The sequence below is a fragment of the Mus musculus genome, chromosome 3, assembly GCF_000001635.26.
Source record: "Mus musculus strain C57BL/6J chromosome 3, GRCm38.p6 C57BL/6J".
NCBI classification, from domain to species: Eukaryota; Metazoa; Chordata; class Mammalia; order Rodentia; family Muridae; genus Mus; species Mus musculus.
In genome coordinates this window covers 39690301-39762389 of record NC_000069.6, presented here as the reverse complement: position 1 = coordinate 39762389, position 72089 = coordinate 39690301, and the positions used below count along the sequence as shown (strand labels likewise).

At 38.6% G+C, this 72089-nt stretch overlaps 1 long non-coding RNA gene across 2 annotated transcripts; it reads right to left on the bottom strand.

The window, feature by feature from the left end:
- Positions 1–36603: 36603 nt before the first annotated feature.
- Positions 36604–49240, bottom strand: Gm46834. Of its 2 annotated transcripts, none has more exons than XR_001784057.2 (3): positions 48860–49240; positions 44844–44952; positions 36604–37323 (listed from the first exon to the last, which is right to left on the bottom strand). It is a non-coding gene; the product is annotated as a predicted gene, 46834 (long non-coding RNA). The 2 variants fall into 2 exon arrangements; XR_001784056.1 differs by having other exon boundaries at positions 36737–37323; positions 48978–49240.
- Positions 49241–72089: the final 22849 nt, after the last annotated feature.

Sequence of the window (72089 nt, the reverse complement as noted above, 5' to 3'; positions counted from 1 at the left end):
TACAGAGATGTGCTTTGAGAGCACATGATGCTGGCAGGAAAAGGTTCAGAGAAGAGGGTGTCTAAAAGCAAAGGCCTTGGGGAAATGTAACATGGAGGCCTTTGAAGGTTGGTCAGTTGCACAGTGCTTTCTTAGCATGTGTAATCTCTGGCTTAAATTCCTAGAATCACACAGAGGGCATCATGGTGCACGCCTGTGTGGAGGAGGAACAGAAGTTCAAAATCATCCTTGGTTACATAGTGAATTAAAGACCAACTTGGGCTACATGAGTCTCTCTGTCTCTGTCTCTGTCTCTGTCTCTGTGTGTGTGTGTGTGTGTGTGTGTGTGTGTGTGTGTAAGAGAGAGAGAGAGAGAGAGAGAGAGAGAGGAACTGAGTAAATAAAAATGGTGATCACCCCCCCCCCCCACACACACACACACAAGGACCTTTTCTTTCTGATCATACTTAACACTTAAGGTTGCAGTGTGCAGCCATAGAGACACCAAAGAGAAGCTGGATGGCTAGAGAGTAAAACTAGCCCTGGTAGCTGAAGGTCTGGAGACTAGAGGTGCTGTGGATTCAGCTAGCACTGTGTGCAACCATCTGCATCAAAAATAGGAAGCATTGAACTGGCCCCCTAGACAGGATGTAGATGTAAACCATAAAATCAGTTCAAGGATTGGAGGAAGAATCTGAAAAATCGTTTATTCTGTGCATCTCATTAAGAACTGCTATGGGTACACACTGCAGTTTTAAATCCACAGCCAAGTGAGAAGCGTTCTTCAGAAGCCTTCTGACCCCTCCCCACCCCACTCCTTGAGCAGGCCTCTCTCTGAGCTCTGCTCCAAAGCTGGTCTCAGCACCAGCCCAGGAGGAATGACCTAACGCCGCCAGTAAGCAGACCCTTTCATCATACCGTCCTCAGCTTCGACAATAAATCTGCACTGAATCATTTTCCATACATATTGGAAAATAAAATGATATTTTGTTGATGATTAAAACAAACCAAAAACGCTGGCTGCCATTTTAGAACAAGGATGGGTTCCGGAATTTTCCAAAGAGTAAAAATGTGTCTCTGAAGCCTCTTTATACAGAAACTCTTCTAGCCCATCTTGAGGATTGCTAAACAGCCTGCTCTTACCAAGGAAATCGTAAATTCAGTTTCCTCATTTATGACCATAGAAACATCTAAAAAAAAAAAATACTATACTCATCCACACCCAAAAGGCACAGAGCTTGTTATGAAAGAGAATAAAAGAATAAGCCAAAGCGAAGATATATAGTTGATTTAGGCATTTGTGTAGCTCTAAGTTACTTCACTGACTTAGGAGAAAACTTGAAGAAAAATGAAGAAATCAATCAGTTAGAGCCCCACTTTTACCACATAAGATAGAACAACACTGGTTAACACGAGGGAAAAAGGCTAGCCCTGGGGATATTACAGGAAATGATTCCTGGGCTGCTGATATCTGCAGCTGAGTATTTGTCCTCAACGGAAACAGTGTGTGTGTGTGTGCGTGTGTGTGTGTGTGTGTGTGTGTGTGTGTGTGTGTGTGTGTGTTGCATATGTGGGCACACACGTGCCACAATATGCATGACAATGTTAGCTCTCATCTCCCACTTGACTTGACACAGGCTCTCCTATTCTCCTTGCCATGAGCCAAGCTAGCTGACCTCTCAGGCTTCCAGGGAATCCCCACCTCTCATTTTCTCACAGGGCAGCAGGCTCCAGCCTTTGGCTTTATGTGGGAGTTGGGGATTCGAACTCAGGTCCTCACTCTTGCATGGTAAGTGCTTTACCCATTGAGCCATTTGTACAGGCCTTGATTTTGTTTTTGATTTGGGGCTATCAGTTCCAGGCTGCCACTAAAGTCACCTTGTAGTTCCTCTCTACCTTCACAGGAGCTGGGGGGATTAACAGGCTTGTGTTGCTGGGGATCAAACTTGGGCCTTACTGGATGCTAGATAAGTACTTACTTAACTTAGATACACCCCCAATCCCTACTTCTCTTTAAATATTAAGTAAGAACAATCTGTATTTATGATGTCCATTGGGATATTATGATGTGTATGTGCTTTAAAGAGATTTGATCAAATCACTTCACTAACCACTGCCTCTCTGATACTTTACACAGGGTATAACTAATGCTTAGCTTGACACTATATCACATACCCCTGCAGTGACAGATGCATTAGATAGGCAACCTCCAGGTTGCCAGCACTTGCTAGCTGTGTGGTATTTTGGAAAATAAAAGGCCCACAGTCAATAGTGTGCTTTAACTTCAGAGACACAGCTCTGCCAACTCAGCAGAAAATGGTAAGACTTTGTTGAGGTCATGGCTACCAGGATCAGTAAGAAGAGTTACTTGAGTCAATGAATCATCAATCTGTATCAGTTAATGTCCCTCTCAAGATCTCCTTTTATTTGTTGAGATTGATATGTGTATTTTGCTCCTTTGTATGAAATATTGCTGACCTGATGTTTTGACTCTTAAATTACTAAGACAAGGGTTGCTGCAAAAAGTTCCAGTTCTTAAGAAACTGACAATGTGTCAGAGGGTATCAGTGGATAATGAGAGTAAATGTTGATATTTTAATAAGTCTAGTCTACTATATAAAAATCACCACAGGCAGTGGTGATTAATGACCAACATCTACTTGTCATATCTACGTAAGAACTACTTGTCATAGCTCTTAAGGTGGCAAAAATAAAGATTAAGATACCAGATGTAGCTTGAGGAAAGATGTTCTAAAAGTCTCAGAGTGTGAGTCATCTCTTTGGGTTCAGTATTACAAGAACAGACAGGCCATCCTGAAACCCCATCATCATGATATAGTTATCTGCCAAAGGCCACATCCCCTCTTACTACCTTGCTGGGATTGGGATGTCAGCATGGGAATCTGGAGGGGATAAACACTTAGTCTGTTACCCTAGACATAATTTAAGAGTTAACAATGAAAGATGTTTGCCAACTGTTGTACATGATTAAATAATTTCAAGCGTTATAGCTTACTGACTCTATCTGGGCACCATGGAAACATACACCCTCATATTTGGAGCAGCCACTTCTTTTTTTTTTTTCCCTTAGATATTTTCTTCATTTACGTTTCAAATACTATCCTGAAAGTCCCCTATACCCTCCTCTGCCATGCTCCCCACCCCACCCACTCCCACTTCCTGGCCCTGGCATTCCCCTATACTGGGGCATATGATCTTCACAAGACCAAGGGCCTCTCCTCCCATTGATGACCCAACTAGGCCATCTTCTGCTACATATGGAGCTAGAGACACGAGCTCTGGGGGTACTGGTTAGTTCATATTGCTGTTCCTCCTATAGGATTGCAGACCCCTTCAGCCCCTTGGGTACTTTCTCTAGCTCCTCCATTGGGGGCCCTGTGTTCCATCTAATAAATGACTGTGAGCATCCACTTCTGTATTTGCCAGGCACTGGCATAACCTCACAAGAGGCAGCTAAATCAAGGTCCTGTCAGCAAAATCTTGCTGGTATATGCAATACTGTCTGAGATTGGTGGATGTTTATGGGATGGATCCATGGGTGGGGCAGTCTCTGGATGGTCCTTCCTTCTGTCTCAGCTCCAAACTTTGTCTCTGTAACTCCCTCCATAAGAATTTTGTTCCCCATTCTAAGGAGAAACGAAGCATCCACACTTTTGTCTTCCTTCTTCTTGAGTTTCATGTGTTTTGCAAATTGTATCTTGAGTATTCTAAGTTTCTGGGCTACTATCCACTTATCAGTGAGAGCATATCATGTGTTTTTTGTGATTGGGTTACCTCACTCAGGATGATATCCTCCAGATCCATCCATTTGCCTAAGAATTTCATAAATTCATTGTTTTTAATAACTGAGTAGTATTCCATTGTGTAAATTTACCACATTTTCTGTATCCATTCCTCTGTTGAGTGACATCTGGCTTCTTTCCAGTTCATGGCTATTATAAATAAGGCTGCTATGAACATAGTGGAGCATGTGTCCTTATTACAAGTTGGAACATCTTCTGAGTATATCTCATTGAGGGGTATTGCTGGATTCTCTGGTTGTACTATGTCCAATTTTCTGAGGAAACACCAGACTGATTTCCAGAGTGGTTATATCAGCTTGTAACCCCACCAGCAATGGAGGAGTGGTCCTCTTTCTCCACATCCTTACCAGCATTGAAGCAGCTTCTTAACGCATGGACACAACATGGGCACTTTTAAACGTAACAGCAGTGAGCAAGCTCAGAGATGTCAGAAGGAACAAATAAACACCCCTGCAGGGATTTACCCCACTCATGTCCCTTTGGATAATAAAGCTGTTTCAGTGTGAACACAGTCTCTTCTATGTTATATGTTGAAGGGTTAGGGAGACAGCTCGGCAGAGAAGAGCAGCGCTGCTCTTCCAAGGTTTGATTCCCAATATCCACATGGAGGCTCACAAGAATCTGTAACTTGGGGCACAGAGTCTGCGGACACATGCAAGGTAACCACAGGACCCTCCACTGGATCTTAAGACCTCTGGTGAGTGGAACACAGCTTCTGCTCCAATCCAATCGCGTGGGACCTGAGACTGCATTAATTACGGAAGCAGAAAACCCAGCCTGATCAGGGTCACAAGTCCCTTCCGGTCCATGCCAGCACCTGGGTACCTTGGGCGTGGAGTCTGTGGACACCCGCAAGTTACCCACAGGACCCTCCACCAGATCTTAAGACCTCTGGTGAGTGGATCACAACTTCTGCCAGGAGGCAGGTTTGAACACCAGATATCTGGGCACCTTCCCTGCAAAAGGAGAGCTTGCACGCAGAGAATACTCGGAACACTGAAACTCATGAGAGATCTAGTATCCCAGGTCTACTGATAGAGGCTAACATAATCACCTGAGGAACAAGCTCTAACCAGAGACAACTACAACAACTAACTCCAGAGATTACCAGATGGCTAAAGGCAAACTTAAGAATTTAACTAACAGAAACCAAGACCACTCACCATCATCAGAACTCAGCACTCCCACCCCATCCAGTCCTGGGCACCCCAACACACCTGAAAAGAAAGTCCCTGATTTAAAAACATATCTCATGATGATGGTAGAGGACATCAAGAAGGACTTTAATAACTCACTTAAAGAAATACAGGAGAACACTGCTAAACAGGTAGAAGACCTTAAAGAGGAAGCACAAAAATCCCTTAAAGAATTGCAGGAAAACACGACCAAACAGGTGATGGAATTGAATAAAACCATCCAAGACCTAAAAAGGGAAGTAGACACAATAAAGAAAACCCAAAGTGAGGCAACGCTAGAGGTAGAAAACCTATGAAAGAAATCTGGAAACATTGATGCGAGCATCAGCAACAGAATACAAGAGATGGAAGAGAGAATTTCAGGTGCAGAAGATTCCATAGAGGACATCGGCACAACAATCAAAGAAATACAAAATGTAAAAATATCCTAACTCAAAACATCTAGGAAATCCAGGACACAATGAGAAGACCAAACCTACAGATGATAGGAGTAGAAGAGAATGAAGATTTTCAACTTAAAGGGCCAGGAAATATCTTCAACAAAATTATAGAAGAAAACTTCCCAAACCTAAAGAAAGATATGCCCATGAACATACAAGAAGCCTACAAAACTCCAAATAGACTGGACCAGAAAAGAAATTCCTCCAGACACAAAATCATCAGAACAACAAATGCACTAAATAAAGATAGAATATTAAAAGCAGTAAGGGAAAAAGGTCAAGTAACATATAAAGGTAGGCCTATCAGAATTACACCAGACTTTTCACCAGAGACTATGAATGCCAGAAGATCCTGGACAGATGTTATACAGACACTAAGAGAACACAAATGCCAGCCCAGGCTACTATACCCAGTCAAACTCTCAATTACCATAGATGGAGAAACCAAAGTATTCCACAATAAAACCAAATTCACACATTATCTTTCCAAGAATCCAGCCCTTCAAAGGATAATAACAGAAAAAAAACCAATACAAGGATGGAAACCATGCCCTAGAAAAAACAAGAAAGTAATCCCTTAATGAACCAAAAAGAAGACAGCCACAAGAACAGAATGCCAACTCTAACAACAAAAAAATAATAGGAAGCAACAATTACTTTTCCTTAATATCTCTTAATATCAATGGACTCCATTCCCCAATAAAAAGGCATAGATTAACAGACTGGCTACACAAACAGAACCCAACATTCTGCTGCTTACAGGAAACCCATGTCAGGGAAAAAGGCAGATAATACTTCAGAATGAAACGCTGGTAAACAATTTTCAAAGCAAATGGTTTGAAGAAACAAGCTGGAGTAGATATTCTAATATCGAATAAAATCGACTTCCAACCCAAAGTTATCAAAAAGACAAGGAGGGACACTTCATACTCATCAAAGTTAAAATCCTCCAAGAGGAACTCTCAATTCTGAATATCTATGCTCCAAATGCAAGGGCAGCCACATTCATTAAAGAAACTTTAGTAAAGCTCAAAGCACACATTGCATCTCACACAATAATAGTGGGAGACTTCAACACACCACTTTCATCAATGGGCAGGTGGTGGAAACAGAAACTAAACAGGGACACAGTGAAACTAACAGAAGTGATGAAACAAATGGACTTAACAGATTTCTACAGAATATTTTATCCTAAAACAAAAGGATATACCTTCTTCTCAGCACCTCATGGGACCTTCTCCAAAATTGACCATATAATTGGTCACAAAACAGGCCTCAACAGATACAAAAATATTAAAATTGTCCCATGTATCCTATCAGACCACCATGGCCTAAGACTGATCTTCAATAACAACATAAATAATGGAAAGCCAACATTCACGTGGAAACTGAACAACATTCTTCTCAATGATACCTTGGTCAAGGAAGGAATAAGGAAAGAAATTAAAGACTTTTTAGAGTTTAATGAAAATGAAGCCACAACATACCCAAACTTATGGGACACAATGAAAGCATTTCTAAGAGGGAAACTCATAGCTCTGAGTGTCTCCAAAAGAACTTAGAGAGAGCACACACTAGCAGCTTGACAACACACCTAAAAGCTCTAGAAACAAGAAAGCAAATTCACCCAAGAGGAGTATATGGCAGGAAATTATCAAACTCGGGGGTGAAATCAACCGAGTGGAAACAAGAAGAACTATTCAAAGAATCAACCAAATGAGGAGCTGATTCTTTGAGAAAATCAACAAGATAGATAAACCCTTAGCCAGACTCACGAGAGGGCACAAGGACAGCATCCTAATGAACAAAATCAGAAATGAAAAGGGACACATAACAACAGATCCTGAAAAAAAATCCAAAACACTATCAGATCCTTCTACAAAAGGCTATACTCAATAAAACTGGAAAACCTGGACAAAATGGACCAATTTGTAGACAGATACTAGGTACCAAAGTTAAATCGGGATCAAGTTAATGATCTAAACACTCCCATATGCCCTGAAGAAATAGAAGCAGTCATGAATAGTCTCCCAACCAAAAAAAGCCCAGGATCAGATGGGTTTGGTGCAGAGTTCTATCAGACCTTCAAAGAAGACCTAATTCCAGTTTTGCACAAAATATTCCACAAAATAGAAGTAGAAGGTACTCTACCCAACTCATTCTATGAAGCCACAATTACTCTGATACCTAAACCACAGAAAGATCCAACAAAGATAGAGAACTTCAGACCAATTTCCTTTATGAATATCGATGCAAAAATACTCAATAAAATTCTCGATAAAGGAATCCAAGAACACATTAAAACAATCATCCATCCTGACCAAGTAGGTTTTTTGCCAGGGATGCAGGGATGGTTTAATATATGGAAATCCATCAATTTAATCCATTATATAAACAAACTCAAAGACAAAAACCACATGATCATTTCCTTAGATGCAGAGTAAGCATTTGACAAAATACAGCACCCATTCATGATAAAAGTCTTGGAAAGATCATGAATTCACGTCCCATACTTAAACATGATAAAAGCAATCTACAGCAAACCAGTAGCCAACATCAAAGTAAATTTTGAGAAGCTGGAAGCAATCCCACTAAAATCAGGGACTAGACAAGGCTGCCCACTTTCTCGCTACCTATTCAACAATGTACTTGAAGTCATAGCCAGAGCAATTAGACAACAAAAGGAGATCAAGGGGATACAAATTGGAAAAGATGAAGTCAAAATATCAGTTTTTGCAGATGATATGATATTATATATAAGTGACCCTAAAAATTCCACCAGAGAACTAAACCAGATAAACAGCTTGGGTGAAGTAGCTGGATAGAAAATTAATTCAATCAAGTCAATGGCCTTTCTCTACACCAAGAATAAACAGGCTGAGAAAAAAATTAGGGAAACAACACCCTTCTCAATAGTCACAAATAATATAAAATACCTTGGGGTGACCCTAACTAAGGAAGTGAAAGATCTGTATGATAAGAACTTCAAGTCTCTGAAGAAAGAAATAAAGATCTCAGAAGATGGAAAGATCTGCCATGCTCATGGATTGGCAGTATCAATATAGTAAAAATCGCTATCTTGCCAAAAGCAATCTACAGATTCAATGCAATCCCCATCAAAATTCCAATTCAATTCTTCAACGAATTAGAAAGAACAATCTGCAAATTCAACTGGAATAACAAAAAACCTAGGATAGCAAAAACTCTTCTCAAGGATAAAAGAACTTCTGGTAGAATCACCATGCCTGACCTAAAGCTTTACTACAGATCAATTGTGATAAAAACTTCATGGTACTGGTATAGCGACAGACATGTAAACGAATGGAATAGAATTGAAGACCCAGAAATGAACCCACACATCTATGATCACTTGATCTTCGACAAGGGAGCTAAAACCATCCAGTGGAAAAAAAGACAGCATTTTCAACAAATGGTGCTGGCACAACTGGTGGTTATCATGTACAAGAATGATAATTGATCCATTCCTATCTCCTTGTACTAAGGTCAAATCTAAGTGGATCAAGGAGCTCCACATAAAACCTGAGTCATTTGAAACTTATAGAGGAGAAAGTGGGGTAAAGCCTTGAAGATATGGGTACAGGGAAAAATTCCTGAATAGAACAGCAATGGCTTGTGCTGGAAGATCAAGAATCAACAAATGGCACCTCATAAAACTGAAAGCTTCTGTAAGGCAAACGACACTGTCAATAAGACAAAAAGGCCACCAAGAGTTTGGGAAAGGATCTTTACCTATCCTAAATCAGATAGGGGACTAATATCCAATATATATAAAGAACTCAAGAAGGTGGACTCCAGAAAATCAAATAACCCCATTAAAAAATGGGGCTCTGAGCGAAACAAAGAATTCTCACCTGAGGAATACCGAATGGCTGAGAAACACCTGAAAAAATGTTCAGCATCCTTAATCATCAGGGAAATGCAAATCAAAACAACCATGAGATTGCATCTCACACCAGTCAGAATGTCTAATATTAAAAATTCAGGTGACAGGAGATGCTGGTGAGGATGTATGTGGAGAAAGAGTAACACTCCTCCAGTGTTGGTGGGTTTGCAAGCTTGTACAACCACTCTGGAAATCAGTCTGGCGGTTCCTCCGAAAATTGGACATAGTACTACTGGAGGATCCAGCAATATTTCTCCTGGGCATATATCCAGAAGATGTTCCAACTAGTGAGAAAGACACATGCTCCACTATGTTCATAGCAGCCTTATTTATAATAGCCAGAAGCTGGAATAACCCAGATGCCCCTCAACAGAGGAATGGATACAGAAAATGTAGTACATTTACACAATGGAGTACTACTCAGCTATTAAAAAGAATGAATTTATGAAATTCCTAGGCAAATGGTTGGACCTGGAGGGCATTATCCTGAGTGAGGTAACACAATCACAAAAGAACTCAAATGATATGTACTCACTGATAAGTGGATATTAGCCCAGAGACTTAGAATACCCAAGATATAAGATACAATTTGCAAAACACATGAAACTCAAGAAAAAAGAAGACCAAAGTGTGGACACTTTGCCCCTTCTTAGAATTGGGAACAAATCACCCATGGAAGGTGTTATAGAGACAAAAGTTGGAGCTGAGACAAAAGGATGGAGACTGCCATATCCAGGGATCCATCCCTTAATCAGCCTTCAAACACTGACACCATTGCATACACTAGTAAGATTTTGCTGAAAGGACCCTGATATAGCTGTCTCTTTCGAGGCTATGCCGGGGCCTATCAAACACAGAAGTGGATGCTCACAGTCAGCTATTGGATGGATCACAGAGCCTCCAATGGAGGAGCTAGAGAAAGTACCCAAGGAGCTAAAGGGATTTGCAACCTTATAGGTGTAACAACATTATGAACTAAACAGTACCCCAGAACTCTTGACTCTAGCTGTATATGTATCAAAAGATGGTCTAGTTTGCCATCACTGGAAAGAGAAGCCCATTGGACATGCAAACTTTATATGCCCCAGTACAGGGGAACTCCAGGGCCAAAAAGTGGGAGTGGGTGGGTAGAGTAGTGGGGAGGAGGGTAAGGGGGACTTTTGGGATAGCTTTGGAAATGTAAATGAGGAAAATACCTAATAAAAATGATTTAAAAAAAAAGAACCTGTAACTCCAGTTTAAAGGGACTCAATGCTCTCTCTGGCTTCTGAGGACACCAACATATATATGGTATGTGGTACACACACACACAAACACACACACACACACACACACACACATATGCAGATAAAACACCTATACCAGCAAAAACAAGTAAAATAAATAGTGTTAAACAATTAAAAGAATAATTAAACGAAGAACAAAATTGTACTGAGACATTTACCACAAATTTATGTTGGTTTAAACATATTTATCAAACTACAAAAAATTAATAGAATGTGTGCACTTCAATAATCCTTAGATACATGAACGTACTTATCTATAGATTGCATGTACACACGTGAATAGTAGGTCATGCAGTGACAATGCTGATGACCCTATGTAGTATCATCTGACCCATCCCCAGCAGGGTTATTTTCTCTGAATCCAACTAAGTACTTTTCTGGCTATTTCCATTTCAGAGAACTAATTGGAAAGAAACCAACCTACCAACTCATTATCTTCAGAGATGTTAATATCAAGATGTAATAATCTTATGGTGACATTTTAAAATAAATTCCTAATTAGTTTTTAATGAAGTAACTGTTAATGCCTCCACTACTGTCGACTGGAAAGGACTGTGTCTGTCAGAGATGCAGACAGAGACAATCCCAGATCATGGGACAAAGACTCATAAAGTTTTGTTGAAATTATTGATGGAGATGTGTGTTGCTTGTGTTCATCTGTTTCTATGAAAACTTATAGTCAGTATTGTGAGAGTATATGTGTCTAACAGGACACACCTTAGAGCCAATGTGTGTGTGTGTGTGTGTGTGTGTGTGTGTGTGTGTGCATGTGTGTATGTTACAGGGCACACTAGATTACTGCCTTACTATCCCCATATAAAACTTTCTAGAGTTTCAAAGATGTTTTCCTTAAAATGTATATTGTTTATCATCATGGTCATGATCATCAGCATCCAAGCATTGGTGCTTAATCTTCTGAAACTGGAAATATAGACAGTTGTGAGCTGTCATGTGGGTGCTGGGACTTCAACCCCAGTACTCTGGAACACCTCCCAGTGCATTGAACCATGAGTCATCTCTTTTGCCCCAGTTACAAAGATGTTCAATGATTTGCCAACAATGAAAGTTTATAAATGCATCTTAAAACATTTATTTGCCTCAGCTCCTGACTGGATACCCCAGAGGACAATTGTTAAAGGTAACAATTTTCTATTAAGAACTTAGGATGTATCATAAAGTTTTGTGTGTTAAACAAATCAAAAAGGACATTGCACGAACACACGGTGTGGGACACTAATATTTGCTTAACCTATAAACGAGTTCTGGAAAGAATCACCCCCAGAGTAGACAGAATTGTAGCAGTAAAGGAGGCTACAGGTTTAGGGAGAGCATTGTGACAGGCTCTCCATTGTTTTGAGCTCCATGGTAAATGCATGGACAAGGAGGCCCTGGGGTTTCTAGAATTCAAACACATTCACATGGAAGTATTTGGCGCTTACATTCATGAAAGAGAAGTGCGAGTTCAGTGGCTGTCATGTGGAGACTCTGAGGATCAAATGAAGAAGCAGAAGGCTACTTCTTATGACTGTGGTCCTGAAACAGTGTGATTCCTCAGATGTAAAACACTCATCCACTTTGGATGAGAATGGCAAGGAACAAGAATGGACAAGAACGGCACCTAAGCACACCGGGTGTCTTCTTCTCTTGTTCTTCTACTGGGTCAGCTGGGAATCCCGGGCTCTGATAGAAGGATTGGAGGCTGACATAGAGATCCTCCTTGTACCCCAGTTAGTTATTAGGGTCCCTAGATGCAGTATGTATGCCTCTCAAGTCCTCTGTCAGGATGGGCAGGTCCAAACTACAGCAAGGCATCTGTGATCTACAGGTAAGGGGATCGTAGGTGGAGTTCATGGGTGGATTTCTTGCTCAGTGGATGCTTTCTGTACAGTTATAAGTGTTTCCTACAGTTTCCTTTTATTTGAGCAATGCCATTGCTATGGGGACATGCCCATCCAAGTTTAACCATTTTCTACCCAAGCATTCTTTGAGCTTACCTCCAAATTCTCATAAAGAGAAAAATATACAAGGTTCTAAACTTCTTTGGGGGAGGTTACCTTTGGGTCATGGTGTTTGTGTGTGATCTGTCATAACAGATTATGAAGAAATGAAAGGAAAACTGATTTCATTTTGTCCAATTAGTACTTAACAAAAACCATCTGTTCCCAATGATGACTGTATAACTTTATATCTCAATTTTCTGTCAAAGAGAGAGATGCAGCCTTTCATAATGAATAATTGAATCTCATCCCTTTCCAGGTCCACACTGTGAGGATGTGTTTGTTAGTGAAGTCTGTAAGGGTGTAAATCACCCTGGAAAATGCCCTGGGCATTACTAATTCCTATAAATAAAGCAAACAATTGTTGTTGAACTTGCATTGTGCCACAGGCTACAGCTAAGACAGCAAGATTCCTATAGAGAAAGCTGCTTAATTACCACCAATCTGTGCTATTTAAGTTGCAAGGTTTAAACACCTTATTCTTTTCTTCAGTAATTGTCATTCATGACTGATATTTGTGTTTTAAGGAGATGTGGGAAAGTGCCTGCCTGTGGGTTTTGCATATATATATATATATATATATATATATATATATATATACATATATACATATATATATATATATATATGGAGAGAGAGAGAGTAAGTCCATACATCCCAGAATGTATCTACAGTAAACCTTCACCCAGAGGTGTTTAGTCACAATAACTGAACCACGTAGTATAGTTACTGGGTTTTATTATCATTTATACCAAAATGTAAGGGGTCAAAATGTAGAGAACTCAGCCTACTTCCCAGTGGGGACAATAGTGATGGGTGGCTACCGCAGCACGTGAGCCTGCTATCTCTTTCTCTCTCAGACCTTTTCAGTTTTCCCAGTTGCTTCTCTCTAGGATGGTGTTGTGAGAAGCAACTGGGAAATGCTACTCAGTCTTGAGGAGAGACTGCTGTGAGTTATGAGCATCCCTTCTTCAGTAAGATATGACTTTAGGGCTGCAAACATCTACACCTGGCTCCATTCCAAGTCCTTCTTTGTCATGAGACAGGGTTTGGCTTTATAGCTCAGGCTAGCCTTAAATTCTCTATTCAGTATAGATTTTGTCCAAAGTCACAATACTTTAGCACCAGCCACCTGGCTGCTGAGACTATAAGAATGTGGCATAGGCTTGCTTTTGAACCATAGACTCATCTACTCAGGAAAGATGCTGATGAAATTACTTCCTATTTAACTCAAATTATAATGATGCATTGATAGGCTTTGTGAGGCTAATATGAACCTAGACTTAAACACCTCCCTTCATAGCAATGTAGAAATACTGACTATGGGGAGAATGTTTGTTGGTGTAATTTTTAAGGCTAATTTATTTCCACAGAGTAACCTTTGCTCTTATATTAATGCTTTCTTGTATAGGGCATGATATTCTATATTATCAATTACCTATACTGATGTTTCCCCATTAAGATATGTCTGCAAACTAGCCAACTTTAAAAGTACAGAAAATAACACAATGATTTTATTTCCTCGATGACTCATTCTGAGTAATTTTATCTAGCTTTTCTTTCTTATGCAAAGCTACCTGCTCTAGCAACTGAGAGCACTTTTACTTAGTAAGGACATATTTAAACTGTTGTGTGGAAGAAATTGACTTTTTATTATGGAAATTGGAAGCTATACCTGAACACATGGCTTGGCAAAGCCTTTTATTCCTGTTATTATTTTTTTATAACCTATGCACTCCTCTCCTCAAGTATAAACATCATTGCTAAAAACCCATTTAAGGAGCACGGAGAGTGCATTTATAACTTTCACAATTTACTCTGGTGGTAACTTCACCAGCTGTGAAAATAAGAATGGGTTTGTTTCCAAGCGAGGATCAAGGAAATCACAGGTGGTTAGGATGGAATACAACCTAAGGAATTACCCTGGGCAGAGAGGAGGGCCTTGAACTGAGGGCTAACAGGGATCTAAGTACTGTGAGCTCTTCCTACAGGGCTCATCCAGGGCACACTTGGGACTCCTTCCAGGGTCCTGGATCTACATCTACTACTCTGTAAGGCACCTCCAGGTAGAACATATCCACTCCCCTTGATTCACAGTCAATTTCTTTCTGTTTAGGAAACATTGCATTGAAAGCACAAGATTGTTACCCAAGTCTTTCCAAATCCAAGGATTATCTGGAGTCAGTCCTGCTTTTTTTCCCCTTCTGCACTCAGTGTTTTTGGTCATCTGGTGTTTGGGGGGAAAATCATTTGAGCAAAAGTAGAAGATTGAGATCAAACAGGAAAATAAGCAGAAGAAAAAGAGAGAGAGGGGTAGGGTGGGAGTGGGGAAGGGATGGACAGAAAGGGAACAGAAATGGAAGAAAAGAAAGCAGGCCCTTAGACTGCTATTTCCTTTAAATTTGTTCTTTAGGGATGCCTACCATGTTTTATAACAGGCAGACATATTTTAGTGGAAATGCACTTAGTAGTAGAAAGTCACTGCTAACCACAAGCTCTCTTTCCCATAGTAAATATGGGAAGGGGCCACATACAGTTAATGATTCAAATGGAACTGTGACGGGTCTTATTATTTTTGAAATCAATTTGAAAACCTGCCTTGGTATCAGATTTTACTACCAATCTCACATATGAGGAAGACTGTAAAGCTTTTCACAAATGTTTGGAAAGTTTTCATCCAACTTGGTCCAAATGCAGTTAAGCATTTAATCAATGTAGTTTTATTCTCATAATTGTAATATAAAGCTAGTGAGTCTCAATTATTTATGGCTTGAAATGTACATTAAATAATTCCAGTTCAAATAAGGTTTGCTTTTGAAGAGTATTAAAAACATCAACCCCCAAACAGAAATATGTACACATTTCTGAAATATTTAGTAAATTTCTTCCACATTATATTTCTCTCCGTGCCAAGAAAATGCACTGCATGAAATAATTCTTCCAACTTCGGCAACATTGCATAGAGTAATTTGCAAGGCTTCTCTTTCAAATGTGGTGGAGGCCACATTTGGAGAGTTGAGGATAACATCAGTTCTCTGTGCCTTCAGCAGCACTTTCCAATCTGACCTGTGAAGCAGTGGTTGCAGACTGCAGCCATGGTAGGTAAATGCCACCAGTCTACCTCCCATGCTTGACAGAAGCCACCGCACTCCACCATCTCCAAGACTGATAGACAGCACTGCACTCTAGATTCTTCATGTTTGATATTCCTGTCTCTATTAGTTACTTTGCTGCTGATGTGACAAAACACCATGATGAAGAAAACTTACCAGAGGAAGATCTTATTTGTCTTACAGTTCCAGAGGGATGAGACTCAGTATAGGGAACTATGTCTGAAAGCAACAGACATGGTGGGTAGAGCAGAAGCTGAGGGTTGACACTTCTGAGGTTGAGATTCAAGGGAACTAGGGACCTTTTGAACTCTCAATGCCAGCCCTTAGTGACAAGCCACCTCTAGCAAAGCCAAATCTCCTAAAGCTTCCAATGTAGAGCCACAACTGGGGACTGAGTATTCAAACACGGGAGCCTACAGGGGACATTTTCATTCAAACCACCACCTCATCACAAGCAGCATTCTCTGTTGGTGACAGATGGTCTCCTGTAGTACAGATCCTCAGATGGTTTCCAGGAGCCCATCTGGACCCTGTCTGCTCACCCACCTGTTGAGTCTTCACCAGTATCATGATGCTCTTAAATATATTCTTCCAAGCAATGCTCTTATAGCGTGTACTCTATTTCTGTGAAGTGGTTTGTTTTGTTGTTTTGTTCTGTTTTGTTTCTATACCTCCTTATAACAGAAAGTCTTGGAGAGATTTTGTGTTGTTAAATAAACCATACATTTCCCGAGACAAAGAAACAAATATTTGTTTTATCTGCCATGAATCTAAATCTTATACCTTATATCCTCTGTTACTTTGCCATTTTAGACATGGTGTCTAGCCATTGGTTATTATCTAGTTATTTTTAGTACTGTTTCATATTAGGAGGTAATAAGGGGAAAAAGTAATTTGCAGAGGACACAGTATTTATACCTGATTTCTTTCATTTAGACACAAAACGTTCATTTAATAATAATGGTCTCAAAAACAATTCTAAGAAGAAGCTGAGTTAGATCAAGATTGTGAATCAAATTAAGTTTAATCACTTGCAATTTAAGATAGTTTTAGGAAAGGTTAAAATGATTTTGCAATTGGAATGTATTGTTCTCTATGCTTAGTGCTGCTTATGTCTTCTTATGTGGTGATAATTTGCATTATGTAAGGTTAAACTCTGTAAGTCAACAACACTTAGCACACACACACACACACACACACACACACACACACACACTTCCTATGTATACATGTATCAACACACATTGTGTAGCAAACCTTCCCAAGGACGCCTAAGCGACATATTTTACAATACAGGAGATTGTGAGCTGCTTCTTTTGCTATGAAGTTCTTTGTGGCACTTAGCCCCAAGCGCTACATCTAGAAAACATCTCCCACACCTTAGGCTCAGGAATCATTTCTGAAGAAGGGACAGAAAGATTGTAAGAGTCAGAGGAAAAGGAAGTTTTCTGTGAGACCGTGCCTTCTAGAAATGCCAGAAACCCTACCCATAAAGTCTCACCAACATGGCTGCCTGGATGTGTGCTGAATAAAGACACCAACAGGCATGCTGAAGTGGACTGAACAAAGACCATGGGGCTTCAAATTTATACTACTAACTACAGACAACTAAGGAGTGCAGGAGAAATTGTCTTCCCTAGGGAAGAGCTCACCGATTGGTTATCCAATAAGAAGTGTTCAGCCCAGAAAACATATAAGTGGCATTAGATGGGATGAGCAAGCTACACTTATATATTTAGAAATGTTATGAATATAACAACAGTTAATATAAAAAGGATTTGAGGATTTCGGAAGAGGAGAAAAGTGGTACATAGGAGAATTGGAGGGAGAAAATGGAAGGGGGAAATGATACCATTATGTTGCCTTAAAAATAAAAATGGCAGTTTTAAATATCATGGAAATTCCATTTGGAAGAAAATAGAAGCATCTCTTGATCTGGAGAATGACAATGAGTTTGATTGTGTGATTCCAGCCACTTCTTTATACCAAAATGAACCTCACTGCATGGTTCATTTTTCCAGTGAAATCATGCACTCCTGAGACAGGCAAGACTCACTGAGTCTCTCACCACAGGCCCACTTTCATAGCAAGTCAGCTATCTGCTTCCCTTGTAATCATGAGCACATCATGACTCCTCAACCAAATCAATAGAGACATCAATCTAAAGGGCAAGGAGTCTTTATATCCTTACATAGCAGAGGTTCTCTCACTCACACACCGCGCTCACTCTATGCTCACTTTGCTCTCTAGTCTAATGATTCAAGTTATGACTGCGTTTCACGTACGATCCACAGTCCAGGGTGTGTTATCTAAATTCAAATTAACTTTGGATTAATTGACAACATCATTTCCAGCCATGGCTCAGCATTTCTAGCCTAATCTTGTTTAAGTGTTTTTGAATAATGCGTTTAAATAGTTGCTGATTTCATTTAGCAGAATTGAAATTCCTATCACCTATGTTTGTTTCATCACCCTCTCGCTTTAATCATGATACTAGTTGGACACACAAAAGGGCAATTCTGTGCTTCCAGTGTAACATTCGGTCATGTAGAAGCTTGACTTGGTGGATACTTTTCTTGCTAATAAAACTGAAATACTTGTTCTCCCATAAGTGAGAAGCATTGTTGTATACATCTCTGACAGATTATTTACCATGAAGAAGTTCAAGTCTAAGAAGAAAGCAGCTTAATGTTGAAATTCATGAGTACAAGTTACATCAACTTCCCTTATTTCTGTCTTTCTCATTTCTCTCAAATGAAAGCAACTACAACAAGCTTCATGACCAAAGACATTCACATATATTCAAAATTCTTTGTTCTAAGTGTTCTCTCCCTCCCCTTTGTGTGATCCAGGAAGTCCTACTGAGATACTTGCCCTAAGCAAAGACAGGTTACATTAACATTTTTCACTTGGAATTTCATAATCCACACACCATTCTCACACAGCCATTAAAACTCAACATGGCATTTCCTTTGCATGATTATTTGGATCTGATTAGATCACCTTCACAATAGCAGGCCAGAAGAATGATGGTGGCCACACAGTTAGCTTAGAGAATACCTGTCCGGCTTGTAACACCGATGTGAGATGCATTCTGTCCTAGAAGCTAATCTGTGGAGGCTTAGCAATGGTGGAAAGATCCTGAAATTCAAGTTGGAAATTGTCAATCACCTTCTCTCTATCCTACCTCTGCCTCCAATTCTGTAAAAAAGAGAGGGAGGTTATAATGAATAATATTTGTTTTCTTCTAATGTGTACGTGTGCTTGCATGTGTACAGGTTTGTACGTGTCTGTGTGTAGATACAAACATGTGCACACATTCATGCGAAGGGAGGCCAGAGACCAACCTCAGATATCATGTCTCATGAGATATCCACCTTGACTTTCAAGTCAGAGTCTCCCATTGATTCAGGGTGTGAGCTGGCCAGCCATAGAACACTTGCCCTGCAGTTACTGAGCTAACTCTGCAACTGTGTCAGCTAAAATACATTAGTTTATAACCTCAAAGCACCCACAATGCACCAGTGTCCCATTAAAGAAAAAAACATCAAAGCATTTCTCCTTAGAAGTTTTACCTAAAGCAAGCCCAGATTTGAGTGTTCTTTCTCTCCCCTGCGTCTTCTCTCAGTCATCTCCTGTCAGTTTGTCACATTAGTCTAAATCTGTTCCTGCCTGAATGCTGTCATGTGAATCTGTTCTAGTGTGCCTTTGAGTGTGTGTGTGAGTGTGTGTGTGTGTGTGTGTGTGTGTGTGTGTATGTGTGTGTTTGTGTGTGTCTAACAAACACCTTTGCTCTTTGTTCATTGAACAGCAGAGAGAAAGGAATGGAATATTCAACAAAAATATTTACCAGAGTTTTATGAGGGATTGAAACTTTCTTTCTCTAACTGACTCCAAAATGACCCAGGTAATAAATAGTACTGCAAACATATTCATCCATCTTTCTCCATGCTGTCTCCAACACTCATGGTGGGTATTTTGTTTTATAAGGCTGCATTTCAAACTATTTGTTGTTTTAAGCAAAAGAGAACTACATCATGCTTACATAAGGATATGCATTACTTTTGGATCAAGGGCATAGAAGAGGATATAACCTAAGGTTACAGCCATGCATTAGCATAGGCTATAAACAGTGACTACACAAGAATTCCAAGGCAAGTAAAGTTGGCTGTTACAGCTTTCTCTTAAAGGCAGGTTCCTTAAGAAGGCCAACTACACAGTAGGATAGCAGTCTTAAGTCTTAAGTGACCTCAAGGTATATTAACTTCATTGTAAGGGCCAGCAAAAGTTCCACTCTTTTTGAATGTAAGTTATTTTCATAATAATGTTTTGCCATACCCAATTCTTTTAATTTTTAAAATTAATAATTGAGGGCTTGAAAAGATGACTCAATGCGTAAGGGCTGAAGAGGTGAACTCAGAAGGGGTGAAGACAATTTACGGAGACTTATTAAAGTAGATTTTTATCTTTGTGATTGCATTATTTTATATTTTACTTTCAAACTTATATCATGGCCATATGTTAATATTATTATCAAGAAAGCAATAAGAGTGAGTGACTTTCCAGCAGACGGTTTGTGTGATGAATTGAAAACAGTAGTAGGGTGCACTGTTGATCACTGACTCATATGAAGACACCCTCAATACAGCATTTTACAAGATGGTTGTTGAGTGTCAAGCTAGTTTGGGACTCTACCGATGAGGTGGACAGAAATCAATTTTTAATGTAACACTTATTTAAATGTTTTGGGATATGACTGTATTGTTTCATACAATTGAAACATTGCCTGGTATAGTTCCTCCCCATCATGACATTGTTCCTCCTGCATCAGGTTTTGATACAGGGGTACTATCAGTGGGAGTGTGCAGGAACCATTTCAGAGTTTCATCTCATGTCTCCATTCTGAAATGTGGATGGCTTGTGATGTTATGTCTCATCCCCAGGTGATATACCTCTTCTAATTCACAGCCTTCCTTTATAGCAATTTTCAGGGTTTTGTAATCCCTTTTTGTGGAAGAGCACATGCTTACTTGTCCACTTGATCATTAATATACTAATGTGGCTTTCACGAAGGACACATGAGCTAAATGAGAACTCCATCACCCAGCCCACTTCTCAGGCATCCACCACGGAGGACTTCCTTTTCTTGCAATCTAGACTACATTTGAAAAACAGCTGTGCTGTGCCAGCAGGGAAACAGAGAGGAGAGGGTGATGTCAGCTTTCCTACGACGTCGGGTAGTAGTCAATTTCATTAAAACTTTCATTCGTATTGCAATTTACTGACAGTTTCTCTAGGGTTTGGTATGGTCATGGTCACTCTTATTATAAAAGCTGGATATATGCATGATGGTGATTCAAAGCAGAATTTATATCTTCTAGTGCTTTTATTTAGATATTTTTTGCAAACCCAACATTTGAGCCATGCCTATAGATTGCCTTATCCAGAGGAATGAAAAGCATCAGGGATTCTTGGCCCATTTCCTTACAGACATAATATCTCCAGTTTAATTCCTCCTCTGGAGCCGAGGAGTTAACATATCAGTTAACACCAGGAGCTCAGTCAGCCTGTGGGTATCAAGCAAACAAAGTGCTAACAAAGAAAATGGTGGAAGTGGAAAGGAAATGAACCCGTGGTAGCCCTGATATATATGGTGGGTGAAAAGCAGAAATTAACATTGCTAGCAGCAGCAAAGGGCTCATGACAGAGACAGTGACATGGGTGAGTGCTTTGGGAAACAGGGCTGTTCCTGATCTTTGACAGATAATAGAGCAGAATCTATAAGCCACAAGACACTTCCCAGATAAATGAAAGGCCAATCTGGCTCTCTTTTAATGAATCAAGGCATGAAACATAACTGGAGAATGAAGTCATAGTCAACATTCCACAGGCTGTCATCTGGAGATTAGCTTGGAAGGACTTGTGTTTAAGATGACTGCAGGGTCGTTACAGTCAGTGCACACTCTATCTCTCATTGCCTTGAGAAGTCCACCAGAGAAACTGCCTGTTTATACTCCTCAAGTTTCCCCTTTATTGCTGGATGTGAAGTCCTTTTCTGAGACACAGATGTTCCTTCACATCTGAAGATGGTTAAGAAGGACCCTCCTAGGTATGTTCTCAAGTAAGACCGTTTGTCAGCATGTATCTTGGTAACGACAGTAAATAAAAATCCCCACAATGGCCTCACTGTGTCCACAGTGTGGAAGCTTTTTTTGCTGAGGTCCCTCTGAGAAAATCCAGAACATGGCAAAGTCAGTGTAGCAAAGCTCTCACATGTTACTTACTGAAGGTACAGACTAGATCCACACTGCACCTTATGTAGTAACACACTTCCGGTGTCATGTCCAGGAAGTCCATGTCCAGGTTTTATCACTTACACAAAATCCGTATAGCTGGAAAAAGTTCAGAGAGTGATGAGAGACCTAGAAGCATCTGGTTCTAGATGGGATGTCTTCATCAAGCCCCTCCCCTCAGGTCACAGGGAGCAACGCAGAACAGGAGGAAGAGAGATCTTAGAAGCCAAAGGTGCTCGGTGAATGGCCCCAAGAAAACAGTGTCTTCTAGACTAAACAGGACTGATGCACATACTACTCACAAGGTCTGCACAATTTCAGGAAAGACATAGTCCCAGAACTGAGAGAAGTGGACCTGAGGCTCCAGTGCTAACCTTGAAGCTATCTGCAATTGATACCCACTAACATGGGAAAATCAGTTTTCTCCCATTGACTATCAGTGAGTGTTTCAATCACTCTCCTGGTCAGGCCTCATTCCGAGAAGTACCCAGTAATATTTTTGAGGACTTTGTGTATCATTTTGCTTTATTTTGGTTTTCTTTTATCTTACAGTTATTTTGCCTGTTTTTTTTTTTTTTTTCCTGATTTTCATTTTTCTTTCTTGGGAATTTTAGGGATGTTGCTTGCTCATTATGTTTCTTCTTTTGAGGGAAAAAAAAAGGAAAATTGGGCAGGTAGGGAGGTAGGAACTTTCTAGAAAGAGTTGGGGAATGAGAAATCATGATCAAAATATATGGTACACAGACATGAACAAGAAAACAAAGAAATCTCAGTTAATGACTGCAATTGAGAATATTCAAATTGAGAATTATATTCTGGATGCAAATGTGGTCATTAATACTTAAATATGATTAGTTTAGTTTTGGCCTTCTGAGTTGACAGAAGAAAGAAATTATGTGTGTGTGTGTGTGTGTTATAACTGCTAATCTATCACTACAGGAATCATGTTGATCTCTTATTGACTTCATGAAAAGTTGCTAGTTCAACATTGAGAAATGGGTTCCCATCATCCATTTGGTTAGTTTTTCAGTTACATGCTTGTATATTCATGTTAGGATTACTCATACTCATAGCTCAAGCCATAAATTATAAACTAGGTTATGGTGCTTATGTGTTTTCTCATCATTTTGTAAGAGAAGCAAGTGTGGAATTTGCACCTTAATGAGGCTTAAATCTAAGCTCAAGCTTTGAATTGGCAGATGTTGTGGTCATGTGCTGCATTAAGATTCCTCACATATTAGAGTAATGCAAACCATCTGTCACTGAGATGTCCAGCTCCACTAGGAGACTAGTACACCTTTCTTATTTATTTATTTATTTATTTATTATTTTCTATAACTTTTTGGGTAATGATTGGACATTGTAGAAGTAGAAATTCTGGTTTGAATGACTTGAGCTCAGAGACCATATGCTGATATCTCTGTATCAGCCTTGTTTGCTGTGGCAAATGAAGCACATAGGAGGACACTGCAGAGTTCAAGTTTATATAGTGACATCTTCGGAAATAAAATATTTGTATATAATATATGTGTTTTGGTATAATGTGTATGCTGTATATGCTGGTGACCTCTATGTATTTGTGTGGATATGGTATGTTTATGTGATATGTACTTGTGTATAATATGTGTTTATGTATGTAAGTGAATTTTTGTTTGTGTAGTATTTGCTGTATTTATGTGATGTGTATATATATTTTATGATGTGTTTGTTTGTGTGTGATATATATTTGTTATGTGAGAAAACTGTGGAGCCAGTGTGATTATATGATACATGTTGTGTGAACTGTGTGCATTGCAGTGAATGATAATGGATTTAAAATTTGACTAATGTTTATAAACATTAAAGGGATTTTAACATCTACTTTTCCCAAATAGAATAAATAAACGTTAAATTTTATAGTCAAGTATAACCCTAGTCACAAAATAGCAATAACTTATTTTATAAATGATCATTTTTATCAGCAGCATCCTGTTGAAGATTAATGTCAACCTACATCAAAAAACACAGACTGGCTGACATCCTTCACTGATGTCATCCAGAATCCATGGAGAGCATAAGTATAGCATGAGGACAGATGTCCACTTGCTGTCTGAACAAGCCAGTGGGATAGACCGTAGCTCCTTGCGTCTTCCTCCCATTCCTTTATTATTAAGTTTGTTCTCTGCCAATTTCACACATGTGTAGAATGGATTCTAATGACCTATTAGATCTAATGATCCAACCACTCAACCTCACCCCTGAGAAACTTCTCTTCCCTACACTCTTCTATCTCATATCCATGACTCTTTGTTTTGTTACTCACTGTGTTTAACCAGGGCCTTCTGCATTTTTAAATTAAAATGTATGTTACTAAATAGAAATATAATTTTTCTCCCTTCCCTTTCCTTCCTCCTACCTCTCTCATGTCCATTTCCTCCCTTTCAGATTGATGACATCTGGCCTCTTTTCTGTTGATTATTGTTGTTTTACACACACACACACACACACACACACACACACACACACACACCACACAATTACAAATGCACATACTCACACACACACACATATGTACACACATTCACACACATGTAAAAAACATGTTCCCCCTCTGAGGATGTTTTTGTTTGTTCTGTATGATGTCAGGGTTGAGTAGCTTTTTTGTTGGATAAGCAATTAAGGGCTTCATCCCTGTCAGAGACAATTTCTCTGTCTCTCAGAAGTCATTTGGTTTCTGAAATTTTTGTTTAGGTTGGACCAGGTGAGAGTTCTCTCTTCTGAACTAGCATCTGTATTGGTACTGCCATTGTTCACTTTTAATTGGGTGAGGATATACTAACTAGGTTTTCCAAAGAGTTTTTCTGCAACTTATACTTTTAGTACTTCTTCCCCTGCCACTTCATCTTCCCAACCCTTTCCACTTACACCTACATTTTCTATTACCAATATTACCTCTCTCTACTTTCATCTTAAGAATGGTCTACTAGCCTCCACCATGGCACAAGAAAGCTTTTGTTCAGCAAAGGAACTTGTCAATCCAGTGAATAGAGAGCTGACAGAATGGGCGAAGTCTTTGCTTGCTACACATCTGGCAAAGTATTGGTATCTAGAAAACACAAACAACCCAGATTACTAAATATTAAGGAAACAATCCAAGTAGAATCAAACTCCATAACTACATAGTTCTCAAGAGGAGAAACGACAGTGGGAAGGAAATCCTTTATGAAGAACTAAATACAGATTAAGGCACTTTGAGAGTCCACCTCTCCAGTCAGAATTGCCCTTATCAAGATTACCAATGGTGAGGAAGGCTGGTGTAGATGTGGGGGAGGGGCGTGTCTTACACTGTTGGTGGCAGCTTAGACTAGTGCAGTCGTTCCACTTTGGAAATCAGTCTGAAGGATTCTTAAAAACCAGAAATAAAACTCCCTTTGCTTTTGAATGCTTTCTCTTCTTTCATAAATGGCAGAGTCCTGATTGTCTGTAACTCATTCCTCTCAGCAGATGCTCAGCCTGGTTTCTGCTACTGTGGTGTTCAGCACATGCAATCATTCATGCCATGCATTGCCTTCTGTTCTACTGAAATCAGCCAACATTAATTAAACATTGAACAATTATTAAGATAGCTTTAAAAAGAATAGGGAACATCATTCCTATTGTTCTCAGTGTTTAAACATAGTAGGAAAATATATGTATAAACACAACTATAACAAAGTACAGTCAAGCCACACCTGTGGTGTGAAAAAAGATGCTAGAGGAAACTGATACACAAACAGAAGTAAAGAAAGAAAAGATGAAGGGAGAAAAGGAAGCACAGAGGCAGAAAGTCTGAAGATGTGCAAGTTGCACACATTACCCTATGCTAGGACAGCAAATCCACAAAAGGAGTAGATGTTAACGTTCCTTAGTTGTTTTGTAAATATTCACCAGCAATTGAAATCCATTTTATTAATTGGAATGCAAACCATAAATAGAAATATGCATAATGTAGGCACACCAGACACACAAACACATATGGCATAAACATATCATATATACATAAATAGGCATGGCATAAATATACCATATATATACAAATACACATGATATAGGTACACCAGACATAAAAGCACATAAAACATAGACATATCATATATGCATAAATAGGCATGGCTTAACTCTACCATATACACACAGACACACATGGCATAGATACAACATATGCCCCTAAATACTAATGGCATAGACACAGCATATACACATAAACATACATGATATAGACATACAAACAAACATAATATAAGTACACAAGACATACAAGTACAATGAAATAGACATTCCATATACACACAGATGCACATGACATAGACACATCAGATACACAAATGGACACATGGACATGGACACAGAAACATGCATAATATTAGCACACCATTAACACTCAAGTACCTATGACAGATATATTGCATGCACATAAAAGACAGATGACTTAGACATACCAGATATACAAATATACGTGACACTGAAACACCATATACGTGCAAATATACATGGAATAGACACATCATAAATACACAAACACATATCACATAGACATATCATATACACACAAACATACATGACAGACTATACTGCACACACACATACACACACACACCACAAACATACCAGGCATCAACAATACTGTGTATATACACATGAAATAGATAAACAAAATACATAAACATATATATCATAAATATAGCATATGCACACAAACACACAGAGCTCACACACATACAAAGAGAGACCTTACATAAATATGCATCATCTAGTCATAAACTCATGAACAACATAGAAATACTTTTGCTTTAATTTTATATTAATATTTCAAAAAATGCCCATAAAGCTGTTGAGTAGGAAGGAGGAAAAGAACATGTTGTAAAAAAGTATGGTTACAAATTATTTTAAGAATTATTATGTTTTTAAAAGATAAACACTAACATCATTGGGCTACTGATGGTCACACCCTCGTGTTCCTGATTTAATATATTAATAAAATTTTCTCCCCTTAATTGAGTTATGATTGGGAAAGAAACAGAGAAAGTCTCCATTGTTCTTGAATGTTAGTGCTGGAAAGAGAAAGGCGTAAGAAATCAAAGCTGGTGAAGTAACAGCCAAGAGTGCCATTGCACTGGCCTCAAGGACATCTGTCCTAACACCATTTCCAAGCCCTGATTAGCATGAAGGTAAAGGCTTATGCTAAACCCTCTGTTTCTTTTTAGATGTACAGTCTCCAAAAATGTTTCTGTATGAGCTCTCCCATAAATACAACAAAACCATAGCAACAAAATCTCCCTTACTGCTTTCTCTCATCTAAACAAGCCAACAGCATTCGAGCACAAGGGGAAGTCCCTGTGCTATGTCTCTGTTTTTGCCAACCAAATCCATAATAAGGTAGTTTTAGTTAAATGGGAATTTACATGTATAACAATCATGGGCATGAGAGCTCACTCTGGCTACCATCTTGTTGGCCATATACACTCTTCCTACAGGTGATTCTGATTTGACACTGAAAGTTTATTTGACATAAATTTACATGTCTCTTACCTTTAGCTAGCTGTTCATCATCAAGCTGAGTCTTTTGGATATTATCCCTGGGGTATGAGGCTTTTGTACACATTGAACATGTAAGATTCATTGTCACTTTTGGCCTTCTCTACCTTCTGTCGACCCTGGGGGTGGTTTCCTTCCCACATTTTCATCCTCCACTCTAATAAGAGAGGTCTGTCTCTAATCACAGAGCAGATCTTCATTTTTCATGCTTTTTTTTTTCTTCTCTTCCTTTGCAACATTTTAAAAAGAAGGTCAAACACTACACCCTGAAACACTTGAAAAATCATGTTGAGCAAACACATGTATCTATGATTTGTGGCCATTCTGATGTGGTTCTAATACATCAAGGCTGAGACGTTTAGGACTCAGTACACTGGAAATTCCACAGCTAAAATTCCCATAGTAACATTAATTTACCTTCCTTACAATGGTTCATGGCTAAAAGTCTTTAGTTGTGAAATCTATTTGCATCATATATAGATAAGTGCACTTTGGACCATTCACCACTCTATGCAAATCTTGGCTTTACATGCATCAACTTTTACTTGGGAAGAGGGAGACAAGGCCCATTTTCCTTTAAACTACACCCTCAGTCTCGATGTTCCCTAATTTAGAAGTACTGCTGGAGCTTTCTCCAATATTAATTTGTTATGGCTTTTCTAATCATTACCTAAAAGTTCACCCATGCAGAATTTAATTTAAACTGAGCTTTGATTAGCTTCACTAAGCCATCTGTTCATTATTTTCCTGGTAGCATATCTCATAGGGGATGCTGCCATAGCTTTCTCTCACTCAAAATATTTGAGACATTTTAAATAGTCTAAACATATAATTAAAATAAGAAAATTCTTAGGTCAAGAAAATGGCTCAACAGAGTAAGGTACATTTTACTACTCCTGATGACCTAAGTTCTAACCTCAAGATTTAGTTGGTAGAAAAAGAGAACAACTCCCATAAGATGTCCCCTAATTGCCACATATGATTCCTGGAACACTTACATACACACACCACACACACGTGTATGGGCACACACATACAAACACATAAATTAATAAACATAATAATTATGAAAAAAATTAAAAGGCCTACATGTAGGAGGAATCAAGCCTAGATCTTTTAAATGTTAGATAAACATTCTACCACTAAGAAACAACCCAAAATATTGTTTGACATTTAATATTTTATATTCAATAAATCTTACAAGGTCTATTGTTCCTTTCTCTTTTCCAACTCACTCATTAATATATAATCCATAGCAACATATAAGTATGTATACATTGTGTTATACACACATGCATCTCTATCCTTCTGGGGTTATAGAACTGTTGATGAATATAATAATTTTGTTGTGGAGAAACTTAACCATCTACATTAGATGGTCTTCAAGCAATTATTGTGGGTTTTCATAACCTCGTTGACTAGGAGAGATGTTTCCTGAACAAGATAAGTAGTGTGCATCTTGAAACTGTTGTCTTTCTGTTCTGAGGCACTCTTGCCTTATTTGTCATTCTTGTTGTTAGAAGAAAACCTGAATTCCATCCATCAGTTTTAACTTAGCCAACTATTTAGGTAGCATAAAAAATCGTCCTACTTACTGGAAGATTACCTATTACATTTATGATTATAATGATCATTTTTTATAATTAGTTTGACAAAATTTAAGATATTTAGATGGATCTATTATATTTATCTATCCTATCTTATGTATGTATGTATGTATGTATGTATGTATGTATGTATGTGTCTATCTATCTATCTATCTATCTATCTATCTATCATCTATCTATCTATCTATCTATCTATCTATCTATCTATCTATCATCTATCTATCTATCTATCTTCATCATCATCATCATCATCTCTCTGTCTGTCTCAGTATTTTGAAACAAAGATAGCATAGACTGGCCTGGCTTCAAACTCACTACCCTGCTAACATGCACACCGAACTCCCAGTCTTCTTGCTCTCACCTCTTAAGTCCTAGGAGTGTGCTCACAAAACATAGATTTCATTTCTTTCAAGATTGGGTACTTGCATGCTCTCTTCTTTTTCTCTATAGTTTTCCTTCAGCCCATGTAGGTTTACAGTTTTGCTTGGTAGTTCTTCCTTTTGTGCTATTATCTACGATAGGCATTTTGTGCATTCAAACCCCTCTTTCAGGCTGACTTTTCTATTCTGCTTCATAATTGCATTGGCTGTTAAGAATTAACAGCTTGTGGTGTTTTCTCCTCAGCTACTTGTGTGGGAATGAGTCTACTTTTAGCAGATTGAAAACAATGGCTAATCAATACAGTGTCAGCTTTGTATAGAGGGCAATTGTGAGCTCATTCATGGCAATAGGTCTCTTGCTGTCTTCCAAAGGTAGAGTTTTCCTGATATGTTATTTATGTGGGTAGCTCCTTTCCCTTTCTTTCTTTACTCTCTCACAATGCACCTTCCTAAGTCACTTTTTTGTTTATTTATTTATTTATTTTTTAATCACTTGTACATAGTCTCTGGTTCAGACCCAGTTCCAAGACCAGATATGGGCTCAACTCATATATGTGTGGCCTTGTGCCTTCATCCACCTCCAATGGAAAAATATTGGAGGACTAGGGACCTTGCACAGTGCTTGCTATATGCCTTGGGAGATTGTGGAAAGAATGGCCCTGGGCCTTGGGCCCCGATGCCAGAATTGGAAGGACTTCCATGGGATTGATCAGCAGAGGCAAGGCTTTGCCATTTGAAACATTATTATTTGATATGAATGTACAAATGCAGTGATCTTGTTTTGTGAGTTGCTGTTAAGTCGTTTTATGAATATGCTTTAATTTGTTTATTTTTTCTTGTGTGACCATCATGCACAGTGAATTTATATAGTTAAATTTTCTCAAAAATTAAAACTTGTTAGTCTTCATACAAGTTTGCATTTCACTTCCATGCCACCTTCCTCTCTTTAACCCAGTACACCACATTAAAGGTAGTAAGATCTCATCCTTCCTTTCTCAGTAGTACAGCTGAGCATCAGTTGTCTATGATAGTAAATATTATGTGATGACTTTGGCTGGTATCTATATGTGAATCATCACGCTGGTGTGTAGACTTTAGTGCAATATAATCCCTATTATGCAGATATATTCTCCTTTCATTTGGAGAATGATTCTCCTCAAACACTGGACCTGAGAGAAAACTAAGCTTGGAAAGGGGGGACATCTGAGGCTTGCCATGAAAGGCTTGGAGTTTTGGTTTGATCCATTAATACTTAAGGCAGTATGTGTCTGTGACCTGAAGCTAGCAGTTCTCTGCATGTTTCTGTATGTTCCTACCACAGCCTCATTCCTCTTTCCTTTTCTGTATTCACATGCACATTATTTGGAGAGTTCCCTATAACTTGCCTAAGAAAGAAAAATTAATATTCAATCTCTGAGCTTTGAGGAAGGCAGTACATCTGTGGCTCATTTATATGGACTGAGAGAAGGCCAAAGACACACCTTCAATAGTTTAAACACAGTTGAGAGTTACTGACCAGAAAGGAAATAGGTTCAGAACTGGTGAGGAAAATGGCCAAGGATGTTCATCGTAAAATGTGTAAGGGACACAGATATTTGTCCTGTGTAAACAAAGGACTGTCTAGAGTACAGAGTTAGCTGGTGTTATACTTGAGAGAACAAGGAAGGGAAGATACATCTCATCTCATCTCACATCTTGTCTCTCTTTCTGATTTTAAGAGATTTATGAACACAGCAGCTATGCGATCAGGACTAGAGCTTATGTATGAGATAGGTAATGATGAGTTTGGCACAATTAAGTGCCAAATTATGTGATAAATGTAAACAGAAACGTAAAACAGTGTGCTAGCAACCATTACTACTCTACATGCTTCAGGAATGAAACACATGTACCAGCCAAGAAGCCTTGAATGGGTAAAGTACTTTAAATAGTAGTTATGGCTATGTACCTTCTCAGAGAAAACCTAGATTTAGTAGCCATATTTTTCTTTGATGTAAATATTTACTTGTGTGCAAGCATATATTATCTGATATTGTTTCAAATTTACTATTCCTTTGCTACCTAAATAAAATATGGTAAAAGATATTATATCTAATAATTAAGCTATAAGTATATATAAGAATATTTTCAAATGGAAGGTGAGACTGTATGTACCCTGACACTTAAATTTCATCTGCCTCCACCATTACCAAACATTGAAATAAAATTCACAATAAATGATGTGTTTGAAATCTACTATTCTGAGCACCTCTTGGACACCCTTCTTCCAGAGTTGGTCATCCCGAAAAACCTTTCTAGTGTTTTGACTAATGTATCAAGCAATACTTCAGGAGTTCCTGATTTCCTTATACTAGCTTACAAATATTTTCTGTGGCCTTCCAGGGTTGAAGTAAACAATTTAGTAAAGCATTACAATTGCTCACGCAGGATCCTATCTCCCGACTAGGTCTTAAATTCCTTAAGGCAAGAGACAGAATCAGAAGCTCACAGGACTGGGGTCAATGTTCAGGTGGATAATTTCATTAGCAGTGTCAGGGCTACTATTTTATAGACATTATTGACAAACTGAGATGATTGTTAAAGGAATTTGTGTGTGTGTGTGTGTGTGTGCGTGTGTGTGTGTGTGTATGTGTGTGTGTGTGTGTGTGGTGTGTGTTCATGGGGAGACACTTAAGTGTGCTACCTAACAATGTGCTAAAATTGGCCCAGATGCCTTAAGGATTAGGAATGACAGAATGGGCACAGGTCTCATTAGAATTGAATAAAATGTCCCACATAATTATGAGTCCTCTTGGGCTATTCATTAATTCTTTTAAACACCGGACTGAAAATGCATGTCATGTCATAGAGGCGCTTTACAACTGAAAGCAAATTCTATTTACTTGCCCATGACATATCTTCATGATCAATGGCCTGACCATTGTTTGGAAGTTGATTCCCCCCGCCCCCCCTCACTTTTATTCAGAGAAAAACATTTTGATAGTTATAAATTAGCTTCTAAAGTTAGAAGCTAGCCTAAAAGTTTTAATTATCTAAAGATCATCTTCAGCTTTTTTTTTTAAAGTCATTTTCTGAAAGCAGTTTTTCAGGGTAAGTTTAGAAGCAAAGTAAGAATCATGAACATATTTTTGTATGTTTGCCTAGCTTAGGTCCCACTTTGTTTGAAGAGACATTCTGAAGTGAACATTTTTAATCAAATCTCTACCAGCTCATTCATTTCCGTTTGCTAAGTTTGGAGCTTCATGTTCTGTCTATCAGTGCTGAAATGTTCAACTTGAGAGCACTTCTTTTTCTTTCTTTCTTTCTTTCTTTTTTTGAATTCTTACTTGGGTTCATAGTAGTAGTAAGACTTTAAATTTGCTTGAAGGTTTTTTTTTTCCTCCCAAATGCAGGGTCATATTTTCATAGATCTTGTAACTGAAAGACTGCCCACAAATCATTTTGTAAAAACTGTAGAAATAAAGCTGTTGGTTTCTTTTTCAATAAAAATCCAAGCCCTTCCCCTATAGCAAATAACAAAACCTCATTAGAACGCATTTGCGAGCTCTTTACACAACTCTGGGTCACTCTGGACTTTTCCAGGTGCTGCTGAGGGTTCCAGCGAAGCGGGGGATCACTGAGGAAGCGGGCAATCACTCTGAGGAAAAATCAGAGTTGGGTTGAAAATTAATTCCCAAATGCACAGCCTTTCAGTTTTCTTTTCTTTTCTTTTCTTTTTTCTTTTTTTTCTTTTTTTTTTTTTTTTTTTTTTTTTAGTTCTAAAGCATTCCACAAAAATGGTCTTCTTGGCACTCTGAAGCATTCTAAGTAGCTCTCCAGTCCCACGATAATATGATCATATGTGCCAGCTTAGAGGATTTCCAAGACCCCAGCTGAATTTACTTTACTGTAAAAGTAAGTGCGGATGGGAGTAAGGCATGCTCTCTCTAGTCACGATGAGCCTAGAATTGTTTGCTCACAAATAAAGTAGTTTCCAAGATCATTGACTCAGTATTCTGATTTCCCATGTCCTGGGTTCTATTGGTTTGGTTGGTTATTCATCATTGGCTCAGGAGGTAGAGTTTTCTTGTCAGTAATTTTATTAGCATTTACTTTATAGTTTTATATTTTTATACGTGCAGGTTATCTCAGAATGTACCTTGATTTTTTTGTTTGTTTGTTTGAACAATCTGTTTTGGTACTCTGGTTTTAACTTTACCAAAAACAAAACAAAAAAAACCAAAACACCCCACTATTTCATAAATTTTCTCTTAATGTTCCTTCCTCTGAAGGATTGATTTCACTTTTCTGGAACATTCTATCACACAAAAAAATAAGAGCTGCCTTCAGGGACTCTGACACAAACCCTACTAAAAGCTGAACAATATATTCTTTCATTTCTTCCAATTTCCCATGTCTGTTGTCTGTTTAGATGCAGTGTTTTATGTTTGATTCTGCACTGCCCTTTATTGCATGAGAGCTTGCCAGGCCTCTCCAGAAAATATCAAGCAAGGTACCATAAAATTTTCAGTATCCTAGTGTCAGCTCAAATACACGATCTTATGTTCTATTCTTCAGAGTTCCTGTTGTTTTCTTACATCAGGCACAGAAAGAATCACTCAATGACTTATTCCTTTTCTATTTGAATTTTAAAATTAAAATTTTACAGAAATGTGTAAGACATATTTGATAAGACATTATTCATATAATTTTAACTGTGCTTAAAATCACTTGAGCAGACAAGTGTACCTCAAAATTTTGAGGTTGTTCAAATTCCTCTCTTAAAGGTGGTGACAGAGTAACGAATTTTTATATCAGTAAAGAAATTCATACCGATGAAAGCCTTTAATTTGTATCAAATAAATTCCATACCAACGTAAGAGATTATGAGTTCAACTTTGCATCAATTACAAAGATTTCTACCAATGTAAGATATAGTCCAGGAAGCGGTAGGGAAGGACACATGAGAGAATGAGGAAGTCTTCAGATTTTGGGGAATTGTGTGAGCTCATTGTGTATGTGAAGAAAATGTACACTTATTGAGAAATGTGGTTACTCAGTTTTAAAATGGAGTGCTCAGGCTGCATGAGTTGGACTTTTCGGAGAGTGAGATATGTAAGAGCATGTGGAATACTTGAAGCCTGACACAGTGATTGGCTCAGCAAAGAGCATTTGTCACTAAGGAATTAAAACAAAACAGCTTGGGTACATGACTGCCATGAAGGGACAGGGCAAATGAGACAATTCCCAGTACTGTTTTGTGTGATCCTATATTCAGACAGTGAAACATACACATGCATGTACACACACATATACTCACACACATATAAACACACACACACACAATCAAACACACACACACACACACACACACACCCCATATCACCCTCCAATTTTTTTCTTTGTCTTCATTGTGTGTTTCTTTGTTTTAAAGGTTGAGCTGGTCCATTTGATTCATATTTTGACAGTATATACATAATCTTCATAGTCTTTCTATCTGTCTGTACCCAAACACCTATTCATTTTTTCAATATGAATTATATTGGAAATATAATTTTTATTACATTTAAGTTAATTTAAAATAAATTATATTTAAAAATTACTTATAGTACTTAAAATATTCCTAACAAGGTATTTTTGATGTAATAAGAATGTTGTTACATAACAGGTAAAGGTTCTTTATTACACTTCAAATAAAAATTCTACTAAATTAGTTTTCAAAAATGATGTATGATATGACCTTAAATTCCAAGAAGTTTTCTGTGGCCTCCACATGTCTCCCATCACTATAAATCGAGATTCTACATGTGTTTCCTCCTTGTTTTTTTCCTGCATCCTTGAAAATTATACATTACATTCCAATCACTATATCCCTTTCCCCATCTCATCCTTGCCTCTTTCTCCCCCACCTTCTCTCTCCACTGCCCCATAAGCTCCTTCTCCATTTTTTTTCAGAAAAGGCAGGTCTCCCGTGGATATCAATCAGTCATGGCATATTCAATTGAGGTGAGAGTAGGCACCTCCTCTCCTAATAAGGCTGGTTTAGACAACTCAGTGGAGGAAAGGGTTCCAAAAGCAGACACCAGAAGCAGAGACAGCCCCTGTTCTCACTGCTAGCAATCTCACAAGAAGACTAGGCTACACATTTGTAAAGTACTTGCAGAGGGCCTAGGTTAGTATTATGCCTGCTCTCTGGTCCCCAACCCATTCTCTTTTATATACAAGACTAGTGAAAAAACAGACTCCTTAAAATTTTATGTTATCTTTGAGATGAAATAGTGCCATACAATACCACTTTATATATAAACACTTTCATTGGTAAATAATAATGCGAAAGAGGTAGCTATTAATTGCATTCATGCTACTCTGGTGTTCATACTGGGTGATTAAATGTGGACATTTCTACAACAAAAGAAGGGAGGGATCAGAGTAGAATCCTCTTGTCAAATGATTATACAAGCATGCATAGTTCACAGTCTGAGGTATCACTGCAGTGGCACTGAGAATTCGGCTGTGTTCTTCAGAATGATAGACACATCAGCACTTACTGTAACGCTGATGCAACTCTTCCACTTTATTCATCTCTACCCACATATGGTCAGTTGTGGAATTCTAAAAATAGGCTAGATGAAGAATTAAGCTGGTAAATATTTGATTTATAAACTAATCTGTTTTTCCTTTTGTCCCTCTCAATTTCAATTGTACTTTACAGGCGAAGGACATTAACTTCGTAATCATGACTTTAAGCTTCAAATTGAAAACACTTCACTGGTTGACCAAACTTATCATTCGTTAGGAATGTCTACATCTGGTCTGATGGGGAGTCCAGTGTTTGCATTTCCCAAGCCTCACTGCTGAGCTGAGCTGATTTCCTGGCCAGTTTATAAAGCTTTGCTTTTTATAGCTACTCAATGTACAGGCTATATAGCCTATACCTCCCTGAAGCAGTTTCTTTCTTTTTCCATCTGTTCAGAAAGCATCATTCACACTACATAAAGCCATAGCATCTGGAAAGGAAAATGAGTCTGATCAAATCAGTCAACTAACAGGAATAGACATATTTATATTTTATTTGGGGGAAATTACTTAGTAATAAAACAAGATTAATAAGAAACAGTATGGAGGCCAGAGAGATGGCTCAGCAGTTAAGTGTGATAATGGGATGCTCTTCCAAAGAACTCAGGCTCAGCTCTCAGCACCCATGACATAGGGCTTAGAACCACATACATTCTATCTTATTCTAGCTCCAGGAGTCTGGCATTCTTTTCTGTACTCCGGGGCACTTGCACACACGTACATATATTGATACACACACAGCATTAAAAATAAACCATGCAAAAAAAGCAATGTTTAATAAAGACATGGTTAACAAGACCAATCATATTTAATGAAACCATTTTCATTGTTTCAGTCACATAATTTTTTCTAGAAAAAAATATCAACATAATTCAAAGTAGCAATGTAACTTTAGAGAGACATATGGCAAGCATTTGGAGGCTGAAGAAAGTGGAGCTTAAACAAATATGAACGTTATTGTTCCAGATCAATTTGCAGACCACAATAAACTTGTATCTTCAGATACTCTTTATGATGTCTACAGACAGACTCCATAGTGGATCAAGACTTCAGTGCTGTCCACAGTGGAAGAGGTTTTGAAAGTGTTTGTTGATTGTATATTCTAGGAGATGAAAAAGCATTGTGCTTACTTTCTTGGGTTTGCCTTGCTGTTTGAACAGTTGGTGCACATCATTCCAGGGCTCAAGGGCATCCTTCTGAACAAGACAGAAACAAAATAATGTGACTGTCAACACTGCAATAAAAATGGATCTGTCGTAGGTTAGAGTGTGAATATTGGGGAATCCATGACATGCATAAGGGCAGATGGCCGAAGCAGATCAGCTGGTCCAAGAAAGAGCTGTATCAACAAGTGAGCAAAAGATGATGTTTAGGTAAAGAGAAGGAGACAAACTTGTAGATAATATTTGGAGAGAAGACTGGGCCCTGTTAAGGAAAAGAAAAGAAAGCATGATAGAAGGGGTTGAAGGGAAGGGAGCTGGTTTGAAATCAGAGTATTGGATTTGGAGAAGAAGGACACAGTAGTAGAACACAGGTGGCTCCTGTTTGGACACATTTTGTCATTTCACAGACTTTGTATGCTTTATTTATTTTTCTCTTTTGTGCCTATTCACACTTACATACACATGTACATGAATATGACTCTACACTTGTGCTAGATAATAGTTTTTCAAAGAAGCTTCTAATTTGGGCAAAAGCCAGAGATATAGAACATAGAAAAATCCATCAAGCAAATGATTTTCACAAGGACCTCATAAATTCAAACATCTTGCATGTACCAAACTTCATTTAAGTATGTGTCTGTGTATCTAAAAACAAACTTAGGCATCAGAGTCTATTTGCTTTAGTGTGTGTGTGAGAGAGACAAATTAGTATAGAAGTATTTTTCTGATGATATTAAATGCATATAATTTATGTCAAGACACTAATAGACAATTTGCAAATTGAGATAGTTACTAATTTACTATGTATATATGGATGGATTAAACTATATACACAGTTTAATATATACTATTTATATATATATTATTTATATCAATAGATACATTTTAAGTTAGTATATATCCATATATAAAATGTGGCCAATATATACAATTTCTTCATTAATGTATTAGTATTTTATTGACTATATGAGGCAAATATCTCATTCTTGTGTCCCATTTAGAAGTTGGTAATGTCATTTTGACCAGTTATTATTTTTTCTATATATTTATCTTATATATGATAAAGTTTAACTTATATACCCAAATAAAATGTTGTATTTTAAAGAACAGTTTTCTTTTGTTTTTAATTTTCTTTAATTTTATATGAAGGTTACTTTGATGGCTTTGTCACTTAAATAATGGTATACCCACTGTATATAGAATAATTTCTTTAAATATCCTAGAATCACCATAGGAACAACATAGGCATATGTAATCCCTCAGTTACACCTTAAGAGAGTTAAAAGGAAAGAATGAAATTATTTTGTCAAAAGAAAATCATATAGTTGGAATGCAAAATGGAGAGAGAGAAATGCTTATTTTAGAAGCTGAAGATTCACTCAGCCTCCAAGGAACCTGCAACTTTGTGGATGCTCCTAAAAATTCTTTTAAAGAGAACATGGAAACATTATATTAGATCAAAGACCTTTCCTAGGTTTCATACATTATATGGAGAATTTTAATGCACATATGATAATTTTATTTTACTTATATAAATATTGACAACAGAAAACAAAGAAGTATTACTCTCCTTTTATATTCTCCTATAGACTTAATGTTTCAGAAAGCTAAGAATATCCTATCTGTCTGCCTGTCATCTATCTATCTATTCATCTATCTATCTATCTATCTATCTATCTATCTATCTATCTATAATCTATCATCTATATACCATTTATAATTCACCCATCTCTCATCTACCTACCTATGTATTATCTATTTATCTCTCTATTATCTGTCATCACTTATCTAGATTCTGTCACTAAATTCTGTATATAGCTAAGGTATATTTATAAGTAGTATATAGTAGATATATCCATCCAATTCTTCTTAATTATATGGGTTTTCACTTCATGATAGAGTTGAAATTTTCTGATTTGTTTGAATATAATGCTATACTAAATAATTTGTTGAAATAACCAGTAAATTGACTTCCATCAATCTCATTTATTGTTTTTCTTTTTGGAAAAATTTTGACTGAAGTGGTTCATATGTTAGTGTAACCCACATAACAGAAATAAGGTTTAAAATCTATCAGATCATTGCACCACAGAATTTTCCATAGAATCAGTGATCTCTTTATGATGGTAATTTACTCGGTCATTCATTGTCTATAAGTCATTTCTTCCTTGATTAATTTATAAATGTATGTAGCTATACATTATAGCCATACTACATAGATTAGAGAGCTTCTACTGAAAAAACTTTCATAGCCAGCATACATGGAGAATAGAATATAGTCTTTTATTTTCCCATAAACCTTGAAATCAGTGCATAAGATGAAAGGAGTTAAATTAACACATATTTCAATTAAACTTCCATTTTACCAATTGTTAGAGACATGGTACAGTATGATGGGGGGGGGGGGAGGCTGGACATAAAGAAAAAATGCACTGCCCAAAAAATTTACAGTGAGAATTTAGCTCCTAGACAAAGGAGAGGAACAGAGAAATACACTGGTAACTGAGACATAGGGTGAGGTGCATTGAGTCAGGACACAGAGGATGGAGCTGCAGTGTCTCTTAGCATATACTTTCCCTTATTAAAGAGTTTTCTACTGCCCAGAGGTATGATGGACTTTCAGACTCTCTCCCTCCCCACCCACACTTCTCCCATGACCCTCTCAATTTCATGTATTTTTCTTATAAGTACAAATTATATTATATATAATATATACATGTAATTACACATGTATTTAATAAAGTGCAATTTTAAAAAGAAAATAACAGAATAAAAACAGCCAATGGGAATTGGTGGTAAGTTCAAAAATGCAATAATAATGACACTTTCAGCACCTCCAACTATCTACAGTTCAGACTAAGTTTAAAATTTTTGAGAAATCTACAAATTCCATTTCTTTCATTTTTCTTTTCTAGGAGATGATATTTTTCTGTCTCAGGAATATGGAGGTTGTTTTTGTTGTTGTTGTTGTTTTTCCAGTAAGTGTTTGGTCCTGAGGAAGGTAATGACTCTACCTAAATCTTACACATTGCCATCTTCTGAAATCCATTTCAATCTCCATTCCATCTGAGGAGTAAAATTTGGCAATTTTGGTTTTTAATCTTGTGGCAAAGCATCTCATATTCATTTTGTAAAGGAAAGAAAAATACAGTTAAAATACATAATGTAGTGTTTATTACCTTCCTCTGAACAAATGGCTAGATATCCTTGGGACACAGGGAAATAAAAGTTGGAGCTGAGCACATAAAAGAAAGCACAATTTAAAAGGTAAGAATAAACATTCTAAGTTTTGCATGATAACACTATTGTGGTGGTTTGAATATGCTTGGCTCATGGGAATTGGCACGATTAGGAGGTGTGACCTTGGAGGAAGTGTGTCACTGTGGGAATAGGCTTTGCAGTTTCCTATACTCAAGCTCCAGCCAGTGTGTAAGTCCCAGTATGCCACCCCCAGTGTGGCATTCCTTCTGAATGCCTTCAGATCAAGATGCAAAACTCTCAGCTCCTTCTCTAGCACCAGATCTGCCTGGATGCTGCCATGCTTCCCATTATGGTAATAGTGGACTGAACCTCTGAAACGGTAAGCCTGACCCAATTAAATGTTGTCCTTTATATAAGTTGCCTTGGTCATGGTGTCTCTTCATGGTAATAAAACCCTAACTAAGACAACTATGCCTCTTAATTCTCAATGTCTACTCTCTATTGCTGCCTATAACACATGTTAACACTAACATGCAGTTTGACAGTATGCACATACTCAGAGGCACCAGACTAGGAGGCCACACATGTCCACATATGTTTAGCATTAAGGTCAAAAAGCAAACATTAGCAAACAAGTAAATATGCCTCTCAGGACAGCACGGGCCCTGGAACATGGCTTGGAAAATGTTCTGACTGTTCTTACAGAGTTCTGATGTTGTGCTCATGGCCTCCAATCAGTGACTACCTAAATATTCACCCCTGCATGGAGACAACCAAGAGGTAAAAATGGCAAAGCCTGTGTGTCATCACTGATCTCTGTCACTCTTCACAAGGAGGCCCAGCTGTCTCTGCTGACATAGTCATGACATAGTTCTAGGCACATCACTTTCCATGCATGGCTTTTTGTGCAAACTCCTGTGAACACGATGGTATAGTGTGTGCAGACACACATACAGCATGTTCCCTCCAGATGCCCATCCCTGACAACTCAGGAAAACAGCAATGCTGTTTTGTTTGGTCGTTATGGTATTAGACAAACATTTCCAGCCTGCTATTTAAATAAAATAAAGTCTGAACAGTTGTAGTTATTTACACCAAATCATCCTTTAAGTTGTAGGTTCAACGGTGGTTTTCATAGTTTTCTCTGCTTTTTTGTGAATGTTGCAGTTATTTTTTACTTAACCAACTGTTAGGCACATGAAGTTAACTATGAAGGTCTTGGGCTATACCTTGTAGGATAGTGAAGATGAAAGATTCACCACCGTGAACATTTGTTTTATTTTTTAATAGTGCCCAAGGCCTTCAATAAGCACTTTGGAGCATTGAGACAGTTTTTGAAACTTACCAAAGGGACCATTACTGAAGTGACAAGCTCTTTACTGGAAGTCCCTAGGCAGTAGTTAGTACAGGCACCCTTCCTTGGGATTAGTTGACACTTGTTTGCTGAGTGAAACCTACATTGAGATAACTATTAGCATTTGTAATGTACCTGTAGATGTAGTGGTAGAGTAAATGTAGCTGGCTATTATCCTCTAACCCCAAGGCAGTACTCACCTTCCTAAATGAGAATGGACCAAATTGCAGACTGTGGGGTCCATGTAAAATGGATTGTCACATTAACATTGGAGAGGGACATCACTACTTAGGACTATTCTCACAGGTTTGGCTTCCAGCTCTCACTTAACACTCAGAGCCTAGAATTCCAGCTCTAGTATAGACTATGATGGGAATCCATTCTGTGCCTTCCCAGAGTGTTAGAAGAACAGCTTTAATAAATGCTCATGGAGACACTTAAGGCTCTGAGTCACTATCATTGCTACCAACCCAGCTAAAGATTCACAAAGATTCTATTATTTCTTCAGTGTCACTTTTCAAATAATAGTAGGTTTATGAGAGGTATTCCCAGGGAAGCAACATCATAAGCACAAGAATGACCCAAGCACTGCTGTGTTTCAGACTGAGGTTTAAAGAGCTGTTAAGTTGTTCTTCCCTGAACTGAAGCTCAGGTGAAGCAGAGTTTTCTGACTCATTGAAAACAGCCCTTGGTCCCAATGCACTAGCCTAGGAACACAGTTGAGCAATAAATGCTCAGATCTCTGGAGAAGGAGATTACTGTAAAGTCCAGTTGTCTTAGTCCCAAGGAATACAGAATGCTGCTAAACAAAGCATATGGGTAGCCTTAAACAAGACTTAAAATATTAGAAAATGCTTCCCTTGATTCATAGAATGGTGAAATACTTCATTTGTTAGTCAGCATCATGATGCCAGCGATAGACTACAGGATTTTGTTGACTTTATCTCAGAGTGTGGTTTGTAGTAGATCAAAGGAAGACAAAAACGGAAACAAAGAATCATGAGGATTAGGCATAGGGCACTCTTCTGATGTTTGGTAGTATCATAGCAAGAAAAGATGCCAGGAAGAGAATACGGCTTCTCAAAGTACCCCACTGACCTGGGATCATACGGGGAGAAGAAAGAAGGCCTTGTTCAGCATTCTGACTAGACTGTATACTTTCTTAACTAGAAGAGGGAAGCAGGAAGCCGAAGCCGTATGAGCAGTCAGAGAAGAGATGTTTACATTTTCTCCCGATTTAAAGCATCCATATGGTTAGTTAAAAAGCACTCGAGTCACTTTGTGTTCAATGTGTATATTTTTATTCCCAATTATGTGATAGCTCCTAGGGGAAGAGCTTCTCTGCAAACTCTCTATAAATAAGTTTCACCATAGGCTCACAGCCAAGCACAGTAAGTTCTCTGGCTGTGGTGTGTGGCCAAAGCTTTCAGTGACTGCCAGCATGAGCAACCCAGATGGAGGCATCCAGAGACGTCCACGTGAGGGTCAATGCTGAGGGTGTTCTTGCTGAATATGTGGGAAGAACAAAGTGAAGATGTTTGTTTGCAGCGTGGTTAACACTCCAGCTGTGTGTGATTTTTGTCGTCTTACGTCACACATCTCTTCATGTATGAAGTGAATTTTGTGTCCTACCTTATAGATCTTTAGAGCGGAGTCTAGGGGCTTCTTTGAGGCCAACCGTGATTCCCAGACACACACACACACACACACACGCGCTACTGTTGTAGCGTTTGATAGCAGAAAGAATTTTTAAAAAATATATTTGTTTGCATCTACTGGCCAGGCAGTAAACCATCAGATTGGGAAGCTGACAATAATGGTAATCATTAGAGCAAAAATAGATACTGATCAAGATGGATTTTATGTCACCCCATTTTGAGTAACTTTAGATACTTCCCTGACTCTAGGTTCTGATTTCTCTTTTGACAGACTTTTTAACTGTAGAAATTAATATTTATACATTAAATTTTATACATATAATATTTATATGCCCAAGGTGTAAAACTTTGGAACATTTTCTTGCCAATTTTATCACCCTACACATCTTCCACATAGACACAGGTCTCCTGAGTGTGTTCATTGAGGAAACTGGGGAGGGTACTGTCTCCCAGTGTCTGTGGAGGGACAGAAGTGTTATGGTACTGAGTGTCAAATAACAAATAAGAATGGTCAAATCACAGAAAACAATTGTAAACACAAGATTCATATAGCATGCTTTACACATTGTCTAACTTCAGTCCTTAAATCTCTCCTGCATTTTACTTCAGTGGAACCAAGTTCAGATAGGGCTCTGTCTTTTCTCTGTTGCAGTAGTTCCAATTAGTGAATCCTTTTAACTAATTACTTTCAAAGTTACTTCTTCATTGCCACTATTATACAGAACTCAGTCCTTGCAAAATGCTCAAGAACCAGAAACTCTTAAAGTCAACTGAGCCTTTGCTTTTTACAGCATAGTGAGGAGGGAGAATAGTCTGGATCCAGGCTATTCCACAATCTAGGAAGGACTACTGCATGGATACGTTCACAAGTGTTGATACAGTTCTATATAGCACCCTGAGGTATGAGAAGGCTAGAAAAGCATTGAAGAAGAACATGTTCCTTTAAGACAGCAGCTTATGAAATTGGAACTGGGAACTACAGGACTCTGATTACTGACCAAAGGACCTGAGTGGTATCCTTCATCATGGGTGAACATATATGATAAGATTTCTAGGAAAGAACAAGGCCATGCCACTGACCCCCTAACCACCCTTAAGAGTTAATCTCAAAGGGCCTGTCAATCATCTATAGCCCTGGCTATCCTGGAACTCACTTTGTAGACCAGGCTGGCCTCAAACTCAGAAATCTGCCTGCCTCTGCCTCCCGAGTGCTGAGATTAAAGGCGTGCACCACCATGCCTGGCTTGGCAGAATTCTACAAAGCCCTGCCTCTGGACACTGTCCATGCTTGCCCCTCTGGGCCCTATATTGTAGTCCCTCTGGGCCCTTAATATTCTTACCTTTTGGAGTACCTTACAATCTTCAGTAACATGCTCTGTCTTCTGCAGTGTGTCTTGCCTGCTTGGATTCACTGAATGGCCATCACAATGACCCCAGGAGCCGGTGAAGCTGAGGAAGGCAAGAGATCATTGCTATCTCCCGAACTGAAGACGTTACTCTGGATGAGAGGCTCGATCACAGGCACAGATCTTAGGACAGACTCTAAGGATTCTGACCGGTAAGAATGCCACCCCACCCCCCACCCATTCTTTGACTATTCACAAATTAGTTGTCCTAACAGAGTACAGTAAATAGTAAATATTCAACATCTTCAGAGACTTCTTAAAGAACAGTACTCAGTAGTAGACTTTCCACTGGGATGGAACTGTAGCTTGGCTGCTGAAATCTTGCTTGTCACGAATAAGACCACAGGTTTCATCCCGCACAAACACAAATAGCTTATAAATTCACTTAACTAATTTAACTAATTGTATAGAATTGTTGCAAACGTAAGTATTCAAGTTGTGCAAATTTGTGTCTGCTGGCCTGTGACAGATGTGGTTGAGTCTATTAGGGGAAAAGACTATTTGGGAAGCCCTGAGATGTGCACTTTCCTCATGGGATCTCATGACTCTGTACTGTCTCAGGAGAGCATCACTTAGATTTGTGTGAGAGGATCTCTCAAATGCACTTTTCTTTCTGATGCCCAGGTCTGTTTAGTTGATTGGTTTGGTCTGACTCACATGTGTGCCAAAGCCTTTTAGAAGAGGAGGCCCAAGACATCTGTGGGTGTCTATAGTGGATCTATACAGTGCTTGGTAACATGAAATCCGACCCAGGATCCAGCTATACTTGTCAGAATCAGATTAAGTAAATTGTTCTCCATAGCACAGCGCCCCTCATTGGTATATACATGAACTGTGTGTCCTTATCAGCTGAGGTTAAGTGCTCTTTTTAAATTCTGATTGGGAGACTTTTCTAAAAATTACTAATTTTGTCTTTTCCGCAGTATGTACCTTACAATGCTTTAGCCTATCTTAGGCCTGTGATTCAAAGGCTGAAGTACAAAGTCTGCCCTTGGGCTCCAAAGTCTTGCATTGTGAATCTGAGATAGCTAATGTTAGAATGTGAGCTTTAGGTCAAACATTCCTACAAAATGTACAGAACGGTCAGGGGGTTCCCTCTCTTGGGCATTTAATTAATCCATGTTGCTTTTACCAGACTATATAGTAATGTATAAAAGATATCAGAAATAAAACAATACACTGTTCCCATTAGTATTTTCCATGTTATTTTTCTTTGCTTGGTTGTTAGACAGAATCTTACTTACTATGTTGCCTGAAACAACCTGATGCTGACCATGTCCTGCCTCAGTTGTTTTATGTGTATGAAGGTTGGGGTGGCAGGTGTGTGCTATACTAACTAGAATACTTTTAAGGATTTATTTTATTTTATTTAAATTATTTTTTCACACTCCATATTTTATCCCCCACCACAATTGTCCACCCTCCTACTGCTCCACATTCACCTCCCCACCCCCAGTATCCACGTTGATGTCCCCACCCCCTACCCCACCTGACCTCTAAATTCCCTGGTGCCTCTAGTCTCTTGAGAGTTAGGTGCATCATCTCTGAATGAATACACACCCAGAAGTCCTATTCTGTATGTGTGTTGGGAGACTCATATCAGCTGATATATGCTGTCTGTTTGGTGGTCCAGTGTTTGAGAGATCTCGGGGGTCCAGATTAGTTGAGACTGCTGGTCCTCCTACAGGGTCGCCCTTCTTCTCAGCTTCTTTCAACTTTTCCCTAATTCAACAACAGGGGTCAGCTGCTTCTGTCCGTTGGTTGGGTGCAAATATCTGCATCTGACTCTTTCAGCTGCTTCTTGGGTCTTCCAGAATGCTAGAGTGTGGTCATGCTAGGTCCCTTTTTGTGAGTGTTCCATAGCCTCAGTAATAGTGTCAGGTCTTGGGACCTCCCCTTGATCTGGATCCCACTTTGGGCCTATCACTGGACCTTCTTTTCCTCAGGCTCCTCTCCATTTCCATCCCTATAATTCTTTTGGGGAGGAACAATTATGGGTCACAGTTGTGACTGTGGGATGGCAACCCCTTCCCTCCCTCATTTGATGCCCTGCCTTCCTACTGGAGGTTGCAGTTTCTCATGTCCCAGGTCTCTGGTGCATTCTGGAGGGTTCCTGCAACCTCCTATCTCCTGAGGTTGGCTGTTTCCATTCTTTTTGCTGGCTTTCAGGTCTTCCGTACTTTTTCCCCACTCAATACCAGATCAGATTCCCCTCTCCACCCTACTCCCTGTCCCCCTGTCCACTTTCCCTCCCAGGTCCCTCCCTCCCTCCCTCCTCCCTCCCTCCTTCCCTCCCTCCTCCCTCCCTCCCTCCCTCCCTCCCCCCTCCCTCCCTCCCTCCCTCTCTCCCTCCCTCCCTCCCTCCCTTCCAATTTGTGATTGCTTTCTTCTCCCTCCCAAGTAGGACTGAAGCATCCTCATTTGGGCACTTCAGCTTGTTGACTCTTAGTTCTGTGGACTGTATCTTCAGTATTCTGTACTTTTTTTTGTTTTTCCGCTAATACCCACTTATTCGCGAGTACATACCATGTATTCCTTTTGGGTCTGTGTTACCTCACTCAGGATAACATTTTCTAGTTCTATCCATTAATGTATGCATTTCTGTGTGTACAAGCCAATGAGTGTTTGTGCCTACAGACACCAGTAGAAAGCATCAGAACCATTGGCGATAGCTCTACAGGTAGTTGTGAGCCATCCTACGTGTGCATGGGAACTGAACTCTGTCCCTCTGACAGTGTAGCAAGTACTTTAAATGCTGAGCCGGTTTTGCAGCCTAGTGTGATATTTTAGAATCCTTCTCTGCAGGGTTCACTTATCGTGATGTGATCTCATGAATAGCACACACATACTTGCTACTCCTGCCTCCTCTCTCTCTCTCTCTCTCTCTCTCTCTCTCTCTCTCTCTCTCTCTCGCTCGCTCTCTCTCTCTCTGTCTCTCAGTCACACACACCTGCCCCCCTCTGTGTTGTGTTAACTGAACACGAACCTGCTATTACCTGACCCTAACCTGGTTCTGTGGTACAGTCTCTGCATAGATTTCTGTCACACAGGCAGCTCTGTTATACACTCATCCTCACTTTGAGGCCCTCTGGGCATTGTAAGTTTACCACATTTCTCAGGTCCCATCAACTCTTGCAGCCTCTGAGACTTGATGTCAACACCCTAACCACCCTCCCTCTCCTTCCTCTGAGGATCATTTCTAATTAATAGATAATTACAGCCAGATGCTGAGGGCTCCCCACTGCCAGGACCTTGCTGCTGCTCTTTGTCTACCAGCCGCGAGGGCAGTTTGCTAAGCATGAAAGCCTGGCCCTGACCTGCTCAGTCACAACATGAAAAGCCAAAGGCTCTGTGCATCTTAAAGCCAAAGGTTCTGTAAGGATGGAAGATTCATGTGGTCCCATCTCCTCTTTTGAAAAGTAGTTTGTTTTTTTTTTTTACCTGAGTGAAGCTTGTTTCTTTTCTCTCCTCCTTGTTCCTACACACTGACATGAATAACATTATCTTTCCTCCTCTTTCTCCCTCAACTATAGCTCCCATGTTTCAATACTAAGCCTTTACATTTATCCAATGAAAAATTAAAGAAATAAAATTTACAAACTCATTAGTTACACACACACAGGAGAGAGAGAGAGAGAGAGAGAGAGAGAGAGAGAGAGAGAGAGAGAGAGAGAGAAAGCGCTATATTTCAAGTTAAAATTTGTAGTTAGATTTTTTGAGACAGGAGCTCATGTAGCCTAAGTACCTTGAACTCACTGTGTAGTTGAGAGCTACCTTGAACTCCTGACACTCTTGATCTGTCTCTGTTGGCTGGGTGCTGGGATCATAGACCTGCACTGCTATACTTCCTCTAGGAAGTGTTGGGGATCAAACACGGGGCAAATGCCTGCTGAGCATCCTGCCTTTGTATCAGCTCTGCACTCACCATTTCATACTACCCACTGCCTTACCGACTCTTCCACGCAGCGCATTCATTTTCTCTGCCGCTCAGCATCATTTGACACAACGGATACTGTGCCTGCACGAGTGAAGAACAGTAGAAAAGATCTGACAGCTTGAGATTCTCACCTGTCCATTATCTTCTCCCAGTAGAACCTTTATGGACATCTGCTCAGCTCTTTTCTATTTATGAAGATAAGTCGACATTAAAGAATATTCAAAGCCTGTTTAAATTCTCATAGCTGCTTTCTGTGTAGGGCACATAAGATGGAGACCCTCACGCAATCTATAAATAGAGTCAACACATGCTTCAGATGGCATGTTTTACCCTGATGGACTGAAAGTCTTTTTGCTCTTTTTACTTTACACAGTAATTACCATTACAAAATTAAGCCTGTGGCCTTTCTTCTTTTCTTTTCTTCCCCACTGGAAGAAATGTCTGTGTCTACATCAAAGGGTGCGCTTAGATGAAGAATAAACAGGATTGAGCTAAGGAGCTTTTCTGCCCTTTTATCCTTGGGATTCTAGCCCTTTTTTAAAACTCCAAAGCTGCTCCAGGCTTATGAGCGGGAATTCAGGCTGTTACCATCACCCCTGTTTCCTATCTCTGAGAAGCAGCTAGGAGAATTAGCGGGAAGGAAGAAAGAGTTTCTTGGGCCTTTATCACACCACTCAGACATTGAGAGCTTAACGTTTTATTCTCAAAGACAACTACAGGCCTTCCAGTTCAAGTTAAGTCTTCCTAGTTAATGCCCATGCATATAATTCCCCACTGTGGCCAGCATCCACAGAGAAAGCCACTTCATATGGGCAACTACTGACTCTTGATGGACAGGTAGGGAAAGTAGTGAAAGCTTCTGCCATTGTTCACTGTATTGTTGGTGGTGCTCCTGCTGGCTTTTACCACTACTCTCCTTCCAGTAGAGAAGATACATTCCACTAGCAAAATCATCATCATCATCCTGATGTTTTAGTGGCATACATTATTAACATATATATGTGTGCATATATAAAAAGAGTATATGTTATTATGCTAGCATTGAATTTTAGGAAATTCACAGTTCACTTCATCATATAATCTTTATTTTTAAAGAAATATATTCAAGCCAGGTATATGAGGGACATCTTTCAGAAGTCTGTGAAGGTCCTGTAATTGGAAAGCAACCTAACAGGAACGAACAGCTTGCTTGCAAAATCATGGTGGACTTGACCAGACATTCTCCCAGAAATAAGTTCAATCAACCGTCAGTTATACAGACACTCACTCTCTACTCTTGAGAGATGCCAATCCAAACACAGCAACCCTGAGCTGATGGCCCAGAGAGAAGTAGGAGGAGGCAGGAGAGTGAGAAGACAGAATCTCTGCTGAGCTCATTTCACAGCCTTAGATACAATAACCACAATATTTATAAAACATGTGAATAAAGGCCACAGGTTGCAGGGGAATTTGGAAAGGTGTGTTAGACCAGAGTCCACCACTGTGGAGCAAATGCATCCATGGCATGTGTTCCATGATCCTGGAGTCTCATGGTACTTCTCATATGCATCAATGATAAACTCTGCACTGAAGATACAGGAGTATACACTAGGTGCACATGCATTCTTCTCTTACATTCAAGCAGACAGCTCACCTTGCTAGCTTTTGACTGCTGCTCCTAATTTCCCCCAGCTAGCACAATCAGGAATTTCCACACCAATTTCTGGTGTTTATACCAATAGAAAAGCTTTGGACACAAGCTGTGCAATTTCTTCTGATTGCTACCCAGTAATGCTTTGCAGGCATATGAATCAAAACTGCAGCATAGTTTTTACATTTTTAGAAATTTGGCTAATTAAAAGTTTATGGATAGATGATTCAAAGCAAAGGTTTTGAATTTGAGAATTAAAACAGTAGCTGGACAAGTATGAAGTTTTTACCAGTGTGTGTGTGTGTGTGTGTGTGTGTGTGTGTGTGTGTGTGTATGATACACGCATACATATGTCATATGAATGTGACTTTTAAATGGGAGAGCAAGAAGTTTTGAATAAATACTATTGGTAATTTTTATTTGTCCTTTAAATCTAAAGATTCCTTTGGCCTTAATTTCTGTACTCATGAACTTTCTATTGCTGTTATACACACTATTATCCAAAGCAACTTGGGAGTAAAAGATGGCTTTCAGCTTACTGGTTGAAGTTCATTATCCATAAAAGCCAAGACAAGGACCCTAGACAAAAACCTGGGGAAGGAACTGAAGCAGAGGCTATGGAGGAACACTGCTTACTACGTTTACTAGGACCACTTGTCCAGTGGTCAAACATCTTCCTTTCAGCCCTGGGTCTGACATGATGACAACCTTGTACTACACATGTTGACATACTGTGCAACACCAATACATGCTGCTGAAACACCTTGACTTTAACTCAAGACTATCCTATGCCAAGAATGGCAATGCTTATACTTTACACAAAAAAAATCTGCTCTTATAGAAACAAAACAGCAATTTTGAAAGCAAACATTTTAAATAATTTCCTGCTGCTATATATATCTCAGCACTAGAGTTAAAGATTAGAGTATTTTTAATTGTATTTTTTAAGAATGCTTGGCTTTCAAAATGTTTTGTTTGAATTGTTGACTTAGGTGTCAAAAATATGGTTAAATGAATTTTGGATTATAATAGAGACACAATTTCTAACAATTTCTGAAAGGTCCTTAAACATTCATCTGCCATTTTGTACTATGTATTTATATGAAGTGCCATTCTCAGGGCTGATGCCTCTAAAATCAAAATATCAATCAACTCTCAGAATATTAAATATGCTTTCATCTTGTGCTGTCAAATATTCAGCCAAGATTTCATTGTTTATGTTAAAAAAGAAATACACCCACCTCAGCAGTCGGCAGATCTATTATTGTCTTTAATAGATGGTAAAATTAGATGGTGTATATATACACTATAAAATTGTTCTAAGACAAGTTTTCTTCATTATTTACCAATTGTAACTGTTTGATATATATATATATATTATGTCTATATAGTCAATCATGTAAGCATTTCTTGGATAGGGTCTGAAAGGGATGGAGGGTTAAGAAGGCTTCCTCTAGACACCAAAAACCAAGTATTGGTCACCTAGGGTCAGCCATGGGTGGTCCTCATAAAATTACTGAAGAGAGTGAACCCTGAGTCTTGTCTTGTGAAAAATCACAAAGAAGTTCTGCGACCATGGCTTCCTTCTGCCTCCTGAACAATGCTCTTCTTAACCAATGAGAAGGCACCGAAGAGAAGATTGTTAATGCTGAGAGTAGTGGGTGCCATTGCCTCTGAGGCTCCCGTTCTCCATGAGGTCCTCAGGAACTCTTTGCTTTCTTTTTCCTTCTTTAAATATTTTTATTGATTCTCTATGAATTTTCCATCATGAGTCCCAGTTACACTCATCTCCCCATCCCCTCCGATCCACCCTTGCAACCTCCCTTCTAATAGACAATACAAAATAAATTAAACAAAACAAAGCATAGAAAACATCTCATTGTGGAAGCTGTAGTATGTCACAGTGTGCCCTACAGTATATCCCTCTGTCCACACATCTTCACTTGCAATGTTCATTGCAATGAGTTGTTAGTCTGGTTAGAGGTCTTTGACTGCTATGACACCATCAATATGGTATTCTCCATGGGACTCCTGTCGGTTACCCTGTTGCCTTGTGTCATGGAGATCCTGCAGCTTTGAATCAGCTGCACTGACCCCTTCACACTCTCTAACAGTTCCCGTATGATGTAGATTTTGGTGTGGGACAACTCAAAGTCCTAGATCTGCCCCTGGGTGGTAGGTGAGCTGGTCAGCCTGAACACAACTAGGGCAAGCTCTCCAGCACTTGTGATCCAGCTAGACCACCCAATACTACAATTTGGAGGGGACAGGGTTATGAGCTCTCCTGTTCTTCTGCTCTTGGGAAAGGCTCACCTGCACCCACACCTCTAGAGCTAGCTTCACTGTGCTGCCCAGTCATGGTGTGGTGTCCACTTTCCTAAGTGCTGCAGCCTGTAAAGGGCTGAGCCAGCTCTCCAGCTCTTCTATCTTCAGTGCTTGCTCACGGGTGCCTTTGCCTTCAGGGCCTGCTCCACTTTGTTGACTGGGTGAGGTGCAGAGCCCTCTACAGCAAGTGCAGACAAGGGGTAGCTCTCCTCCTCAGGGCCAGCTCTCCTGACTACCACATGTACAAGGGGTAAAGTAGGGTCATCCCCTGTCTAGCCCACCTCATAACAGTGGTGGGTTCAACTCTTTCTCACTCATGCCCTTGGAGTGAGGCTGTCTCATCCACTCACCAGCACCATAGCCACCAGGGCCGGCTCCACCAGACCAGGTGAGGTATAGGCCCTGTTCTTTCAAGTGCTGCCAGTGGGGAGAGGTGGGGCTAGCTCTGCACAGTCCTTCGACATCTATGTGGTCCCTGGTCCCTGCCCATATCAGGGACATCTAGTGATAATATGAGCCACAGTCATCTGCACCAAACCCTGCTGCTTCGTGCCAGTGGACCCAGACTTGTCCCTCAGCTGCAGCACAGTCCCAGGCTTCATCATGGCCTCAGGTGGCAGTGCAGGCTACTCACAGGCTATTACTCTCCACCCCCAAGTCTCCAGCTTCATTTCTGTTCATGATCTTCAAACTGTTCTGCACTTCTTTTTTTTCTCATCTGTCCACCAACATACTTGTACTTTGTAGTGACTCCCACTCTAGGCTGGCTACGCGAATGACTGGCAGGCCCCTGTGTGACCTCCTTTGTCTTCACAGCATGGCATGGCAACAAGTAGGCCACTAGGTGTCTACAGCCTGCTAGTGTGTCATGGGAGCAGGCATGTGTCTAAATGTCTTCCTTCTCTCCCTCTCCCATAACACAAAGTGTGGCAGCAGGCAGGCCTCAGCATGTCCACAACACTCTCCCTGCCCTGCGCACCCCCTGTCCCCTGCATTATCTGGCCATGCTGTGCATTGGCAAGCAAGGTCTCGGGGCATCGTTCTCTTCCTGTGTATTGTGTGTGTGGTGGCAGAGAGACATCAGTGTATCTCTGATATGCCTGCCCTCTTTATTTGATGAGCACAATTCCCTTTGGGATCCTACTAAAGAAGCAATACCGTCTCATGGGTATGAGTGTTTACACAAATAGTTTCTTCCTACAGTTTTATCATTTTAGTTCATTAACTTATTTTTATTTTATTGTCAGTGATAATAGGAGCACTTACTTTCATGTGTTGTATATAGGCATCCTACTACCTCAGCACCACGTGTTGAAAAATAATTTCAACACTGATTTTCCTGACCATTTCTAACTTAACTGATTATAGCAGAAGGATTTATTTCAAGAATCTAATCTGGTCCTTCTATCTACGCCTTTATCCTTTGGTATGTATCATCGCTGTCACGGTTGCTGTAAGTATGGTTAGCATTGAAATTGCCAAGAGTGAGGCTTCTAACTTTGTTCTATTTTCTAAGATTGTTGTGGTTACTCTGAGATTCTTCAATTTTCTTGGGAATTTCAAGATCATCTTGTAAATTCCACAAAGAAGCCAACAGCAATTTTGACTGGGATTGCCCTGACGATGTCTAGCAGCTTAGAAAGTACTGGCACAGTCGTGCTAGTCTTTCCAGTCAATGAGCAGGAGACATTTTCCTGCACATGTAAATGGTTCATTTGTTGCAGTGTTTTGTTTTCAATATATGTATCACACTATATTTTAAAATTGTTCATAATTATTTCATTATTTTAGTGTTACAAATGAAACATGTACTTGATTTTGTTTTCAAATTGATCATTATTTTCACAGAGAACCACAATTCAATATTGACCTTCTGCCTGCATCATTGCCAAGTCATATTTTAACTATAATTGTTTGCACATGTATATTCCACTGTACTTTATATATTTTATGTATCCCAGACAAACACATATTATTTCTGAGTAATTTAAAACTTATGAATCATATATATAAGGCTTCTTAAGTTATGATAAACAAAATCATGTTTATTGATGATGTATGTATATATTATATGTTATATGATATATATTGATGATATGTGTCTGATATATACATATATACTATATGGATGAATAGATAGATAGATAGATAGATAGATAGATAGATAGATAGATAGAAAGTTATTTCAAGGAACTGAATCTTGAAAACTAAAAATGGTGTATTAGGCACCAGCAGACCAGAAGTAGGTTGAAAATTAGGCAGACTTTATTCTGCAATCGGAGAATGATTTTTCTCTGAGAAAACTATATTGTGCTTAGCGGGTCTTCAGTAGATTGTATACCACACTCACTGTTATAAAGGATAATTGGTTTTCATTAAAGAACACCGATAATACATATTAACTGTACAGAATATCTCCACAGCAGCACCTCAAATTACATTTAAGTTGGCTTTCAAACTCTTTTAGTGAAATTTTAACATGTCAGGGATGGATCTGCATTAAGTTAAATGATGCTCTGACTGTGTAAGAAACCCCAACAAGTTCAAATACTGCTATTCCTTCCAAAGAGAGATTGAATTAAATACACAGCCCCACAGTGCAACTGTGGACAGTTTTACCTTGATCATTTGGTGACCACCATACTTTTGTTTCCCTTTCTTCTCAAACCTTTATGTTTTGCCATTGTTCTTTCATTATCAGCTCTGATGGCTGTGTTTCTTAGATTAATCATATATCCCCTCTAAAGCTAAAGGAACAGTGAACAGATAATTAGTTTAGAATGGCAAATTTGAACTCTCTGAGAGCATGGTCTCCCAGCCCCAGATCTCTTGGCTGAGAAGGAAGCAGTGGGTCACAAGAACCACAGAGGGAAGAAGAACACTGGGCTGTGAAAAGTAAGTGCCACGGGATAACTTTAACATAGTTACAGAACACACATAAAGTGGCCCCTTTTGCCTGGGAGGAAGCTTGTTTTTAGAAAGCATAGATTCTAGACTACTGGTAGACCCAGTCTGGTAGAACGGCCAACCCTACCCACTCTCAACCACATGGATACTTTTCCTCTCATGATTTTCTAAGGAGCTTCTAACTAAAAGAAAAGAGACAAATCAAGAGACCTCACTAGTGCCACAGAGTTGACCAGGATGTTTTTAACTAATAAATGTTTCTAGGTCAAGCTCTTTGCCAGACACTCTTGCTTTAGTAAGAATGCTCAAGGTAGGGCATTTTGGGCTAAGTTGTCACTGTCACAACCCTAGTGAGTTGATGTCAGTAAAAGTATGAAGATCCCTCTGCCACATAACTTACAAAACATTAAAATCAACTGTTCTTGAAACGTGTCAGATCAACTAAGAAGCATCTCAAAATGCACATGAAAATATTGGCACATTTCAGAGGGCTAAGGCAGGTATATGGGTGTAATTTAATACTCTATATTTTAGTAAGAAGTTATAATGTAACTATCATTCTGAGTGAAGTTTCATTCGTAAGTTGGGTCTTGCTGAAGTCATGCTAAATTATTACTTTGGGTTAGTCAAAGTTCATGTCTATGACTGACTCTCATCTAATGACAGTAGAAATTGTCTTGTTTTGATGATTTTGACTTGTAATTTTTGATCAGTCCAATGATTCTGTGAGAAAATGGAGTAGATTTTTCATAATAATATTTTATTTGACATCTTAAAACATTATTGTCATTTTATTTTTTATTATTTATGGGTATGCTCTTGTGTTTTTATGTGAATGCCACATGCATGCAGTGCCTGTGAGGCCAGAAGAGGGCAGCACACTCCTTGAACTGGAGTTACTGGTAGTTGTAAACAACCTAACCATAGAACTGAGAACCAAAATAGGGTCCTGTGCAAGAACAGCAACATATGAACGCATCTCAAGAGCTTTAAAAACATGCACAGTTTGTAACAGAAAGGAAAATCTTCCCAGTTGGTTTTTGTTCAGTTTGATTTCAGATTTTGAGCCTTTAGAATTTTTTTTAAATTGATACTTACCGTTCTTTATCACTATTAAAATGATCACAACTAGATTCAATATCTAATACACAGTACTATGAGACAGTTTTTGGGAAATTTGCCTTTGCTTCTAACTCAGCAATAATGTTTTTTTCTTTTTCTGACAAAGCCTTTCTAAGAGGTGTGGGGTGATATTTTACAGTTTGTATCTGAATTTTCCTTGTGTGTAGTGATGCTGAGTGTGTCTTTGGTGTATTGAATACTTGAATGGGTTATTTGAAGATCTGTGTGGGTCTTTTACCCACTTTGGGTTACTTGTGTTGTCCATGTTAAATTTATATGATAAACACTAAGTCTCTGACATAACTCTTAAGTTTTTCAGACCTGATGAGCTTGCAAAAGTTGTGAGATGGGCAATCAGGATAAAAATTATCTCTTCCCTATGTGTGAACAGTAAATTACCTGAAAAATCAATTAAGAAAATCATAATTATAATAACAATTACAGGCAAAAGCTGGACACTTAAATAGAAATTTCATTAAAAATCATAACCAGTATACTAAAAATTATTCAATATCGATAAAGAGATGGAAATGAGACACAAGTGAGAGGAATGTATTGCATTTTCCTGTACTGGGAAATTTAGTACTGTTAATACTTCCACATAATGCCCCTCCCAATGACATCTCCATATAAAGGGTAGAGTTTATTAAAACATTTATGTTGTTATTTTTTCCAAAGTATTTGTTTGCCTCTGTGTGTGTATGTGTGCACATGTGTGTGTATGTGCCTGTGTGTGTGTGTGTGTGTGTGTGTGTGTGTGTGTGTTTGTGTGTGTGTGTGTGCAGTACATGTGGAGGCTCTAAAAAGGTTGATATTCTTCTGGAACTGGAGTTTCTGAGGGTTGTGACCCACCACCTGGGAAGCAAACCCAGGTTCTCTGAAAGTGGAACAAATGCTTTTAACTGTCAAGCCATCTGTCTGCGTTTTTTTCACAGATTTTTTGTTTTGTTATTGAGATAGGATTTCTCTGTGTAGCCTAGGCTGTCCTGGAGCTTTCTCTGTAGACTAGACTACCCCAACCTCCCAGAGATTCACCTGGCTTTGCCTTCCTGAGTCATAGAATTTTTTAAATGTTGAGTTTGTATGAAATTGAAAAAAAAATCCTCAATACAAAGGGCAATTTTGAGCAGAAAGATTAAAGCTGGTTTGAAGATAGAGGTTTTACTCTATCCTACTTTAAAAGCTTTTTGCAAAATTAAATAAATGCTGATAACTTAGACATGGGTGGCAGCCAGTAGACAGGACTGGCAATTAAACTTTCTAACCTGGACCAGCAGGTCATTCTTCAACGACAGGGTCCTAATGGGGAAGGTCAGGAGATGAGAAGATGAAAAATAAGCAACGTTTAGGATCGGATGGTCTTAAATAACTCTATGTTTTATGCAAGCAAAGTTTATATATATATATATATATATATATATATATATATATATATATATATATATAATCTTATATGCAGCCTACAGGGGGTAAATGGGACAGTGGTAGTTTACATATATCATAAAATGTAATAAAATCAGCTGGAGTCAATAAAGCAATGTTTCACAAGGAGGAAACATGGAAGCTCAAGTACAGCACAGGCTGAGAATGGAACAGCCATGGTACTGATAACAATGGCCCTTAGGGAGAAAGATGTGAGTTCTCAGAATGAAATCAGAGTTCCTCCAAGGCCCTGGTTCCTGGCTGTGACTGGCTTTACCATGCATATTTTTAATTTTAGACAGAGAATTATGTTCCTTCTCCATATATCAGAGTTTCAGGAAAATCTTGAATCCACCTGGCTTCCAGCAACCTTCATTTCTACTTTCAACAAAAGTGCTAAGAGTGTGCAGTGTGTAAAGAAAGTCTCATTAGTGAATGGCCTTGAGAAAATTGAGGAGCCACACATAGGAGCATGAGGTATGCCCTTTAATAGCAGCATGCACAAAAATCAATTCATAATGAATCAACAAGTTATTATAAGATCTCATATTTCAGAGATTCTTCAAGAAACAAGATTCTTTGTATAGTGCTCTTTGTTTCTACTTGGTTGATTTCAGGCATGAGTTAGATTATTTCCTGCCATCTACTCCTCTTGGGTGTATTTGCTTCTTTTTGTTCTAGAGCTTTCAGAGGTGCTGTCAAGCTGCTAGTGTATGCTCTCTCCAATTTCTTTATGGAGGCACTCAGAGCTATAACTTTTCCTCTTAGCACTGTTTTCACTGTGTCCCAAAAGTTTGGTTATGTTGTGCCTTCATTTTCATTAAATTATAAAAGTCTTTAATTTCATTCTGTGTTTCTTCCCTGACCATGTTATCGTTGAGTAGAGCACTGTTCAGCTTCTATGTGTATGTGTGTATATGTGTATATGTGTATATGTGTATATGTGTATATGTGTATATGTGTATATGTGTATATGTGTATATGTGTATATGTGTATATGTGTATATGTGTATATGTGTATATGTGTATATGTGTATATGTGTATATGTGTATATGTGTATATGTGTATATGTGTATATGTGTATATGTGTATATGTGTATATGTGTATATGTGTATATGTGTATATGTGTATATGTGTATATGTGTATATGTGTATATGTGTATATGTGTATATGGGATTTCTGTTGTTTTTGTTGTTATTGAAGACCAGTCTTAGTCCTTGGTGATCTGATAGTATGCTTGGGATTATTTCAATCTTCTTGTATCGGTTGAAGCTTGTTTTTTTTATCTGATTATATGGTCAATTTTGAAGAAGGTACCATGAGGTGCTGAGAAGAAGGTATAATCTTTTGTTTTAGAGTGAAATGCTCTGTAGATATTTGTTAAGCCCATTTGGTTCATAACTTCTATTAGTTTCACTGTGTCTGTTTAGTTTCTGTTTCCACAATCTGTCTATTGGTGAGAGTGGGATGTTGAAGTCTCCTACTACTAATGTGTGAGGTTCAATGTCTGCTTTGAGCTTCAGTAATGTTCCTTTTACAAGTATGGGTGCCCTTGAATTTGGGGTATAAATGTTCAGAGAGTTTATCTTGGTGGAATTTCTTTTTGATGAGTATGTAGTATCCTTTCCTATCTTTTCGGTAACTTTTGATTGAAAATTTATTTCATTGGATACCAGAATTGCTACTGCAGCTTATTTCTTGGTACTATTTGCTTGAAAAAAATTCTAGCCTTTTAAATTGAGGTAGTGTCTGTCTTTGTCACTGAGGTGTGTTTTCTGTATGCAGCAAAATACTGGGTGTTTATATATCCAGTCTGTTCCATCCCATCTGTAGACACCAAACCCAGACATTATTATTGATGCCAAGAAGCACTAGCTGAGAGGAACCTGGTATATCTGTCCCTTGAGAGGCTATTCCAGAGACTGACCAATACAGATGCTGGTGCACACAGCCAACCATCGGACTAGGCTCAGGAACCCCAATGGAAGGGTTAGGGTGAGGATTAAAGAAGCTGAAGGGGTTTGCAACATCATAGGAAGAAAAACAATACCAACCAACCAGATCCCCCCCCCCAAGCTCCCAGGGACTAAACCACCAACCAAAGAGTACATATGGAGAGATCCATGGTTCCAGCTGCATATGTAACAGATGATTGCCTTATCTGATATCAGTGGGAGGGGAGACCCTTGGTCCTGTGGAGGTTCAATGCCTCAGCATAGGGGAATGTTAGGGTGCTGATGCAGGAGGGGGTGGGTGGATGTGGGAACACCCTCATACAAGCAGGGGAGATGAGGGAAAAGGAGGGTTAACTGGGAAGGGGGATAACATTTGGAATGTAAATAAATAAAATAACAAATAAAACAAAATACAATAAAAAGGAAACAAAGGAAAGGGCACTAGAGAAATGGTTCCAAAGTTTATAACACCCATGGCTCTTGTAGAGGAAGGTCCTGGGTTTTGGGCTTCAGCACCACTACAGTGGTTTACAACTTCAGTTACATAAAGTCTGATGCCCTCTTCTGGTATCCACAGGCACTGTATACATGTAGTACACAGAGATAAATGTAGCCCAAACTCTAATATGTATAAAATAAAAATAGACATGTTAAACTGGACAAGGGAATGTTCTCAAAACCTCAACCCTTTAAAAAGAACCATAGTTAACTAAGGAATATCAGGATCAGGAAAAAATACTTTTTCTTAAGGAAGAATTTATTAATTGGTTCTCCAGTAGCAAATAGTCAGTTCTAAAAACATATGTACAAGTAACATTATACTGACTGAGCAAGTTGTATGTATATATTGAGAAATATGTGTGTCTCTGTGTGTGTGCATGTCTAGGTATGCATGTTTCTGAGTCTATAGTATATGGTCCCGTGTGCCCAAGTGTATGGAAACCAGAGAACAATCTGAGGGGACATCCTAAGGAATACAATTCTTTAAGGCAGGTTTTTCATTCGCCTGGAGCTCTCTATTAGTCTAGGCTAGCCAGCATGTGAACTCTAACTTCCGTCTGCTTGTGTCTTCCCAACACCTGGGTTACACACCTGACACATATGCAATGTTTACACAGGTTCTAGGGTTAGAATTCACTCTCACACTTGTAGGAAAATCCATCTCTTTAGGCTCTGTCTGCCTATTTCCTATTAAACTATTCATCACTTTAATTATTGGGTTTACTCTATCCAAATGTATTGTTTTAGGTTTTCTTGAGTTTTAAAGTTTTAAAATATTAGCTTAAATCAAATGATAACTAAACTTTGAAACTGTGCCTCTGTATTTTCTGAGATTCACATGTGACTTCTAACCCCACAACACCGTTTTCCAAATACAAACTGTGAGTTAGCACAAGCATAGGCAGAGAAACCCATTTCCCCACTTCATAGTCTAGGAAGGACATCTGAGTAATCTAGTATTTTGCTTTCCTTGCATGATGGTTTCTCCTATTCAGTAAAATACAACATTAAGATGAAGTCAGGTTTTATAGCTGCATTGGTATACCATACTCATGAGACGCAGTTTTATGGCCAAAGGTCAGTACAAACTAGTTATCTTTTGATGGATAAAGGTATAAATGAAATGTTGCACACAGCAGGTGTGTGAACACACATGCACGAATGTGTGTATGTGCACACACACACACACAAACACACACATACACACACAGACAAATAACACACACATACACAAACACACATGCACAACTGCACAAACACACACATACAAAAACACACACAAACATGTACATGCACACAAATGCACACATATAAACAGATAAACAATGCTTGCACACACATACACAAACACATTTGCACACACACACACAAACATGCACACACATATGCACACACACACACAAACATGCACACACATATGCACATACACACACAGACACTATCATTTAACATTAAAATGAAAGGAAGTACCAACCCATAAGATGAAGCTTAGATATGTTCTGTTCAGAACAATGACAAATGACAAAAGACAGATAAAGTAGATGTCACTTCCACAGTGTTCAGACTAATCAAATTCATACTAAGAAAAAGTAGAACTCTTATCACCAGGGGTCTGTAAGAACAATGAAACAAGGTGTCATTATGTAATGAAAAAAAGTTTTAGTTTCATAAACTCAAACTTCATAGTTTATCCAGCACAGACATATTTCCCAGTATTAAAACAAATCCATAGAATTCTTAAGGTGAGTAATTAGATATATGTGCTTTACCATGTATCAATAAAAAGAAGGTAAATTCATTTGAATTAACGTTGAAAGGAATCAAATGTAGTTGAGTAAATATGAGAGAAGGCAAGTTTAACAATAGTGTTTTCAGATGGTTTGATTTGTAGAGTGTGTGTAGAGTACTAAGAATATTAACTTCTGCCTTAGAGAATGTGCATTATTTACACTGCATTAGTTTTAAGATTAACATCAGAGTTTGTATTTATCTTTTGTAGAGAGAAATTATCTAAATATATAATTTAAGATTATTTTGCTGCTAATGCTATTTGTATTGATTAAAGTAAATTACTAAACAAGTTCAAATTGATCTATGGAAGAATTTGAATTCTTGTATGTACATGCTCTGCTACTTATTTAGCCCCTGGTATTCTATGGGAAGGTATGTCTGGGGGATGTCTGGACTTCAGTCTGATCTGGTCCTTATCCCAGGACCTAGTGCTGGCTGATTTCCAGGCACATAGCTTAAAATAATAGCTATATCTTTTATTGACAGCAGCTATCTTCAAAATGTCAAAGCCGCTAATTTGTGTGCAAAATATTGTAGCAGGTGCAATAGTGACAGCTAAGACAGAGTGAAATACAAGATAATCAACAAGACCCATCCTTCGAGACTGCCTATGAAATTCTTGCCATTTTCTCAGTTCAAATGAAGGCCAGAGAAAAAGTCCGTATGTGGGGTTGAGGGTCAGAAGACGCTGGCTGGCTGTGTCTGTAAGTGTTCCAGAAAGATAAATACAAAATAATTACAGATGTATATCTAGGAGGAAAGATAGATGTATCTTACTTTTTAAAGTAAAAGTTTCATATCGCAAATGTAGCAGAGAGATTTGACCAAAAAAAAAAAAAAAAATAAAAAATAAATAAAGTCTCTCCTGCTTCTCCTGCTTCAAGTATTTCCAGTATGTAGGATTGAACCTGGATCCTTCAGACAGACACCTTTCAGCCAAGCTAGCTATCAAATTTCTGCCTACAAAGCCTACCTTGCCGCATTACCTGCAACCACGTGCTCAAAAGGATTCATGTGAGCAAGGCAAAATTTTCAGCACTGTGTAGCTGCATATAATAAAAGTACTCTCTATTTTTTTAAAATTTAGATATTTTCTCTATTTACATTTCAAATATTATCCCCCTCCTGGTTTCCCCTCCAAAACCTCCCTATCCTCTCCCCCCTCCCCTGCTCACCAACCCACCCACTCCTGCTTCCTGGTCCTGGCATTCCCCTACACTGAGGCATCAAGCCTTCACAGGACCAAGGGCCTCTTCTCCCATTGATGACTGACAAGGCCACCCTCTGCTATATATGTGGCTGGAGCCAAGGGTCCCTCCATGTGTACTCTTTGGCTGGTAGTTTAGTCCTTGGGAACTCTAGGGGGTACTGGTTAGTTTATTGTTGTTCCTCCTATGGGGCTTCAAACCCTTTCAGCTCCTTGGATCCTTTCTCTAGCTCCTCCATTGAGGACCCTGTGCACACTCTAATGGTTGGCTGAGAACATCCACCTCTCCACATCCTGCTGGGTAGAGTTTGAGATATCCCAGGGTCAAGGCTGACTAAACATAGCAATGAAGGGACAAGGCTGACATAGCAATGAAGCCCACACTGGGATATAACTGTTTTCACTTCTCATTAAGGTACATCTGAAAATCGAATCCATTTACCACAGAAGTAAGATGGCAAGTAGGATTCACAATTATTGCAGTTGCTTGACTTTAAGTCACAATGGAATACAAATGTACTCTCTGAAAACATTTAGTGAGGATCATACTTACCCTGGTGGCCCCATATCTTTTCATCCTGGCACATTTGAAGGTAGGACCCAAATTCTTGATCATTCCACTGAGAATATACAAAATGTATTTTACACTTGACATACACATTCTTACTGTAAAGAACACCAAACAAAAGAACGCACATCCAAAATTTTCAAGAAATAAAAACAAAAATATCATTCAAAACCAAGCAAAAATCTCAGGGGAAATTTAGTGACATATTTATAGAGCCTTCCAAGCGACAGACCCTGGGCATCTCTGGTGTACCTGGTGATCCCTGAGACAGATGGCCTTTCCTCTCCTGCCAGAGAAGCAAACATGGTAATTCAGATAAATCTGGGTAACCTCCAGACAGCTATGACAATTCACCCCCTATTCCATTCTCCAGGTGCCACTGTGTCATCCACAATGCAGGCCTGATAAACCACGAGGAAGCCTCAAGGCTGACTTGTCTTCCCCACACACTCTGATTTCTTCTGAAGATGAATCTGCTCCACCTCCAAACTTAGAATGAATGGGATGTAAGCACTGAAGCTTGCAAGCACAAATGTGGAGATGTCGTAGAGACAAAGGGATGGGCAAGGACTAACTCATACTGTGTCGAATATATGTCTCTTAGTGTAACAAGAGATATGCCTACTAGAGTTATAGATTTTATCATGGCCAGTTTAAGCTCGTCTAAGAATGCAAGGTGGCTGTTTTTAGTGGGAAATAAATCAGTGTGAATATGTAAGGGAAACACAGTACTTGTGAAGGATGTAGACAAGTGTTTAAGAACACTTGACATTAATTAATGGTGAATACTGAGAAACAGGGAAATTACCATGACTTCCTTCATTTGAGAAAATATCTCTGACAGACATAGCTATATCCTAAAATATTAAGTGCATCCTCTGAAGAATGGTTTATATTGTAATCTATTGAACACCAAATACAATGTCATGTCTAGGCTAATAATGCAGAATAAAATAAACACTTAAATATAAGAACTAAACACCATCTACCAACACAGAGCACACCAGTATACAATGAAGTACTATGGAATCTCTCCCAAATATATAGGGAATGAATATGCAATTTAGCAGTACCATAGTATGAAAATGAAATAAGCAGCATTAATTTTGTTTTTATAATACTTATAAGAACAAATAATATAAAAATTTAAATATAATTTTAAAATTTCTAAAACAATGCAGTTAAGCACCATTAAGAACTACACACAATGGGAGGAGATACAGAGACAAAGTGTAGAGCAGAGACTGAAGGAAAGGCTATTCAGAGACTGCCCCACCTGGGGATCCAGCCCATATACAGTCACCAAACCCAGACACTATGGCAGATGCCAACAAGAGCTTGTTGACAGGAGCCTGATATAGCTGTCTCCTGAGAGGCTCTGCCAGTGCCTGCCAAATACGGAGGTGGATGTTCTCAGCCAACCATTGAACTGAGTGCAAGGTCCCCAGAAGAGGAGCTAGAGAAAGGACCCAAGGAGCTGAAGAGGTTTGCAGTCCCATAGGAGGAACAACCATATGAACCAGCCAGTACCCCAGAGTTCCCAGGGACTAAACTACCAACCAAAGAGTACACATGACTCTAGCCACATATGTAGCAGAGGATGGCCTTGTTGGACATCAGTGGAAGGAGAGGCCCTTGGTGCTGTGAAGGCTTGATGCCTCAGTGTAGGGTAATGCCAGGACCAGGAAGCAGGAGTGGGTGGGTTGGTGAGCAGGGGGTGGGGAATAGGATAGGGTTTTGTTTTTTTTTTTGGAGGGGAAACCAGGAAAGGGCGTAACATTTGAAATGTAAATGAAGAAAATATCTAAGAACCCCCCCCCCCCAAAACAAAAGCAAAACTACACACAAAACCTGTTCACTGGAATCATGACACTGTGGTAAGAATAGTGTGGTTTTTGGCAACAGAACTGATGAATGAATCAATACAGTCATGTTTTTAAATTTATATGTTCATGATCAGATTTGGACAGAGCACCAAACCATTTCTTTGGAGAAGGGGAAACTATTTGAAATATGATGATTGAAAATTGTGAAGCAACATATTAGAAGCATATGACTTTATTTTTGCTTCATGTTATTTAATACAGAAAACAATTATTGGAATCAGATTGTAAGTTCAGAGACCATGCAGAGTGCTAGAAAGAGATGATGGTAGAGAAGAGCGTTTTTCCTGGATTGGAGGTACAAACTGTCAACTGGCAAGAAGACTCTGATGTGATAAGGGTCTCTGTGTCTTCAATGGTTATGGAGGTGTACATACTCGTCAAAATTACCAGAACGTTCTTTAAAATAATTGGACTTAAGGCCCACCCAATAGATGGGCACTCATACTTGGTATTGTAAACCTATCTGACTTTACCTGTGGCTGGTGACACTAAGGACTCTAGAGAAGAACCAATTACTGTCACTTGCTTACTTATTTTTTCTTCATTCTTCTATCATACATTTGAATCACAGCCTCTCCTCCCTTTCCCCTCCCTTTAGACCACTTCTTGTATAATTCCCAATTGCATGAAAAATACCTATCCTCATAGCCACAAATAGAACTATCTCTCATCCCTCAACAAACACTCCTTTTGAAGCACACTGAGATCACCTCAGAAATCCACAACTGGTCAAAATGCTGAGCACAACTGACTAGGGGTGTCCAATCTCATAGGATTCATCTACAAGAGAGTCCTTAAAGCTAACATTGAAACAGAGGCAAAAAATACTCTAAGAACCAGAGGACCTAGACATTTTCTGTGAGATGGTGTCTTCTGTATATAACAGAGAATTGCACCATGAAATTTTAAAAATATGGCTGGCTGCCTAAACAAGACTTGAACAATGACAGCAACAGTTGACATCCCAATGTGAATGGGGGAAATCTTAAAAGGCCTACTCTCTATGAAGACTTACAGGCGACTGACAGCTTCTAAGAGAGGGAGAGTCAGCCTTCTCCAGGTATGCTCATCCTGACAGTTATTCAGCTGTAAGCATCAACCTTAAACATATCTATATATGATAAATGCTTAATGAACCCTGATTTGGATTGGGTGAGAAAATGATATAAATACAGTAGTACTCATGTTTTAAATTATTTAATAAGATAATGAACTGTTAAAAAATATCTTACAATTTCTCCATATCTTTTCTTTTATTCCTCCCTCCTCGGATACACACTGTGTTCTCATCAAATCTCAACATGAAATACAGTTTGCTCTGTATTCAATTATATGTTGATGGACTCAATTGAAAAACATGGTACCAAATGACTGTTTCCACTTCTGTGGTACTCAGAATGAAATCCCAATACATTCAAACAAATGAAGAGCAGATTTTGCAATTAAAGTCTTTTTTTTTTTTTTTTTTTTTTTTGGGTTAGTGGAAATGCATATGTCACTAGAGTTTAGTCAAAAATGAAATGAGGCAACATTTTGCGAGATGGGAAAGGAAAGACAGACTAAGTTGAGGGTCACTTTGTACTCAATCGTGAGCACCTGAGTTCTGACCTCAGCACACACATTCAGTAGCTAGTAAGCACCCAATAATTCCAGTTCCAAAGGATTTCACACACACTACCTCCTGTTCTGCACAGAAATCTGTGCACACCTGCTATACTCATGCATACAGCAAGAAATGGGGAGAGAGAGAGAGGGAGAGAGAGAGAGAGAGAGAGAGAGAGAGAGAGAGAGAGAGAGAGAGAGAGAGAGAGAGAGAGAAATATAAAAACGATCTTAGAAAATGATGACTGCTTGAAAACTGAAGAATTAACTAAAGGCAAGAAAATATTTAAGACTAAAAAATAACATCAACTGTCTGTATCATATGGAAGCATGCAAATAGAAAACTAAGACTTCAAACATGCAGATGTTTTTTCTTCAGACAAACAAATACTCCCATGTTTTCAACTCTAAAGATAGATGTCTTTGTATAAAGTTGAATTTTTTTTTTTGAAATCACTGTGACCACATTAGGCACAGATGAGAGGGGTGACAGGAGCTGCGAAAGATACAATTACACATTGATCAAAGCCAACTTTAGGGACACGAGTCTTGCAAGCCTCAAGCCAGAGCAATCAAGAACCTTTTCACGGAACCCAGTGGAAATGGATCTTGTCTGTGGCTGCAGCTGTTACGTATGGTTTCTTGTTTTTTGCTGAGTAATTGATACATGTTCTGAAACATGTGGTACTCTATCTGAAAACAATATGCTGATTTAAAACACTGCTCAGTATGTAAGGCTGGAAATGCATTGTCAAGCATCAGTCAGCCCAAGTACAATCATATTTGTTTTCAACATATGCTAGGAAACATATGATATGGGCCTGAATTTGGGATGCCTAATCTCAATTGAGAATGTGGATGAGGCTGAGAGCTACACCATGCCCTGGTTTCTGTGCATTCGCTTTGTTCCCAGAGCTAATGTTATCTATATAAACTAGAGGGGCACTTGTACTCCTATCTATTGTATTTTCTGCATATCCTCTCTCCCATCTAGGGTTTTAAATTGTAAATAAATTGCTTAGAACAAATCATTCTGAGTCAGATAGAATCTTAACATCTTGCCGTTCTGATTATTCTAATCTCGACTTTGAGACATAAACCAGAACACTATGTTATTTTTTTAAACTCTATGCACATTCAGAACTTTTTTGATGTGTAATAAATAGAGATGGATCTAAACCTTTATTGTTGTAGGCCATGGGTAGCATTATCTTTGGATAATGTTTGAAAGGAAGAGTGGACACTGAGCAGAAAGTGTTATTACTGCTGTGTTTATGAGGGAGGCTCAGGGACCAGTGGGTTTGAGCCAAATTCTTAGTCTGCTGTTTCACTTGCTTCAAGGACTCTAAGAACCCAGGGTTTCTGTGAACACATTCTTTCATGTTTATATTCTTATCTTTACTATTACCTGTTTTATAGGTTAAGCCTCTAAATCAAAGATGAATGTATTTACAATCCTTAAAGAATGATAAAATACAACAGACAACAGTTTATTGTTTTCTTTAAAGTGGAAAATCAGTCTGTGTGGAGTGAGTGAGAGGTCTCCTTATTTAAAGGCAATTGCAGTCAAATCTGATGATTTATTTCGCAAGCTCTCCTCTTGCTGCCATATGTACACCATGACATATGCGCATGCACACATACATATAAATATAATATTTAAAATATTAGCCATCTTAAAATTGTGTAGAGAAAAAAAACTGCAGGAAAGGAGGGGGGAAAAGCAAGAGAGAGGAAGAGAGGAAGAGAGAGAGAGAGAGAGAGAGAGAGAGAGAGAGAGAGAGAGAGAGAGAGAGAGAGGAGAGAGGAGAGGAGAGGAGAGGAGAGGAGAAGAGAGAGAGAGAGAGAGAGAGAGAGAGAGAGAGAGAGAGAGAGAACTCTAAAACATTAAAAGGAGGTTGATTCTGGAGACATTTGGACATTTGGTTCTTGGAATCTAAGTGTTGAACTCAGGGATGGGTTCTGAGTTCCCCAGATTCTCCTTTACAAGCAGTTGTGTGATCCTGACACAGATCTAAAATATCTTCTTTTTCAGTAATCAAGTTTTTTTGTACATGAACCTGAGACTGTTAACCTAATTGAATGCTTAATAAAATAATAGGAAAGAAAACTATTAAGTTTTTTTGTTTTCATCCTACAAAGTTTTATTTCAGCAAATGATTTATGCATTTACGTTTATGTGATAATTCAAATTGTTAACATTACAAACAATTATCAGTATACTTTTACTCGGGCCATAAACTCTGAGCCTAGCATAATTATCAAGAAAATCCCAGTAGATATTTCATTCTGAAATTATTCTTCATCAGGATCAAAAGTAGAAAAATAGTTTTAACTATTTTTATTATTATATGGAAAAATCTCAACTGATCATGTAAAAGAAACATTTCAAATATGTCCATTAAGGCAGAAATCAGCTGATTGACAGATGGTAGCTACTTCTTGATGCTGGTTTCTTAAAAATTATCAAATGAAAAAAAAATTAACAAATGAGGACAATATGTCACACTTCACAGTAAAGTGGTTGAGTTTAAAAATAGAGGACACTGATTTATTCTGTGACTATTTAGAATTCACAAGCCAGTTTTTTACAAAGGTGAGTCAGAGCTTGACATGCTTGTAAAAGAAGATGTAAAGTTGTGGTTAATAATCATGGTGAGTTTTCTTCTCTTCTTGTTCTATTGACTGATGCTATACATTAGCAGGTACAATTATTTATTGTATATACAGTTACATATATGTCTACACTATGATAGACTAAGCTGAGCAGCACATAGGGCATGATGGGATTCACTAGACAGTTCTGAGATACCACTTTAGCAAGTATAACATTGTCTTGCAGAATATCATCACTTTGTAATGTTATGTTGACATTTTCTTTCCTCAAATGTGTTAAAGATATCCTGGGTGTGACCTTGGGAGAAGTTTGTGCATTTGGTCCTTGTTTACTTTTCAGAATCGTGTGATTTTAGCTTTTGTTCATATTTTTCACATCTCCATTGTAGAAAATACACATTCTTACTGATGGTCAGTCTAGGGAGTGAATCTATGAACACAGCAGACAGTGAAATTAACTAGATTGGAGTGAGGCACTCCTTGGAGACTCTCGTGGAGTGCAGCCCTGGAACCCCTGTGTGGTCCTTAGAACACAGGGGTAAGTTACCAGAGCAGCTGTGAAAACAGTCTGCTTGTTTTATGGTTAGATACCTATGTTGGCTCATGGAATAATGCAAGAAATAAAACTCAAAATGTACTGGGTGGAACACAGCACACTAGGTGTGCTTCTGTTTAATCATACTAAGAAAGCCCAGCTTGTATGCACTTTTCATTTCTCTAAGAACATATTTAATATGTCAATGTTTTTCTGGAAACAGTATACCCTTGGCATCACGTTTCAGTATCTAAACTTGTGCGTTCTGTGGCTTAATACACAAGAGATACAGTACTGTAAACTAGAAAGTGATGGGGGAAGGACACTGTCACTAAAGTGAGACCATGTTCTGAACTTGGATTGTAAGTGCACAGTATTGAGGGGGTCTCACATTCCACATTCCACTGTATTGTGTTAGATATCCTCTCTAACTCTCACTCTTTTGAATGAATACATTTGGAATATTTTTTGAAATAAGCTAAAATTGGATCAGATACCCTGGGGCATTGTGTTTTGGTAAATTTGAATAGAAAGAAAGAAATTAACACAGGGACATTGCACAGATATTATTGCTCTATTTTTTCAAACACCAAGAAATTGATGTGAATTAGTTTATATTTAGGATTAAAACAACATAGTTTAGAATTTAGACAAAATGTCTCTATACTTGAAGATCAAAAATAATAATTTTGAAAATGTTTAAATTTAAGTATGCTTTTGCTAAAGAAATGTGAAATAAAACAATTTTATGAAAACATATAGTATATGAGCACAAATATAAATTAATTCAGATATCTTTATTACTAATGGACATTTCATTACAAAGATGTTGCTTAAGGCATCAGCTTTTTTTTTCAGGGCAGCTAGTATCTATCTAATTCACATATCTCTCCAGGAGTCAAACTTTAAAACTTAGCTAGTTTTCTAAGTTACACAAGCATTATGATATACTGAACAATAATACATCTACCTGGTGTACCCATGCCTCTGGTGTATCCTAAGGTTCTTTGTTTGTGGCAAACTGCATAGTAGGTTTGTGTAGTTAACTTTACTGCCAGTGATGATGAAGAGAACAGAAGTGTCAGTGTTACGTTCTATGAAGACAGTTCTCATAGAAACAGATAAGAAACCTACATTCTGAAGATAGGAGAGTAAAGTGCATGAGACTATTAG